This window comes from Eulemur rufifrons, chromosome 8, assembly GCF_041146395.1.
Source record: "Eulemur rufifrons isolate Redbay chromosome 8, OSU_ERuf_1, whole genome shotgun sequence".
NCBI classification, from domain to species: domain Eukaryota; kingdom Metazoa; phylum Chordata; class Mammalia; order Primates; family Lemuridae; genus Eulemur; species Eulemur rufifrons.
Genome location: NC_090990.1, coordinates 103,109,600 through 103,170,547, shown reverse-complemented (window position 1 = coordinate 103,170,547; position 60,948 = coordinate 103,109,600). Strand labels below are relative to the sequence as shown.

Here is a 60,948-nt window from a genome sequence, read left to right as displayed (position 1 = left end):
AGAGCCTCCAGGACTTGGGTCTCCTTCTGGCTCTGGCAGTGGAGGGCTCCCACTGATCTTTTGGCTATGGAAAGATGACTGGGTAGGTATCACAAGGCTTACCCTAAGTTATTAGGTTAAGACCACAGGAAATTGTCAATATTCAACCATTCTGACCTTCAAAAATGGTAATTTCATATGGTTCAGCTTAAACTTTCCATAAAGGAAAAGAAAGGCAAGAAACTGAAGCCCAGATAATATATTGCCTGCATTAGGAAGTAGAATGTTTTCCAGAACATTAGTCTCCCAATTCATTTTCAGTCTTATCTGAATTGTGTCTCCCCCCCCCCCAAAAAAAGGTAAGTTGAAGTCCTAATTTCAGTACCACATAATGTGACCTTATTTGGAAATACAGTCTTTACAGAGGTAATCAAGTTAAAATGAGGTCATTCAAGTGAGCCCTACAAATATGACTGGTGTCCCCTGTATTTTTTTTTTTTCTTTCTCTCTTTCTTTTTTGCTCTCCCCCTCCTCTGGTGTCCCTATAAAAAGCGGACATTTGGACAGAGATAGACATGCACAGAGGGAAGATGATGTGAAGACACATAGAGAAGATGACATGTGAAGACGGAGGACTTATGTGGCTACAAGCCAAGGAATGCTTGAAGCTACCAGAAGCTAGGAGAGAGGCATGGACCAGCTCCTTCCTTAGCACCTTCAGAGGGAGAATAATTTCCTCCAGAACCGTGAGACAATGAGTTAATGTTGGTTTAAACCACCCAGTTTGTGGTGTTTTGTCACAACAGCCCTAGGGAACTAACTCATCCTCCTTCCAGTGACAACTATGCTGCAGGGAAGACCCAACAGCCCACGTTAGGAATGGTACAGTAGTTTAATATCTAGCATCCCAGACAACAGATGTGAGGTATCCATTTTTACAGGAACTGGTTGTGTTTCCTACTCTGACCAAAAAGATTTGTTTGCTTAAGGCCGGGCGCGGTGGCTCACGCCTGTAATCCTAGCACTCTGGGAGGCCGAGGTGGGCGGATCGCTTGAGCTCAGGAGTTCGAGACCAGCCTGAGCAAGAGCGAGACCCCATCTCTACTAAAAAAATAGAAAGAAATTATATAGACAGCTAAAAATATATATAGAAAAAATTAGCCGGGCATGGTGGTGCATGTCTGTAGTCCCAGCTACTCGGGAGGCTGAGACAGGAGGATCCCTTGAGCTCAGGAGTTTGAGGTTGCTGTGAGCTAGGCTGACGCCACGGCACTCACTCTAGCCTGGGCAACAGAGTGAGACTCTGTCTCAAAAAAAAAAAAAAAAAAAAAAAAAAAAAAAAAGATTTGTTTGCTTAGATACAACAAAGCTAGCTTTGTAACTTACAATGTGTATGTAATATGCACACACACCTATGTATTTATTCCTTCATGTGGTTTTCTAGCATTTCCAAGTTTGCAGTAAAAGTTTCAACATAAATTTTTTCTCCAGGGAGCGGGGAGTCGGGGAGGGGTATATTCACACCTAATGGGTGCGGTGCCCACCGTCTGGGGGATGGACACGCTTGAAGCTCTGACTCGTGTGGGACAAAGCAATATATGTAACCTAAACATTTGTACCCCCGTAATACGCTGAAATTTAAAAAAAATTCTAAATAATTATTAAAAAAATTTTTTTTCTCGGGTCTGCAGTGAGGCAGACATCATGCCTGTGCAACTTTAAGGAGCCCATTCAAATCTCAGGAGAACCACACACATATCCTAAGGAGACACAAAGAATTGCTGATACTCTCATTGTTTCTGCGCTAAACAGTTTAGAAAGTGGAAACTGAGTTCCTAGAATCGTATTCAGAAGACTGCTTAGGAAGGTCAGCAGGCTTCTCCCCACGGGGGATTCAGCAGTGGGTGAGCAGAGTGGGAGTGGAGACAACTGTTTCTTCCGGAGGGGGACAGCCTTATGCAGAATAGTGTGGCATTCACCAGAAGCTCTTTTATGTCAGACTTTTATCAGGATCCAGCTTTATAAATAAGCCTAAACAAACAAAATAACAGAAGATGATTATAAGTCAACTGACTTCAATGTGATGGAACTCTAAATAGACATATCCAAAGGAAGGCATTTAGATTCATATTTGTACCCCCAGTCTATCTGCCCACTGTCACTTTTCAGCTAAATTAAGAAGCAACTTTTGACTATCACAACACTGTATTACCTCCCCCTGGGTAACCAGGTCCTCACCACTTGGCCATTTCACGGTTCATTACCACTTCCATTAGAGATAGTCAGGGAAATGAAAAGAAGTAAAATTACAACTGAGCCATCTGGCACCTTTATGATACTGAAAGGTTTAGTAAGACAGCAAGTACAAACTACAGCCTGGAATGGAATTCTCAAATTGACTGTGGACTCAAATTATTATCTTCCTCCCTTGCCTTTTATCCATCATTCCTGCCAACAGCTGATACTTGGGAGAAAAACCAATTTCTTAAACAAGACCAAAAAGCATTAACCATAAAGGGAAAAATCTAATAAATGTGACTATATTAACATTAAAAACTTCTGTTGTGCTCGCTTCGGCAGCACATATACTAAAATTGGAACGATACAGAGAAGATTAGCATGGCCCCTGCGCAAGGATGACACGCAAATTCGTGAAGCGTTCCATATTTTAAAAATAAAATAAAAAAAAAAACATTAAAAACTTCTGTTAATAAGAAAGATACCTCAAAGTAAATAAAAGACAATATATACACTGGAAGGAGATATGTTCAACTTTTATGTCCAATAAAAGAATCAGTCTAGGCCGGGCGCGGTGGCTCACGCCTGTAATCCTAGCACTCTGGGAGGCCGAGGTGGGCGGATCGTTTGAGCTCAGGAGTTCGAGACCAGCCTGAGCAAGAGCGAGACCCCACCTCTACTAAAAATAGAAAGAAATTATATGGACAGCTAAAAATATATATAGAAAAAATTAGCCGGGCATGGTGGCGCATGCCTGTAGTCCCAGCTACTCGGGAGGCTGAGACAGGAGGATCGCTTGAGCCCAGGAGTTTGAGGTTGCTGTGAGCTAGGCTGACGCCACGGCACTCACTCTAGCCTGGGCAATAGAGTGAGACTCTGTCTCAAAAAAAAAAAAAAGAATCAGTCTAATGTAAAATACATAAGGAACTCCTATAAATCAGTAAGAAAATGAAAAAAAAAAATAGAATGAGCTGAACAAATAAGAATTTCACAGAAAAAGAAACAAATACAGTCAATAAATATATGAAGAGATTCAACTCTTCAAGGAGTATCTCAGGGTAATCAGGGAAATGCAGATCAGGATTACACCGAGATACCATTTTATAACCATTTGGCAAAAATCAAAAAGTCTGACTTTACTAGTTGCTAGAGAATCAAAAGAATCTCATATATTGCTGGTGGGAGTGTAATTTGGTACAGCTTTAGAAAGCAATCTGGCATTATTCCCCTGTGAAGTTTAACACTCATATACCCTACAATCCAGAAATTCTACTCCTAAGTATACGCCAAGCTCTTGCTCATGCAGGCCACCAGGAGACATGAGCAAGAATGTTCGTGGCAGCCCCATTCATAATAGTCAGAGGCCTATCATCAGAAGAGGTTACTGTGTTGTAGTATATAGTCAATGTGGAGTGTTACACAGCAGTATAAATGAGCAAACTACACAGCCAACAATATGGATGAACCGCAGTAACATAAAGCTGAGTGAAAAAAATCAAGTCCTAGGAAAGGACATGTCACGATCTCTTTTCTACAAAGTTGAAAAATAAACAACTGAATGAGATAGTCCTTAGGTATACATATATTCTTGATAAAACTTCAAAAAATAAAAATAAAAAGGTACAAAGGAATGAAAAATATAAAATACTATAATAGACCAGAGTTACCTCTAAACAGGAGGATAAGATAGGAATAGTAATTACATAGGGATAAAATATTATTAAGATTCTGGTTCTTATTGATGGTAGGTCCCAGGGTATTTACTTATTATTAAATTAAAAAATAAAAATAAATATATTAGTGAATGAATAAATAAAAGATGACTATTCATGTACCAGTGATGACTATAGGTACTGACTCAAGAATTATGATTAATTCAAACCTATGCATCTGAGGTCCATTAAAATAAAAAAGAATAAAACAAATAAAAACCACTGGATATCTAATCTAACCTGTCTAAATCTTAAGCTAATGAAGGTGAGGCTTCAACCCCTCACTTGCAAAGGCCCTGGGAGAGCTAGGAGTGGTGTAGTGTTCAAGGATGCAACCAGGAAGCAATTTCTATGTGAGATTTGTGGTAAATTGCCTATAGAGATCTCAGAAGGAAGGGATCTACATCTCTAAGACAGCAATAATATATTGTGATTTCTTTCTGCCCCCACCCCTTTTTTTGAGACAGCATCTCACTCTGTCACCCGGGCTAGAGTGCCGCAGCAACAGCCTAGCTCACAGCAACCTCAAACTCCTGGGCTCAAGCGATCCTCCTGCCTCAGCCTCCCAAGTAGCTGGGACTACAGGTATGAGCCACCACGCCTGACAAGTTTTTTGTTTCTATTTTTAGTTGCCCAGCTAATTTTTTTCCATTTTTAGTAGAGATGGAGTCTTGCTCTTGCTCAGGCTGGTCTCCAACTCCTGAGCTCAAGCAATCCACCCGCCTCGGCCTCCCAGAGTGCTACGATTACAGGCGTGAACCACCGCACCTGGCCTCTTTTCCTATTTTAAATAAAGTTTCACTTCTGTACCCAATTTTGCATTCTTTTTCTTAAATTGGGCTTCTTAAAATGTATAAGCTTTGGGGACCCCATAAAATCTAACTCCTCTCCTGGTAATCCATTATATAACCACTTTCAAAAGGTACCAAAGGTTATATAGTGGAATCTCCCTCCCCACCTACCCAGACCCCTTCCCAGAAGTAACCAATTTTACTCCTGAGAAGTAACAAATCATGTGTGTGATTTTCCCGAGATAGTCTATGTGCATACAAGTACATACATGTATTTCCCTTCCTTCCCATTTATTATTTTTCATTGTTAAATAATTTTAAGCCAACAGAAAAATTTTGAGGTGAGTACAAAGATATACTTCCCCCAAAACCATTAGAGAGTTACTTGCCAAAATGTGTGCAAAATGACAACATATTTATTCATTACAACATTATTTGCAAGAGCAAAAGATTGGGAAAATACACATGTCTAATGTCCCCAGTTCCCATCCAACACCATAGGGTTTATTCGGTTTTCTCTCTTTCTATAACTCCCATCTCTGACAGTGGGAACCTGGCTCCCAGCACTGCTGCCAGCCCTTACAGATGTTACCCCACTCAGCATGGGTGATACACACACCACTCTCCATAGGACATCTTCCTCACTTCGCTTGGGCTCCGACACCCTGCCTGGGCCATTCCTTGTGCAGACACCTCACCCCACTCAGGCTCCGATACTGCGCTGGGCCACTGTAGGTACCCCTCTCTTGAGGCCTCCTCTTAGCCCAGGGCCAACGAAGCCCAACTCTACCTAATGGCTTTTGGAATAAATTATTCAGGAAGGAGGGGAGGGGGAAAGGGAAAGAGGAAAAAAAGGAAGAGAACAGGAAGAGTCTACAGCCATACCCACCCTGAATGCTCCCGATCTCATCTGATCTCCAAAGCTAAGCAGGGTCGGGCCTGGTTAGTACTTGGATGGGAAAATGGGAAGAACCTCTCTACTTTTTCTACACTAATGATAACATATTATATTCATTGTCCTGCATCTTGTGTTCTTCATTTAATATATGTTAATGAGATAGCTCCATGTCAAAGAACTTCCTTATTCTTATTTATGGGACCACAGTATTTTTTATGACATACACACACAATATAGTTTATAGATGAGCTGTAGTTCTTTCTCCTATGGATGGATATCTATGTTTTGTCAATCTTTTGCTATTATAAATAATGTTTAATGAGTAACACAATTACTGCAACCCACAGCAACCTAATACATTGTAATTTTGCATACCTTAACGTACTTGTGAGATAAAGTCCTGAAGTGGGTCAAAGGGCACACAACTTTGTAATTTTGATAGATATTGGCAGATAGCTCTGTACCAGCAATGTATAAGAATACCTCTAACTTGTTCTTTGCATGAAAGGGAAGTAAGAATTTCTGAGGCTGGGCACAGTGGCTCATGCCTGTAATCCCAGCACTCTGGGAGGCCGAGGAGGGAGGATCGCTTGAGGCCGGGAGTTCAAGACCAGCCTGAGCAAGAGTGAGACCACATCTCTACATAAAATAGGAAAATTAGCTGGGTGTGGTGGCATATGCCTGTAGTCCCAGCTACTCAGAAGGCTGAAGCAGGAGAATCCCTTGAGCCCAGGAGTTTGAGGTTGCAGTGAGCTAGGTTGATGCCACGGTACTCTAGCCTGGGTGACAGAGTGAGACTCTGTCTCAAAAAAACAAAGCCAAAATAAAAGAATTTCTGGGTGTGTATGGGTTATAAAACCAAAGCAAAAAGTCAAACCAAACAAAACCCAAACAAAAAGCAAACAAACAAAAATCCAAACCAACCCTACCCAACCCCCCAAAAAAGATAGTAGCAGCTTCTTACTTGTTGCCTCTGAGTATAGGGTCTTCTCATCAGCACTTTGAACATTACCAGAAACAAAAACTTTCCTTCCTTCAACTTTATCAAGTTGGCTGTTTATCACAACAACGGAACAAAGAGGGATAGGTCTGCAGAGAAAAAGAAAAAGGAAAAAAATGAGTTTCTGGAATTATGTAACATTGAAAGATGATCAAGTGCATGACAAGGGGTGGAAATTTATAATATCTGCTATCAGTGAGCATTGACTGCCCCGGGTGACACATTCCTCAAGGGCTCAGGCACCAGTAACCTCTCATGCTCCCTTTTCCCAAGCACAACTGTTCTCGGAGGGTGGCTCCTGGGCATACAGTCCTTGTCTGCCCTTCTGGGTTTGGTTTGAAGAGATCACCAGGGATTCCAGCTCTGTGACAGCAGAGACTGTCTCCTCTGCAGATCCAGAGCAAAGTCTGAAGGGAGCTGAAATCTTTTACAGACGTGAAAATAGGGTCATGGGATAGTCCCAGCCAACTTCTCTCGTTTCCTCTGTCATTATCAAAATTTCTTATCCAATTCCCTTTAGAGTAACTGTCAATAGAAGACACCTAATAACAACAGAATGCTGGTAACACCTTATTGTTCTACACCAGTGCTGTTCAACAGAACTTTCTGTGATGACACAAATGTTCTATCTCTGAGCTGCCCAATATGGTAGTCACATGTGCATACTGAGCACTTGAAATGTGGTTAGTGTAAATGAGGAACTGAATCATTAAATTTAATTAATTAATTAATTAATTTTTGAGACAGAGTCTTGCTCTATTGCCCTCAGTAGAGTGCAGTGGTGTCATCATAGCTCACAGCAACCTCAAACTCCTGGGCTAAAGTGATCCTTCTGCCTCAGCCTTCTGAGTAGCAGGGACTACAGAGAAGTTCTACCACACGTCACTAAGTTTTTTATTTTTTATAGAGACGAGGTCTCCCTATGTTGCTCAGCGTGATCTCAAACTCCTGTCCTCAAGTGATCCTCCCACCTTGGCCTCCCAAAGTGCTAGGATTATAGGTGTAAACCACTGTGCTGGCCTAATTTATATTTTAATTTAAGTAGTTACACATGACTAGTGGGTACAGTCAGCTCTGGGAATCCTGGATAAACAGTATCATAATGAAAAAGATATCTCTTTAAAGGTGAAATTTCAGTGGGCAGAAACATAAGGTAGAGCATGGAAGTGCTCCTACAGTGCTACCAAGTGGGTGACGGAACCACTCCAGGTAGAGAGGAAGTTATCACTGTGATTATCCCTCTACCCAGTTTCCCTTCCTATTATCTTTTAATACCTACTCCTATTAGCTTTTCCTGAACCTCCTGATGGAACAATCTAGCTTTGCTCTTTGGTTGAGCCAATTCAAAATTGACTAAAACCCGGGGGACAGTAGATGTTCTTGCTTGACCAGCATCTCCCTTCTCTATTAACATTACTCTCTTCATTTATCCAGCCACTTTGCCTCCTTCATTCTCTCTTCCACACACTCATAGACGCATTCACTGGGGAACCGCCTCTGCCCCATTCTTAGCCAAGTAGGGTGACTGGAGTTGACAGGTTGATGCTCCCCGCCCACAGTGACTGGTTCTGGGGGTGGGAACGGGCTGAAAGAGTCAGTCCTCAAACTTGTGCTGGAGCCCTTGGGGCTGGATTCTTTTTCCCTGAGGTTGCTGGGCTTACAAGACACAAGCCTGGCTGGTGACCACTGTGCCCCTACACTAGGAAAGCCTACCTGCGGATGAAGCAGACTGAGAAGAAAGCGTGACGGAGATTCCCAGCCACGCCTGACTTCTCAACCACACAAACTTTACATTATATTCTCTTTTTTTGCTTAATCTAGTGTGAGTTAAGAGTTCTATCTCTTGCAACAGACAAGAAAGTCCTAGAATCTTAGAGAGGCTAACAGGAAGGAACTCAGAAAATACAAAATAATGTAACGACTGTCACACTACGTTTATAGAATACAATTTTTTTTATGTAACTAATATTTAAGTGCAGATTAGTTTGGTTGGCACAGAAAACTGGCTTTAGATCATTTTCCTTAGTCTAGTTTTGCCAGACAATTTAATTAGACTTGTATTAGAGGCAGAAAGGTGATAACGATAAAAGCAAAATTTAAAAATAAAAGAGAAAACACGTATACACATACACACACACATACACCCCCCCCCCCCCCCCCCCCGAGAGCTTCAACAAAGCCAAAAGATAGCTCTTTGAAAAGACTACTAATCTTTGGCAAGATAAATCAAGAAAAATGAGAGCGAGCATAAATAAATACTATTCGGGTCAAAAACGACATTACAGATTTAGCTGAGATTTTTAAAAATTGAGAATATTATGAATAACTTCACATCAATACATTTGAAAACTTAATTGAAATGAAAAAAAATTCAGGAATATGTTATCAAAATTGACAATAAAAGGATTAGAAAGGCTGAATAAAGACACTGAATAAATAAAGGCCCTAAGGGGACAGAAGCACACTTGGGAAGGAGCCTGGGTGTCTGAATCATTGTATGGGGCTAGTCCCTCACTGACCAGGATAACCACATGTGACCTATTACGTAAACAAAAAAAGTCTACTGGTTTAAGGTAGTTAAATGTAGGGGACTGTTACAGTAGCTAGTGTTACCATAATTTACTATAGATTTTCAAAAAATTCTCTTATTTTTGATTTTCTAATTTAATGTGGCCAGAGAACTTGGCCTGTAAGATTCTGTTTCTTTAAAATTTATTGAGATTTGACTTATGAACCAATACATGATCAATTTTTACAAATGTGTGCTGGGAAAGTATCTTTTTTCTCTAATTATTGGATATAGAGTTCTACGTTTGTCCAATAAATCATATTTTGTTATCTTGTAGTGTTTAAATCCTGTTTTCTAATTTTTTTGTTTGTTTGTTTTTTGGAAATGGAGTCTTGCTGTTACCCAGGCTGGAGCACAGCAGCTATTCACAGGCAGTACTACAGCGCAATACAGCTTCCAAGTCTTGGCTCAAGTAATCCTGCCCAGCCTCCTGAGTAGCTGGGAGTATAGCTACCACTGTAGCCACTGCTGGCTGTGCCACCGAGCCTGGCTCTAATTGTTTTTGTCTGCTTGACCTATCAGTAATTGAGAACAGCGTGTTGGAATGTCCCACTATGAAGGCGGATTATTCAATTTCTCCCTATGATTCTACCGATTATTTATTTATTTTTTGAGACAGAATCTTGCTCTGTCGCCTGGGCTAGAGTGCTGTGGTGTCAGCCTAGCTCACAGCAACCTCAAACGCCTGGGCTCAAGTGATCCTCCTGCCTCAGCCTCCCGAGTAGCTGGGACTACAGGTATGTGCCACCATGCACGGCTAATTTTTTTTTTTTTTCTATTTTTAGTTGCTCATCTAATTTATTTTTATTTTCAGTAGAGAAAGGGTCTTGCTCTTTCTTGCTCAGGCTGGTCTTGAACTCCTGAGCTCAAGAGATCCTCCCACCTTGGCCTCCCAGAGTGCTAGGATTACAGGCATGAGCCACCACGCCTGGCCTGGCTTTCTATTTGATTCACTTTTTCTGACCCTCTTTTTTTTTTTTTTTAATCTTTTTTGCTTTCTAAATAATTGAGTTTTTCTATTCATTTCTTTATTTGATTTTTATTCTTCTGCTATTTTAGGCATTACTTATACCTTCATTTTCTCTTAGTCATCCTCCCCACTGAAAAATACAAGGATGTTTGAACATTAACTCTGTTCGCCCTCTCCCAAACATGCTATTCTTGGCCATTATTTTAGCTGTCCTTTTGTTAATCCCTGGAATTTAGACATTATTATTACATATATAGAGACTCTATTTAGGTTATTGTTATCTACATGTGCACCAATTTATTTGCTCACAATTCCTTTTCCCGTGCTCCTGCCTGTTAGGATTACTTTCCTTCCTTTTGAAGTACATCCTTTAGAAGTTCCCTGGGTGTTGTTCTGCTGTTCCACAAACTCCATTTTTGTTTGAATGAAAACACCTTTATTTTGGCCGGGCGAGGTGGCTCACGCCTGTAATCCTAGCACTCTGGGAGGCCGAGGTGGGCGGATCGTTTGAGCTCAGAAGTTCGAGACCAGCCTGAGCAAGAGCGAGACCCCATCTCTACTAAAAATAGAAAGAAATTATATGGACAGCTAAAAATATATATAGAAAAAAAATTAGCCGGGCATGGTGGTGCATGCCTGTAGTCCCAGCTACTCGGGAGGCTGAGACAGGAGGATCGCTTGAGCTCAGGAGTTTGAGGTTGCTGTGAGCTAGGCTAACGCCACGGCACTCACTCTAGCCTGGGCAACAGAGTGAGACTCTGTCTCAAAAAAAAAAAAAAAAAAAACCTTTATTTTGCCCTCATTTTTGGAAGTTAGCTTTGCTGAGAGCATGATTTTAGGTTGACGTGTTTCTTTCAGTACTTTCAAGATATTTTGTTGTCTTCTAGCTTCTCCTGTTGCTTTGAGGTTTACTGCCGGTGTAATGGCGCCCTCTTGCTTCCAAGAAGCAGGACTGCTCTGTAATGGTGACCTTTTGTCTCTGACTGCTTTTAAGATCTCTTTGTCTCAAATATTTTGCAATTTCTCTATATTTCTAGATATGGATTTATTTTTATTTATCTTGCTTGATATTTATTGTGTTTTCTCTACCTGTGAATTCATGATTTTCTTTAGTTCTAGAATATGCTGAATCCATTATCTCTTGAAATACAGGTTCTCTTCCATTCTCTCTATTCTATTTTTCTAGGACTCTGATTAGAGCATATTAGAACTTTTCATTTGTCCTCTGTAGCTTAAGTTCTCTTATGTGTGGGGCATATTGTCTGTTTCCTTTTCTCTCTGTGCTGGATTCAGGATAATTTCTTTCCTTCCTTCCCTTTCTTTACTTTTTCCTAAGCCTAGATCTGAAAATAATAATGAAAAAAGGCCCATTTGTTTGTTTGTTTGTTTGTTTGTTTTTTTATTTTATTTTATTTTATTTTTTTAAGACTGGTCAAGTGGAGCAGTGGGAGTGGAGAAGGAACAAAGGAATCTGTAACTGGTTGTGATCAATTAGTTGTAAACACCACTGCACTCGGACCAACCAAAAAGGCCCATTTGACATATTAAATTGCTAGCTCTAAGTACATTAACTGTGATCCTTCAAACATCCCTCTAAGAAAAGTATTATTATCCCTGGTGAATAGATAGGAAACTGAGGCCCAGAGAGGTCAAGTAACTTCCCAAAGCCACATTTATTTGGTGGCACATGTGGGATCCAAATCATTATCAGTCTGATTGAAAGTTCTGCTTCCCCTTTTGCTTGTTGGATCTGCTAAATGACTTAGCTGAGGTGGGCCTTTTGATGTATTTATGGGATATATCTCAGTATCACACTGAAACCATGGAGCTGGTGACTAATTTAGTCTTTTTACCAACACTATTACCAACACCACCACCGCTGAGCATACGGATCTGTTGATCCATATGGAACTCCTGATTGAACCTCAGTGGAGGGGGGAAGTATCTTGCAGGGAGAATCGATTTGAAGGGTTACTAGCCTGTAAGATTATAAAAATCATTAGAGTTATAAATGATCTAATGAATTTTTAGTAAAAATAGAGGACATGATTTAATTGTGCATTTTAGAGGAATGAGCTCCTAAAACGTGAAACCAATTGGCTACAAAGTAGAGATACAGTGCCATGAGATTGTTAAAGTGATCTGAGCTTCTGCAAAACAAAAACAGAATGAAAAGCAATCTAAACTCTAAAAAAGCAAACAAACAAGAAACAGAAGCCTAGGGTTTACTCCATTTTTCTTTTTCTCTTGAAGAAAACTAGTGAATGCAGTTTTTAAAGCTCTGCTTTAAATTCTTATAATGGAGTAAATTTAGAGAGAAACTCCTGTGTTGTCTAGCCACAAGATTTCAATTCACCCCTCTTGTTCTGATACCATGCAGGTGCCAGTGAGACCTTTCTGTACAGACTGCCCACAAGGTGCAGTAGTTATAGTAGGAGAGAAAGAAATAACATGCCACAGTTTTCTGAGTTTCTAAATGGATTCAGAGGAAAAGTTGTTTCTTTTCTTTTTTTTCTTTTTCTTTTTTTTTTTTTTTTTTGAGACAGGGACTTGCTCTGTCACCCAGGCTAGAGTGCAGTGGCGTCATCATAGCTCATTGCAACCTCAAACTCCCGGGCTCAAGGGATTCTCCTGTCTCAGCCTCCCGAGTAGCTGGGACTACAGGCATGCACTAATTTTTCTGTTTTTTTTTTTTTTTTTTTTTTTAAAGAGACGGGCTCTTGCTCTGTTGCCCAGGCTGGTCTTGAACTTCTAGCCTCAAACGATCCTCCCACCTTGGCCCCCTAAAGTGCTGGGATTACAGGCGTGAGCCACCATGCCTGGCCTGAGGAAAAGTTTTGACCTTCACCAACAAATATTTTTATCAGGGTAATTTCTTCAGTTGTGTATTCCTGTTCACTTTTAGCTATGTTTTTTGTTTTTGTTGTTCTTGTTGTTTTTTAAGAGATAGGGTCTCGCTCTATTGCCCAGACTGTAGAGCAGTGGCACGATCAAAGCTCGCTGTGCCTCAAACTCCTGGGCTCAAGGCCTTGGTCTTCCAAAGGGCTGGGATTACTAGTATGAGCCACTGTGCCTGGCCCTCAGCTATTTAAACAGCCCTTTAACCTGTTCACTGAGGTGTTTTTGTTTTTAAACAATTACACTTTTATTTCTAAAAGTTCTATTAGATTCCATGGCAAATCTGCCTAATAATTTTTATAGTTCATTATTGCTTTCTTTTTGTGATGTCATCTTTTATTTTTTTAAACATCTTATACTTTGTTCTTTCATATTGTGTATTGATTATCATGATATCTTACGTCTGTGGGATCTAAATACGTTATTTATTGTTTCTGCTGATACTCTTGGCAGTTTATTTCTTTGTGTATTTGGTGCAGGATCTACTTGTTTTGAAGGAGAAACATCCTTCAGCATTTCTTATCTGCCACGTTGCATCGAGAAGACTAATCCAGAGCTCAGAGCTAATCCAGTTGAGATAAATCTCAACTGATTTATCATGAATGGGTTATAGACATGCCTAGATATTGATCCTTTCAGCTGGCTAGTCACCGCTAGTTGTAAGATGCTTTCTCTATTTATCTTAATTAGCTAAGAACAAAGAAATAAATCAAGTGTGACATTTGGATCAGAGGGCTGGAAATGATTTGAAATTGTTAAGGAACACTCTTGCTTCTTAGAAACAGTTAGGTAGATTAAGGCACTTGATCCTTAATTGATATTGCAAATTATCTTAAATTAAAATTTAATCCCAGGTTGTTACCTCTCACATCCTGAAGGGACATCAACTGATCGTATTAAATTTGGTTATTATTACTATTATTATTATTATGAACCTAAACAACTTTACACAAATTATAGGGCCCTATAAATGTTAAATTCTAACCTACTTATATAATCCAGGCTGGGAGTGGTGGCTCATGCCTGTAATTCTAGCACTTTGGGAGGCCAGGGTGGGAGGATTGCTTAAGGCCAGGAGTTCGAGACCAGCCTGGGCAACAAAGCAATACCACATCTCTAAAAAAAAAAAAAAGGCCGGGCGCGGTGGCTCACGCCTGTAATCCTAGCACTCTGGGAGGCCGAGGCGGGTGGATCGCTCGAGGTCGGGAGTTCGAGACCAGCCTGAGCAAGAGTGAGACCCCGTCTCTACTAAAAATAGAAAAGAAATTATATGGACAACTAAAATATATATATACAAAAAATTAGCCAGGCATGGTGGCGCATGTCTGTAGTCCCAGCTCCTCGGGAGGCTGAGGCAGTAGGATCGCTTAAGCCCAGGAGTTTGAGGTTTCTGTGAGCTAGACTGACGCCACGGCACTCACTCTAGCCCGGGCAAGAGAGTGAGACTCTGTCTCAAAAAAAAAAAAAAAAAGAAAGAAAGAAAGAAAGAAAAGTTAGATGGGTAACAACTTTCCTTGTCTAAAAATGTATCCAGTAAAAAAAAAAAAAAAAAGATGACAACTTTACCCAAGTTAATCTTTAAAGGCCATGTAATTGCTATCAAAATCCCACTTTTTTTTGGGTTACATTTTGACTAATTTAATCTAACATTCATCTTGTTCATTCAAGTGATACACAAAAGTGGTTGATGACACATAAGGATGGTATAAGAGAAGGAGGTACAATGACAGTCTGGGTGAGAGGTTAAAAATCTAAGGCACAAGTAGGAACAGAAGGAAACTATAATAATAAAGGCCATTTATAAAAACTACAATTAGCATCATTCTAGAAGCATAGAAAACAGAGTGATGATTATGATTATCTACATTATGGAAAGCCATGAGCTTCTAATGATTGTTAACAAAGGAAGAGTTAGCACGAAGAGAACAAAACTATACTTATAAATTCAAAAATAAGGATGACTCCATCCGGTTCTCCCTCCAGCCCCGGCCGCGGGTCTCAACAGCTCCGGCGGCGGGAGCAGCGGCAGCGGCCGGGCACCCAGCTTCACGAAGGCACCGGCAGGCACCGTCCCCACCGCCAAGATGCAGAAGAGGAAGGTCAGCTCCAGGAAGGTCAGCTTGGCTGAAGGCACGGTGAAGGAAGAGCCCAAGAGGAGATCTGCGCGGTTGTCACCTAAACCTGCTCCTGCAAAGTGGAAACGAAGCCCAAAAAGGCAGCAGCAAAGGGTAAATCTTCAAACAAAAAAGTGCAACCAAAACGGAAAAGGGGAGCAAAGGAAGACGGCCAAAGTGGCTAACCAAGAAACTAAAGATTTACCTGCAGAAAAGGGAGAAACTAAATCTGAGGCGAGCCCAGCCTCTGATGAAGCAGGAGAGAGAAGCCACGCCTGATTAGTATCACACACCGTGTCTTATCAGTGGTCCCTGTCTCCCTTCTTGTACAATCCAGAGGAATATTTTATCAACTATTTTGTAAATGCAAGTTTTTTAGTAACTTTAGAAACATTTTTAAGAAGGAGGGAATCCCACCTCATCCTATTTTTAAAGTGTAAGTGCTTTTTTTTTTAAGAGGTGAAATCATTCGCTGCATTTTTATTTTTTTGGTACAACCAGAAAATAGTGTGAGATATTGAATTATGGGAGGCTTTGACTGTCTCGGGTGTCAGCTTAACATTTCACAGATGGGGGTTAGTTTTTATATTCCATAATACAAAGCATATTAAATGGCTATGTGGAGTCCCAGGCCTGCATCTAATGTCTTGAACATTTTAAATTACTTCTATTCCCATGTTGTTTTTTCAGTAGAATTGTTTCCTAAAGAAAACCACTCTTTGATCATGGCTCTCTCTGTCAGAATTGCGTATACTCTGTAACATCTTTGGTGGTGGTAGTCCTGTTTTCCTAATAACTTTGTTAATGTACTGTGAAAGATTGAAAATTTGAGTATGTATTATATATGACAATAAATTGTGAATTGGAGGGACTTATGTAATAGCTTATCAACATTTGAACATACTGGTACTGAATATCTTCTTGAGGAAAATTTGCCTCCAAATTTTAAGCTGGAAAGTCAGTGCAATAACTGTGTAAAAAAGAACTAAAATAAATGGCTTTTTAGATTTTTAGTACACATGTTAAAAATTGTGTACAAATTGAAATGTCTGTACTGATTTTGACACAACCAATAAAATCTCAATTACAAAAGAAAAAAATATAGATGATTAAATAATTTAATTTTTTAAGCAGTTTACACATAGAGGACATTGTTGACAAGCGTTTCTTCTATGAAATCATATATCTGTCTTATATGTATTTTACTCTATGGAAGTAGGAAATGGTACACACACAGCAAGGGATGTGTACAAGTCGGGTTTTGTGAGGTTGCATTCAAAGAATTATGCTTACACATCACAGCATAAGCAAACCAATAGTATTCTTAGCTATAAGGTTGTAGGTAGAGGTATATACAGGGTACCTATGTTCAGCAAGGAGTCCTCCACTGTCAGTCTAAGGGACTTGAGTCTGCATGAACTCAGGGTAGGCAATGACTTAGAGACCCTTATCAGATCCATTACTTCTTCTATTTTCCCAAAGTATGTGAGGTGCAGGCGAGCTATCAGGTAAAAAGAATATTTATGCACATTCAGTTCATTTATACCCATGGACATATGCCATTTGGGGGTTCACAATCCTGTATAATCTCTGTTTGAACTTGTACAGATTCCCTCCCCTCACCAATAGGCAGGGAACTCTGAGGAATCTAAACAATTCCAGAAAATGCAGGAACTGTGCCCTTAACAGAAAGGGCTGATTATAGAAAATAATCAGCTAGAAAGAAGGCTCATCAGTATATGACAATATGAATGTCTTGCCCAGCTGAATATCCTTAAAACAAAACTATACAGATTTACGTCCTGTTTCCTGGGAGATGGAACCTCAAAATGCCTCTGCCAATTAAATGAGATGTATCTAATTGTAGGTAGGCAGTAAACCAAAACAGAAAACACGTGCCTAAGACACAATGGACTTGCATAATCACAAAGGGGAAGCACCAGGTTTTAAGGAAAGGTGTGGGTTTGGAAAGTCCTTCTGACACAGTAAGGAAACTATGACTTTAAGAGGGGTTTAGCTCTATGAATTCAGGCTTCTGTCTGAATCACCTTCAAAGGCAAAATCCTGCTCCATCAAGTATCACCAGCTTGACAGCCCAGAAACTACAAATTTGGCTGATTTAGGAAAACTGCAAACTTCAAATATGTGGAAATTAAACAAAATACTTTTGAACAATCAATGTATCAGGGAAGAAATAAAAAATGAAATTAGAAAATATCTTGAGACAAATGAAAATAAAAATATAACATACCAAAACTTACACAATGCAACAAAAGTAGTACAAAGAGGAAAATTTACAGCAATAAATACCTATATTAAAAAATAAGAAAGATCTCAAATAAGCAACTTAACTTTAAACCTCAAGGAACTAGAAAAAGAGGAATAAACTAAGCCTAAAGTTAGCAGAAGGAAGGAAATAATAAAGATTAGAATAAAATAAACAAAATAAAGACTAAAAACGCAATAGAAAAATCGACAAAACTAAGAGTTGGATTTTTTAAAAGAAAAACAAAATAAACTTTTAGCTAGACTAAGAAAAAAGAGAGAAGTCAAAATCAGAAATAAAAGAGGAGATATTACAACTGATGCCACAGAAATAAAAATAATTATAAGAGATGACTATGAATAATCATATGTACACAAACTGGATAACCTACAAAAAAAGAATAATTCCTAGAAATATACAACTTACCAGGACTGAATCACAAAGAAAGAGAAAGTCTGAACAGCCCTGTAACTAGTAAGGTAATGGAATCAATAATTGAAAATCTCCCAACAAAGAAAAGCTCAGGACCACATAGCTTCACTGGTGAATTCTACCAAACATTTAAAGAATAATTAACACTAATCTTGCTCAAACTCTTCTGAAAAATCAAGGAGGGTATACTTCCAAACTCATTTTATGAGGCCAACATTACCCTGATACCAAAGACACACAAAAATACCACAAGAAAACTACAAGTCAATATCCCTGATGACTAGAGATGCAAAAATCCTCAACAAAATACTAGCAAACTGAATACAACATATTAAATGAACCACACACCATAATTGAGTGGGACTTACCCATGGGATGCAAGGACGGTTCAATATATGCAAAAAAATTAATGTAATACATCGCATTAGAATGAAGGAAAAAATATCACACTATCATTGAGGGTAGAAAAAATATCTGACAAAACTCAACACTCCTTCATGACAAAAACTCAACAAACTAGGTATAGAAGGAATGTACCTCAACATAATAAAGGTCATATATGACAAGTTCACAGCTAACATCATACTCAATGGTGAAAAACTGAAAGGTTTTCCTCTAAAATCAGGAACAGAGCAAGGATGCCCACTCTCACAACTTCTATTCAACATAGTACTGGAAATCCTAGCCAAAGCAATTAGGCAAGAAAAAGAAATAAAACATACTCAAATTGGAAGGAAAGAAGTATAATTATTTGTTTGCAGATGACATGATGTTATACATAGAAAACCCTGCCTAAAGATTCCACACAAAAAAACCTGCTAGAACTAATGAACATGAATTAATCAACATAAAAAAACCAGTTGCATTTCCATAAACAATGTACTATCCAAAAAGGAAATTAAGAAAACAATAAAAAAGAATAAAATATGTAGGAAAAAACTTAAGTAAGGTTAAAAACTTGTACACTGAAAACTACAAAACATTGATGAAAAAAATTAAAGATGACATAAACAAATGGAAAGACATCTTGTATTCCTGGGCTAGAAGACTTAATATTGCTAAAATGTCCATATGACTCAAAGCAATCTATAGATTTAATGCAATTGCTATGAAAATCCCAATGACATTTTTTACAGAAGTAAAAAGAAAATAAAATTCTATAATTCATATGGAAACATGAAGACCTTGAAAAGCCAAACAATCTTGAAGAACAAAGCTGGAGACATTATTTTCAAAGTATATTACAAATCTGTAGTAATTAAAACAGCATGGTACTGGCATAAAGACAAATATATATGTTATAGACTAATGGAACAGAAAATAGAGCCCAGAAATAAATCCACACATAAATGGTCAATTGACCTTTGACAAGGGTGCCAAGAATACACAACGGGGAAAAGATAGTCTCTTTAACAAATGCTGTCAGAAAAACTGGATATCCACATGCAAAATAATGAATTTTGAACCCATATTTTATACCATACACAAAAATAGACTCAAAATGGGTTACAGATTTAAATGTAAGACCTAAAACTATAAAACTCCTAGAAGAAAACAGGGAGGAAATGTTTCATGACATTGGTCTTGGCAATGATTTCATGGATATGACACCAAAAGCACAGGCGACGAAAGCAAAAATAGACAAGTGGGACTACGTTAAACTAAAAAGCGTCTTTCTGCACACCAAGGGAAACAATCAACAGAGTGAAACGGCAACCTATGGAATGGGAGAAAATATCTGCAAACCATATAGCTGATAAGGGGTTAATTTTTATATATAAGAAACTCCTACAACTCAATAGCAAAGGATTAACTACTCAATTTAAAAATGGGCTAAAGACTTGAGTAGACATTCCCCAAAGAAGACATACAAATGAACAACAGTATAGCAATATATTAACAAACACTCAATGCCACTAATTATCAGGGAAATGTAAATCAAAACCAGAATGAAATATCACTTCATACCTGTTAGGATGGCTATTATAAAACAAAAAACAAAAAACAAAAAACCCAAAAGACATTAAGTGTCGGTGAGGAAGCAGTGAAATTGGAAGCCTTGTACACTGTTGGTGAGAATGCAAAATGATGTAGCCACTATGGAAAACAGTACAGAGGTTCCTTAAAAAATTAAAAGTAAAACTACCATATGATCCAGCAATCCCACTTCTGGGTATCTACCCAAAAGAATTGAAATCAGGATTTTGAAGAGATATTAGCACCCCTTTGTACACTGTAGCACTATTCACAATAGCCAAGATGTGGAAACAACTTACATGCCCACTGATGGATAAATGGATAAAGAAAATGTGGCATATACATACAACAGAATATTATTCAGCCTTAACAAAGAAGGAAATCCTGCAATATGAGGTAACATGGATGAACCTTGAAGACATTACGCTAAGTGAAATAAGCCAGCCCCAGAAGGACAAATACTGCATGATTCCACTTAGATGAAGTATCAAAATTAGTCAAACCCATAGAATCAGAGAGTACAATGGTGGTAACCAAGGGTTGGGGACCGGGGGAGAGGGAAATGGGAAATTGCTAAGCAGTGTGCATAAGTTTTAATTACACAAGATGAATAAGTTCTACAGATCTGCTATACAACATTGTGTCAATTATTAACAATATTGGATTGCACACTTAAAGTGTGTTCAGAGGGTAGGTCTCTTATTAAGTGTTCTTAGTGCAATAAAATAAAATTGAAAAGAAAGATGACATCCCTCTTCTCCCCATCCTCAATCCTGCTGTCCAGGACATGTGATGGCTCTTGTTGCCATTCCGGACTGTGAAAAGGTGAGCTGGAAGGAGCCTGCATTTCTGGGAACCATGGTCTGCCATACCAGCCCAGGATGCCTTCTTCTACACTTCTTTCACGTGATAAATTTCTATCCTGTTTAAGTCATTTACTTTGAAGTTACTATTATTGGCAGCTGGGGAAGAAGTTAAAGCAGCTGGCCCCAATTCACTGTGTATGTGGTGGGGAGCAGAGGGAAATATTCCCAGGGAAAACAAACAAACAAAAAACAAAAGAAGCAAATGGCCCTGGTCTCATCTCTTCCAACTGGACCTTCACGTAAATAGAATGGGGTGTGGCAAACTGTAGCCCACTGGCCAACTGTGTTTTTGTAAATAAAGTTTCACTGGAACATAGCTACATCCATTTGTTTATGTATTGTCTATGGCTGCTGTTGTGCTATAATGGCAGAATTGAGTAGCTGTGTTAGAGACCATATAGCCCATAAGGCATAAATTATTTACAGAAAAAGATTCCTGATCCCTGAAATAAACTAATGATATTTTCTAGGGGGAAGGATTATTTTCTACTGAATGCCCTTAGTAGGACATGCTTGGCTATGGATTTCTTATAGTAAATAAACCCATACCCTATAAAGCATGGCTCCCTGACGAGGCCACATAATCCATATAACTTTCAGGGGTATTAAATGGAGATGTTTTGTAATTTAAATGGTTCCTATTGTGTGAGGTAATAACCCACAAAACCTCACTTGGAGACCTCATCAATTCAACTGTCTGTTCCTAAATTCTGTTCTATCCTGTTGCTATCTTAATCCTGTGCCAGTATTCATACTATTTTGTTTACTGTAGGGGTAAAGCTGTATGATTGAAGAATTAAATGGGATCATGCCAAGCTTTATTTTTGATGGATACCAAACTCATCTGTTGTTCTTTTATTTATTTCTTTTTTTTTTTTAGAGACGGGGTATCGCTTTTGCTCAGGCTGATCTTGAACTCTTGAGCTCAACTCATACTCCCACCTCGGCCTCCCAGAGTGCTAGGATTACTGTCCTTTTATTTCTACGTGAAGTTATTTAAACATCTATGTTTTGTTAAGTAGTGGATGTTGGTACTCCACCCAGAGCCCCTTGGATCCCTTTTTCTCTTTTTTGGGGTTATTTGCCCTACAGCTTGCTATGCTGAAAAACAGAGAGCTTTAGAAGGACCTGAGAATTTATAGTCCCCAAGATGGCCCGTATCTTAATGACCGATGTCTATAAGAATATGAAGACCCCCTTCCTCGAGGGAGGGATTATTCTGAGGCATAAATTCCATTCCAGAGTTCTTTTGTGTGATCAGGCTAAAGCTACCCTTTGCAGGACTTTGAGAGCTCAACCTTGGCTGACTTCCTCACCTTCCCTGTCCTCCTTCTCCCACTCCCTTGCTAGTTTCCTCTGGGAACACTTCCTTAATAATCACTTGCACACAAATCTTCGTCTCAGGACCTACAGCTGTGGAACATGACCTTACAATATCTAAGGAGAAGTAGAGTATGATTATGAATTTACCTTTTAAAATTGATGTTGAGATTTGCAGTCATGACAGTTCCCCCAGCTATTACTGCAGACATACCGAGAGTAGTATCAATCATGGTTGCAATGGCACCTCCATGAAGGAATCTAGTCACAACAGAAATAGAGGAGAAATGTTTGCAGAAGTTTCGAAACAGAGAGCCTCTCAAGAGAAATTATCCAAGCATCTTCACACAATTTACTTATGAAAGGTCCATTTGGTCCATGTCCAGTATAGGGAATGTCAAATAATACCCATGTTCCTAAGTTTATTTTGTTCATAGCATATTTTTATTATTTTTATTTATTTAGAGACAGGGTCTTTCTCTGTCATCCAGGCTGTAGTGCAGTGGCACAATCATAGCCTGGGCTCAAATGATCCCCCTGCCTCAGCCTCCTGAGTAGCTGGGACTATAAGTGAGCACCATCATGCTTGGTTAATTAAAATTTTTTTTTTTAGAGATGGGCTGGTCTCCAACTCCTGGAGTTGGAGGAGTGATCCTCCTGCCTTGGCCTCCCAAATTGCTGGGACTACAAGTATAAGGCATTATGCTTGGCCTGTTCATAGCATAATAGTGTAGTCTTAAGCATTTGTAATAAAACCAGAACTTAATAGTAATCAGATTGCAAGAAAAGAGCTAAAATATAATTTAGAAAATTTATATGATGTTTTTATTAAACAAACCACATGTTCATTTTTCAGAAATTTTAAACATGCAGATAAGCAGTAGAAAAAAGAAAAAAAATGGAAGGCCCATAATACTACCATCTAGTCCGTGACAAGCCACTGTTAACACGTTATTGACACTCCTTCAAATTATATGTATTGCTATGTCCTATAATAATATATCACATATGCTCTTTAATATGTTAAATATTTAATAAATATTAACAATATAGATAAGACATCCTTTAATAATGTATTAGAAACATCTTCCCATGTCAATAGATGTACATCTATATTACCATTTGAATGCCTTCACTGTAGTCTATGGATACATGGGGGCGATATAAGATAAAGATCTTTTAGATCCACATTTCTAGGCTACCCTTCTTACCCAGGCATTCCTTTCAGGTAAGGACCTCCTTGAAACAAACAAACTGTCCTTTTCTCGACATCATTATAGAACATCACATATTCAAAGCCCAAGCCTTCCTCAAAGCTGCTGGTAAAGACACGGGTCTGTGTTCTTAGATCTTCTTTTCTAAGTTCCGGGTCTGTAGGAAAATGAGATGAAGGGGCACATGAGAAACAAGTGTGATCCCACATCAGTTATTAGTGGCAAAAAAAAGAAAAGAAAAGTGTGAGAGAAATACCATGATAGAGCCAAGCACCCGTACTCTGCTAGACTCACATGTCAATAGATGATTGAATTAAAATGTCAAATGGGTGCAAAACTGAAAAGAATGGGAGGGTCCCAAAGAAACAAGAATATAGGATCTTTGGCCTCATGGAATTAACAGTCTAACTGGGGACAGAGTAAACATACATGAAATCAAAACAAAGTACTTACCCACTCACACATGGCAATCAGGAAATATAGTATACAAATGCAAACAGTATGCTGGATAAAACAGTAAGGTATAGACAGAAATCCTTCTTGGAATAAGTGGTTAAATGGGATTTAGAGAAAATGAATAACGTAACAGAAAGGAGGTTTTCCTGGCAGGCATGAATTTAGCTTGTCAGTTATACTGAACCAGAAACAGGCCAGTTCAACCCAATATTCAAGTGTGATTGTGACTCTAAGCTCCCAAACTGGGGGTTGGAACCATTAGGGGTCATGAAATCAAATTAATGGGTTGTAACAAGACTTTAAAAAGACAAAGACTACTTCGCCTATATTCTGGGTGAGTACTGTACTTGTTTAGATATAGTTTTTTCAACTGTGAGCAAGGAGGGGGTACTGGATTGAGTCAAAATGTAGGTCACTTCAAAATAAAGACTGAAAGCTACTGCTGGAAGGATGGGTGTATTTGTCCTTTCATATCCATTTTAAAATTTAATCCCCCATACTCTGTGCTTGCTTTCACAGCTCATCATGATTTGCCATATATAAAATTATCTAAGTTTCTTTTATTTCTATCAAATTTATATTTACAAACTTGGAAAAAAGATATGCGATGAGAGGATCCGGGAAGTGAAGGACAGGGGAGGATGCCTTGTGTCCTGGGGCAGGCACTCTGTCTTTTAGACTGCGTCTGCCCAACAATGGGCATAGATACACACATGGTATACGTACTCAAGCAGTTGTTGAGGAAATCAATGACTCAGAAGACCAGACCAAAAAAACTTAAAATTGGGGATCATATTATGGTATACTGGAAAGACTCTTTGCCTGGGAGTTGGGAAAATTAAAATCTTAGCCCAGCTCTGGCCTAGAAGTTGCTCTTTTGCTCTAAGCTTTATTCATACAACGAAGAGGTAAACCTAAATGACCTCTAAAATCTCCTCCAAGTCTGATATTCTGGGACTTCAGGATAATGTAAGCATCAAACCCCCCTAATTTTTTACTTAGAATAGGAATTCAAAATTTCTCTTCTAGGCTGGTCCGATGGTAGTGGGTTATCAGAATGTATTAACATTAGTGCCATTAAAGTTGGTTTACAACCCCCACTGCTAAATTTGGCTTTAAAAAATTTTTTCTGGTCTAGATTACCAAACTTTGAGGTTATCTGATGAAAATGAGAAAAATAAAGATGGTAAGACAAGTCTGTTAGAAATGCAGAATATCTCAGGCTCTATCCCTGACTTACTGAAGTGGAACCTGCATTTTAACAAGGTTCTCAGGTGCTTAATATGCATTTGAAAGCCCGAAAGGCACTGGTCTTTTAAGACAGGGGCTAGCATTTAAGTCAGCAGTGGAGTAATGTAATGAGATCTGGAATTTTAATCACTCTAACAGTTGAAGAGGACTTTGAGTAGGATAAGAATGGAGGCAGGAGATGAGTTAGAAGACCACTGTTAACAATATAAAACCACAATTACCAGCTCACGCTGGTAATCCTAGCACTCTGGGAGGCCGAGGTGAGAGGATCACTTGAAATCAGGAGTTTGAGACTAGCCTGAGCAAGAGCAAAACCCTGTCTCTACTAAAAATAGAAAAAATTAGCCAGGCATAGTGGCCCACGTCTGTAGTCCCAGCTACTTGGGAATCTGAGGCAGGAGGATAGCTCGAGCCCAGGAGTTTGAGGTTGCTGTGAGCTAGGCTGATGCCACGGCACTCACTCTAGCCTGGGCAACAAACAGAGTGAGACTCTGTCTCAGAAAACAAAAACAAAAACAAAAACAAAAAAACAAAATCACCAAACTTATCTGTTAGGTGGGGCAATTTTCTCTAGCAATGCCTAGAGATGCAAAGAAGAGATGGCAGGTGGTTAGATTCACCCAGGACTGGGGTTCTCCTAGGCAAGTGGGCTGGAGAAGTTCAGATAGAAGAAGGGTATGGGACAAGGAGAAAGTAAAGGACTCTATGAACTGAAGGTCTTAATGAGATCAAAGAACTGTTTCTGAGAGGCCTTTGAACAAATAAGCTAGAAGGAAAAAGGCTGTGGTGAGAAAGCAGGACGTCTACATGTGTGCACTGGGAGACTGTGCACTTTTTGAAGATGTCAAGGCTCAAGATGTTCATGGGAGTGTGTGGCGGGGCTGGGGAAAGAAAGTTCAGAGGTGCGAGAAAGTGAACATACCGAGAAGCCACAGTGCGTGTGCTGGAGTTGCTGGAACGGTGAGTGGCGCTGGGCAGAGGGGAGATGGACACCCACCTGCTGAAATGCTCAACACTGAGGGAGAGCTTGGCAGATGACAGCAACACAGAGGGGAGGAGAAGGTGATCAAGTCAGACAGTAGGAACCTCAAAGGAATAGAGGGTTTTCTAAGACGAGGAGGAAGTGATGGTTTGAAAGCAAGTGTAGGTACCAAAGAAGACCCCAAACTCCTCTCAGTTCTGAGAGAGCCAAGTTTCAGTCAAGAGCGGGTGGGGGCTGGGTGAGGGAATGAGCAGAGCCATGTAGGAATGGAACCCTGGAAAACACTGGTATTTAAGGAGCTGGCAGAATAAGGAGGCAAGATTGGTCTGAGAAGTTTATGAAAGCCAAGAGGGTAAAAACTGTCAAAGAGGAAGACACCACCAGGGAGGTCCAGTACAGTACAGGCTAACAATGCCCACCGAATTTAGCATGTAGGTCACCAGTGGCTTCAGTGAAGACACTTCAACAGGGCTGTCAGGGTAGAAGACAGATTGCACTGGGCTAAGGACATTCAATTAATTGTGTGATGTGGTAATAGTCGGAATAGAATCAGCAATACAAATGACTAATTCTTTTCCTTCATTTATAAAATAGAACAAATCTTTTCTCTCTATATATTGGAGATTCTGCAGAGAAATTTAAGAACTCTACCATTTTCTCTTTTTCTTTTGAGTTTAAAGTGACATAACTTTACTTACGTTTTTAATTTTTAAATTGACAATAATAGTACCTATTCATAGGGTACACACTGATGTTTTGATGCATATAATGCCTAGTGATCAGATCAAGGTAATTAACATATATATCATCTTAAACATTTATCATTTCTTTGTGTTGGGAACATTCAATATCCTCCTTTTATCTATCTGAAAGTATATGTTATCATTAACTGCATCCCACAGTGGCATAGAACAATAGAATTTTTTTCCTGCTTTCTAGCTGTAATTTTGTATCCTTTAACAAATCTTTCCCTATCCCTTTCCTTACCATTTTTTCTTGATTAAAGTAGTTTTATTTTTGTTTCATCCATTCCTTCAGCAAATACTAAAGTATCTACCATGAGGAAACAGAGACAAAGAAAGGTAAAGTATTAATAACTTGCCCAAAGTTGCACAGCTTTAAATAGTGGAACGAGAATTTGAACCCAGGCACTAAATTTCAACCATTAAATTGGAAGTTGTCAGCTTTTGGATGGCCTCTAAAGCCATCTAAATGAGATCACCAGTGGAATAAAGAAAGGAGTACTAAGGACTGAGACATGGGGGTACCCTAACATTAAGAGTTTGAGGATGAAGAGGAACTGGCATAAGAAACTGAAAAGGAAGGACCAGTGAAGTAGGAGACTGTGGTGTCCTAGAAGCAAAGTTCAAGGTGAAAGGAGTTACCAGCTGTGCCAAGAGCTGAGAGAAGTTACTGGATTTAGCAACATGAAGGTCACTGGTGCCCTTGACAAGAGTAGTTTTGATGACATGGTGGGGGTGAAAGCCTGATCGGAGTGGATTCAAAAGAGACCAAGAAGAGAGACATGCAGTTGTGCCACGCCTCAATGCTGATGACAAAGATCTGGCAGAAAGAGATGCCCTTCAGGAGGCCACAGGGGATGGGATGCAGTGCACAAATGGAGCGTCTGGCCTCCCCAAGGGTGTGGACAGTTCATTCATAGCAGACAAACAGCAGAACACCTGGCACAGGTACAGGGAGGAGGCTACGTGGGGCAGTGGGAGTTTGGAAATTGTCTTCTGACTGCTTTTCTTTTCTCTTAGTGAAATAGGAAGTGAGGTCAGCTGAAAGTAAGAATGGGAAAGAAAGTGTTAGAGGCATGAGAACAAAGAAAAAGGTAGGAAATAGCAATCAAGAGTGAATAGACCAGGGAAACATGAAAAATAATTGTCAGGCATTAAGGGACTACTTGAGGTCATTTAAAAAAAAATTATCACAATCCCCAAACTACTACCTAAAGATGTGTTTAGATGACTAAAAGATAATGAGTAACTTGGAAATATCTGTGAAACAATTCAGTATGATACTATAATGATAGATACCTGTCATTTTATATTTGTCAAAACCCATAGAAAATACAATACAAAGAGTGAACCCTAATATAAACTATGAACTTTAGTTAATAATAAGATAGAAGTGTAATGTTGTTGTGGGTGTTGGGTGTAAGGATGGGTGTCTTAAGAATATAGTCTGGGAGACAGGGGATGACCTGAGTTTTCTGAGCTTCTTAGGGCGACAAAGCCAGATACTGGGATAAACGGCAAAATGAAAGTTGATGACAGCCTCAAGACAGAGGGGTAATGAGGTTGTGGGAGGGTGGAGCTCTCTAGGGCCCCCTGTTCACTCCTGCTATTGGTGATGAGGATGCCAGGTGCCAGGGTGGGGGCAGTCCTACTCTTGACAATAGGCTTTATGCTCTCCTACAGTCTGCAAAATTTATTGCAAGTTCTGGCCTATAAAACTGGTGACTATATAACTACTCTCCTGCACTATTCTCCTTTCTTTTTCATGCGGTAACTAGTGCTTTAATCTGTCCTTAGTTTTATATTTGACATTCGTGGGAAAGTGGCTGTTCCTACCAAGACAAAACGTTTTGAAGTCTTGGGTCCTTTGAATAGATCCACATTTACCTGGAGGCAAACATTTCCAGGAGCCGTCTTCACATTTCTTCATGAACTCGTCAAAGAGGAGTCTTATGTCCCTCCTCCAGCTGGGGTTGGGGATAGAAAAGTCCTTATAAACGACTTTCTTAGATGAAAATGACCTCTAAAAGACAGACAGAAGAAAAAGAATAATGGGAGGTGTATCCTATTTCATAATATATTCTCCCACTTTCTAAGACTACCTTGCTGCTTTTGTTTTCCCCAGAGGATTGTCGTTTCAAAATGGAAGGGAATTTCAGGGATCACCGGGTCCAATCTCCTTGGAAATGGGAGACTCAGAGAGGTTTGTCCAATGTCCCCAGCTAGCTAATGGCAGAGCTAGCAGTAAGCCCAGGTCTGCTGATTCCATTCTTTTTTTCAAACCTTAATCAAGCATAGGTGAGCCAGTACACTGGAGATAAAGAGAGACGAATGATAGACACAACCCTCCATGTAAAAAGTGCTATCAGTGGGGTATGCAAAGGAAGCTAGAGGACAAGAGAAAGGTATTCCTCTGTGATTTGGGGCGGGGGGGGGGGGGCAGAAATGTAACTAGTTCCCCATTGAACAAATTCCAATGACCCCTATATAATCCTCTCCCTTGACTACTCTTGACATTTTGAGTCATTTCCCAGAAATGAGTGGATCTTCTGTAAGACAAAGGAGGCCCGTGGACAGACTCACCATCTCCCATGCCCTGCCCCAGGGCACGTGGCCCCTCCTTTAAAAGCCCATGATCTCCTTTGGTCTGAGAGATGAATTTGAGGTAGCTTCTCCCTTCTGTCAACAAGGCACCTGTCATATTAAAAAATTCCTTTCTTCCTTGGCAATCCTCATTGTCTCAATATAGGATCTTTGTACGACAAGCAACTGGATCTAGACAGGAAACTCCCTTGTGGTTTTAACAACAGGCAGGAGAAAGGGCTGCTCCAAGCAAAGGCATAGAGGGATGAAACAACCATATGACACAATGGAGAACTGCTAGGATTTCAGCCTTCATGGATATGAAGTGCAAAGAGAAGAACGGCAAGATGCAGCTAACAAAGCAGAAGAGGATTCACACCACAGAGACTGGCCCTAATGCAGGACTTAGATCTTCTAGGTCAATATTTCCAAAGACCAGTATGAAAGATGATTTCAGATGGCATAAGGACAAAGACATGTATTCTTAAATATTATAATATACTTATATTTTTATATAAAATATATTTATATAACATATTATAAAAGGACACAAGTAGAAAATCACACTTGTGATTTATAAATATTATTACTGTGAACTAAAATAAAATTTTAAGGCTCACCCCCCCACCAGCTGACTAAATGGACCCCCTCATGGCCAAAAGGAATATCCTAAAACTAAATTGACTGCCAGGAGGAAGGAGGTCAGACACATCTTATCATGCCCCCTCCCTTCTTGGGGACATCCTTTGTAACCCATTAACAAGCCTAAGGCTATGCGAGACAAACCTACAGGTCCTCAATTTACACAACAAATATATGTCCAGATGGCTTATCTCTGATAAACAGCAACTATGTTAAAACATTACAAGCCTTTAGACAAAGCTTCATGTCTTTAGCCAATTACAAGCCAAAGAATCTTTAAACCCACCCATAACCTGTAAGCCCCCACTTCCAGATGGCCCACCTTTTCGGGCCAAACCAATGTATGCCTCACGAGTATTGATTTATGACTTTACCTGTAACCCCTGTCTCCCTGAAATGTATAAAACCAAACTGTAACCCAGCCACAGCGAATCCACTTGCTCAAGGCCCCTTGGGCGTGGCTCCAGGTCATAATTCTCAAATTTGGCTCAGAATAAATCTCTTTAAAATTATTTTACAGAGTTTGGCTTTTTTTCCATTGACATTACTTAAGTAGAAGCTAATTAACACATTGAGTGCCACGTGAGTTGTATTTAACTCAGGATAGTTTTAAGCCCAGGGCTTCATAAAGCAAAACCCTGCAGTTGGTTCGTGAAAATCTTACTTGTTGATGTTCTCATTGTTAAAATTAATATCAACTTGATATGCAACGTTGCATATAACTCATGCACAGAAAACAATAAAAAATAACAAATTAGAAAGGATCGTTTTGTTTTAATAAAACACTGTGGCACCAGTGAAAAAATTCTTTTCTCTAGTGTGGCAGTCAATGTGTTAAAGAAAGAAGAGTCTTTTGATTATCCTCAAAATTCTTGAAAAAATATTTTTTTTAAAAAAGGGAATATTTAAAAGAATCATGAAGGTATCCGAATGATAAAACACCTTTTCCCCTTATTGGGAGCCTTAAGGAGTTTTAAGCAAAGGAGTAACAGGAGCATAGGTTTTGGAAAGCTCCACCTGGTGTAAAGTATGAGTTAAAACGGTGAGATGCAACAGCAGCGAAACCAGTTAAAAGACTGTTGCGAAGGTCCAGGCTGGGTATGGTCAGAACGGGAACTGGGTACAGAGGAATGAGGAGAAAAGTTTTAAGATATTTAGGACACTGGAAATAAGGGATGTGGGGAGTTACTGACTGTGAGGAAGAGAAAGCAGAAGAGTTTTGCATGATTCCAGAGTTGTGGCTTTGAAGATTAGGGTGGATAGAATGAAAAGAAAGAGGCGGTTTTTGTTACTGTGTGAGCACAGGTCAGGAAGGAGAAAATAGGAGTAGATCTATTAATTTTAGTTTGGGGCATATTGAGTTTGTTACTCCAAATGGGCACTATAACGATGTGGGAAATACAAATAATAAAAGTTTCAGTTCAAGGAGGTGAGAACTAAGAGATACCTGAAAGTAAAGGCACTTGTAAATTCATAGCATAGACTATACAAGAAGAATAAATGTTAGGACTAGTCATTACCTTTTGTTGTCCTGAATAAAGGAAAGGTCTTGCTTGATCTTTGGTTATACATTTATAAAGTAGGACTTGTTAAGAAAAGTGATGACGTTTTCTTATGACCCCTTTTAAGATTAAGTTACTGAACAGAAAGAAACATGATTTATAAAGCTTGTAAATATGAATAGTTAAATATTCTCAGCACAGATTACAAGGCCCAACATATAATTAAAGATATGAATCCATCTTTGTTGTAGGATTTTCTTTTCCAATGTGCAAGATAGTACAGGATTAGTGACTAAAATCTGTGTTCATTATTCTTTAAAAGAATGCAATGCAAATCAAAACCACAATGAGATATCACTTAACTCCAGTGAGAACGGCCTTTATCAAAAAGTCCCAAAACTATACATGTTGGCGTGGGTGTGGAGAGACAGGTACTCTCATACACTGCTGGTGGGACTGTAAACTAGTGCAGCCCCTGTGGAAAGCAATGTGGAGATACCTTAAACAGATTCAAGTAGACCTACCATTCGATCCAGCAATCCCATTACTGGGCATCTACCCAGAAGAACAAAAGTCATTCTATAAAAAAGGCACCTGCACCCGAATGTTTATAGCAGCACAATTCACAATCGCAAAGATGTGGAAACAACCCAAATGCCCATCGATTCATGAATGGATTAGCAAAATGTGGTATATGTATACCATGGAATATTACTCAGCTATTAGAAATGATGGCGATATGGCATCTCTTTGGTTCTCTTGGAGTGAGCTGGAACCCATTCTATTAAGTGAAGTATCCCAAGAATGGAAAAACAAGCACCACATGTACTCACCAGCAAACTGGTTTCCCTGAGTGCACATTTGGGATTCACACCAATTGGGTATTGGACAGAGGTCGGGGCTGGGTGGAAGGGATGGGTGTATACCTACTTGATGAGTGCGATGCGCACTGCCTGGGGAATGGACACGTTTGAAGTTCTCTCTGGGGGGGATGGGGTGGGGGGAGGGGAGGAGTGCACACCTATATGATGAGAGTGATGTGCACTGTCTAGGGAATGGACACAACTAAAGCTCAGACTCGGGGGGATGGGGAGGCATGGGCAATGTATATAGCCTGATCTTTTGTACCCCCTTAATGAGCTGAAAAACAAACAAAAAATTAAAAAAAAAAAAAAAAAAGAATGCTACAAAACTTGGTAGAGACAGTATAACTCACCTAAATTACTGAAGTCCTCTGTGTTCCCTTAGTACCTTATTATAGCACACAGTACATACATAGTTTGATTTTGCAATTTTAGTACTGTTAAATAAAATTTATAGTAGGCCATTGGTTTGGTTGGTGACTGAAACATTCACACAGGGCTCTGTGATGGACACTTAGCTTCCTCAGGGGTCAGCAGAGTTGTTGAGTCTTAATTTTTTTTAATTTTACAGTTTTATATAAATCATAAAGAACTGCCTATTTTGTATTACATCTAATGCTTCAAGTGTTGGTCTTGGAAATCTGATGTCTTATGTAGAAGCTGGACTCTGAGAAACATTCCGGTAACCCGTGGCGGCATGGAGAGCCTCTAAGTCAGAGGTCCCTGACCTTTTTGGCACCAGTGATAGGTTTCATGGAGGATAATTTTTCCACAGACCGGGGTGGGTGGGCCGGGGAGATGGGAGCCCTATCTGGGGGTGATGGGAGACAGTGACTGATCTGACAGGAGATGGAGCTCAGGTGGTGATGCAAGTGACAAGGAGCAGCTGTAAATACAGATGACGCTTCACTCCCTTGCCCCATAGCTCACCTCCTCCTGTGTAGCCCAGTTCCTAACAGGCCAGGGTTGGGGACCACAGCCCTAAGTGACTGTGTCTGCAGTATTATGGTAGAAGCTATACCTTTTTTGTTGTAAGTAAAGCTTAAATTGCTTTTGTTGTAACTTTTCAGCCAGTGACTTTTTATTTATCTGAGCCTTTCACGGAAGTGGCAGTGAAAAGTATGTTGACTGTTCATTTTGGTGACTGTAACCAATATCATCTTGCTAAATTAACGTTTTGTATAATTACTAAATTGTATACATGTTGTTATAATAGAGTACTTTATTCTAGTTCCAGTAAATTATGAAAAGGAATACTGGAAAAAAAAAAAAGAATGAGGTGTTGCTCACTTCTAGAATTGCAAATAAAAGCCAATTAAGATCTTTAAACCAAATTTGTCATAATTTTGTCTTTTGACAGTTTGGAGAATGACAAATAGGCCTGAGGGTCTTCCCTGCAGTCTCAAGGGTTTCTCTAGGGTCAGACTTTGCTCTTTTTGCATTGATCTCCCCGATTTTTTGGCTTTCAAATCCAGGGTTAGTTTGTGCTGTGAGAGAGCATATGACCTTTTGGGATTTCCAGTGGCTAATGAGTCACTGGCAAGGACAGAAGTCACAATGAAATATAACTGGGCCCTGCAGGGAGGGTCAGACAGAAAGTGGCAGTAAATGGCAATTACTGCAGGGGGTGTGACTGGCTCTCAGAAATTTACAGGGATTTTATATCCTATCCTCTTTGTTTCTTTTTCTTGTGCGCTTAGGTAGAAAATCATTGGCTGAGTTGGTCAAGGGGATCTCAGAACCAAAGCCACAACTTGACTGGTGGGCATGAGTCAGGCACTTGAGAGCATCGGAGTGCTTGCCACACCTAACTCCTGTTAGGATAAGCTGGTCATGGAAATGGGTTAGTTGACATTTGGTCACCTACCAGCTTCAAGAAAATGTCCATGCAATGAAGAAACACTGTGAAAACATCAATGATCCAACCCTGTGGCATTTCCATCCTAGGCTCTTATCTCAGCTGAGACTCAAGATTCAATACAAAAATGGGATCCTTAATTTAGTTTTCATATATATATACACATATATATATATATATATTTTTTTTTTTTAGAGATAAAGGTCTCTCTCTATTGCCCAGGTTAGACTCAAAAGTCCTGAGCTCAAGAGTTCCTCTCAGGTCAGGTGCAGTGGCTCACTCCTGTAATCCTAGTACTCTGGGAGACCGAGGCAGGAGGATAGCTTGAGCTCAGGAGTTCAAGACCAACCTGAGCAAGAGTGAGACCCCCGTCTCCACTAAAAATAGAAAAAATTAGCCAGGTGTGGTGGCACAGGCCTGTAGTCCCAGCTACTTGGGAGGCTTAGGCAGGAGGATCTCTAGAGCCCAGGAGTTTAAGGTTGCTGTGAGCTAGGCTGACACCACAACACTATAGCCCAGTCAACAGAGTAAGACTGTCTCAAAAAAAAGAAAAAAAAAAAGAGATCCTCTCACCTCAGCCTCCGAAGTAGCTGGGACTACAGGCATGCACCACCATGCCCAGCTGATTTTTTCCTATATATTTTTAGTTGTCCGGCTAATTTCTTTCTATTTTTTTAGTAGAGACGGGGTCTCGCTCATGCTCAGGCTCGTCTCGAACTCCTGAGCACAATCCGCCTGCCTCGGCCTCCCAGAGTGCTAGGATTACAGGCGCGAGTCACGTCACCCCCCCCCCCCCCCCCCCCCCCCCCCCCCCCGGCCTCACAGATGCCTACTGATATGCAGAAACTTCTAAAAAAAATTAAAAGAAAATTTTATTGCTTCTTTCAAAAGACTCTTTACAAAAATGAAAAGCTTAAGTAAATAATTGATAAGATAATTGAATCTACCAATCTTTAGGCTTTGTTATCATCCTACTCCAAAAGTGGAAAGAATGCAAGATAAAGTGTTTTTGGCCTTCAGATCAAGCAGGTTTGCTTCTTTTTTAGAGCTATTCATGCTGAGTCTAGGCATAGAAAATGCTTTCTTTGTCCTATTCATTAATGGGTTCCTTCCAGAATTTAGTAATCTAGTTAAGAAACTATGTACTAAGTTTAGAAGACCATCTATCAAACTATCAAACTAGTCTCCAAAATATACCTCTCTGGCATTTAGATGGCTATTTTGAAACTCTGATTGTCTAAAACACCTTTGACCATTTTGTCTTAATTGGCTTCCTACCTAAACCTTTCTTTGTCTAGGCAAATAATAGTATTTAGACCTGAAATAGAAATTCTGTGTCTTTCAGATATAAATTTTCTACCTTGTTTTACCTAAGAGTCATCCCTTCAGAAATGCAAATTTAGGATAGAAAATGTTTAGATGGCCATTAAAAATGGGGTGAATAAAATGAACAGTATGGGGCTAAAACAAAGGTTAAAATCTACCAAAGGCTGGATGGACCAGAGGTACCCCTGTTGGTACCCCAACATTACAGGACCCGAAATCAGTCCTCTATTTACCCCAGTTTAAAGAAATTTTAAAAGCTGAATTGCAGAGATTACAATGAGCAATGCAGAAAAATATACTCCTATGAACAAAAATTAAAACATTTACTTTTTCTCCCTACCTGATCCCTCCAGAATTCATAAACTATTATAAGTCTGAGTATTCTTATTTGTATGGCAACATAGTTATTTGCATAAATTCAATAAGAATATATTCTTTTTATAACAGGATACAATTGGAAATACTAATTATATTACCAAGGCTTTGACTGGGATGGCATATTTGGAAATGTACCCTGAATCAATCTGTAAGTACTGCAGGAGAAGCCTGGAGTCTGCCTGGGTTTGGCTTCCTAACCTCCAGAGGTTTTTAAAAGTCCAAACAGATTCCTTATCAAAAGTTTCAGTAAAGCACACTTAAAAAAGCCTAAGTAGTCAATCACTTTTCTTGCTGCACTTATGTAAATAATCAGGTCAAGTTTGATGACATTAAACTTATTTTGCAAACAAATATGTCTTACTCTTACTATCTTTGGTAGGAATGGGCTGAGTATAGAGAGAAAAATGTTTCTTTTTTTTTTTTTGAGACAAGTCTCTCTCGCTAGAGTGCCATGGTGTAGCCTAGCTCACAGCAACCTCAAAGTCGCAGGCTCAAGCGATCCTCCTGCCTCAGCCTCCTGAGTAGCTGGGACTACAGGCATGTGCCACCATGCCTGGCTCATTTTTTCTATATATTTTTAGTTTTCCAGCTTATTTCTTTCTATTTTTAGTAGAGACAGGGTCTCGCTCTTGCTCAGGCTGGTCTTGAACTCCTGACCTTGAGCGATCCTCCCGCCTCGGCCTCCCAGAGTGCTAGGATTACAGGCGTGAACCACCGTGCCTGGCCGAAAAATTACGTTTCTGAAGAAAATATCTGTACATCTGTTATTATATTGTGGCCCTGTTCATTGTTTTCAGGTTTTTATTATTACCTATAGACTGGACTAGATCCTGAATTCTTCTAGTTTCCTCCGAAATCTGAGTACAATTCTCCAACTAAGAACAAGCACTACTCTGTTCCTAAAGCCGAAGCTGGGCAACTCCATGTAAATTTCAAGGGATAAGTCTCATGCCTAATGCATGCATCACAGAGAGCTTACCAAAACACCCGATGCCATAACCAGAGACATTCTAACTGCAAACCAGGACAAGAAGTTGATGACTTCATCCTGTGGAAAACTTTCCCCAAAACATTGGAATAAGACTCCGTATCATAATGAGACTTTTACCCTTCTTAGTCTGTCCTTGCTCACGCCTACCAGTTTTGCCTGGCAGGATAATGTTGTAGTTGGAATTTCATAATCAGTAGCTTTTGCCAGTAACTTTACAAAGTGTTGGATTTGTCATGCTGAACACAGATCTTATATAACTGAACATATAGTAATACTAAAGTGGATAACTTTAGCAATATCTCTAATGTAGCTGTTGTTTAAATTGTACCAGTAGTCCCTTTTATAGAGTCAGACTCCTAAACCTACTTGTTCTCACTTCCTACTTTAACCCAGTCATGGGATACTAGATAATAGAATTGCTACCTACTAGCTGAATAGGGAGGTGTCTGTGCAGTTGCCAACACTTTTTGTTCGCAGAGATAAATACATCTGATATTGTAGAGACTTAGTTGCAAAGAATTAATGAATAGGCTATTTGGTTAAAATGGGTAGATTTTGTAGGGGCCGCCCTTGGGCAGGAAATTGGTTTTTGCCCAGAGTCAGCGAAGCTGGACGTGATTCTTGAGTCCAGAGATCAATTGGTCCGGACACGGCCTGTTGAACAGACAAACCGTTCCCTATGACAGATAGCCAAGGGCCTGGGGTCTTGCACGCAAGCCAAGGTGTCTAATTGTCTGCACACGGTGATGAGATCAAGAGGTTAAGATGCAAACATCCACCTCCCTTGAGCAAACGCCCAGAAGGAATGGAACAGGTTACCTCAAGGCATCAAAGAAAGTCACGTACCAGGAAGTAGCTGCGGGGCAGAAAGTATAAAAATAAAACGACTGGTGCGGTGGGCACTGCAATCTTGTACTGTCTTTGTGTGTCTGTGTGTTTCTTTCTGTGTTCATGCCCCGTTCTGTAATCGGGCCGCAACAGATTTCTTGTCTGGCTCACTCTTTGATCTATTTGATTTTAGTTGGTTTGAGTCTTAAGGACCCTAGCCAAGGAGCATACTCCAAACTCTTGGTATTATACTCCAGAGTCATAATAGTAGTCTCCCAGATCCACTGTACTCTCTCAAAAAGTCTTAAATGTCCACACACAGCCATCTGCTGAACACTAACCAGTCTCTCTCTGGCTGGAAGGAGGAAAATTCCAAGAAACACATGATCACAAGCTTACTGTAACCCATGTTACATGTTGAGACCAAAAACTCAAAATGATGGTGACTGAGAGTGGCCCTGATGCCCTAAGCTTTGGTCACATTCACCTTGGTGAAACCTTAACCCAAAGGGGGAACCATTAAATAAAATTTATAGGAGACCACTGGTTTGGAGTTAGTTCCTACTCTAGGCCCAACAGACCAAACCGACATGGAGTTGCTCATGCTGAAGTACCAGGCCACCAAGCCAAAACTAAGCGACCTGACTTAGAGAGAAATCAGGAGAGAGAGGTAATAGTCAAATCTCCAAACAAGCCAGTTTTAGTGGGCATGCTTTAACCTTTAGAAGGAAAGTAACTCTGAAATGACCAATCTGCTTTGTGTTGTTTCTGCTTTCTTCAGCCTTTTCTGTCTATAAAGCCAAACTCCTCTGCTCAGCTCATGGGAATTGTCATTTCATTTTATAGAATGAGGTATTGCTGGATTCTAGAATTGCAAATCAAAGCCATTAAGATCTTTAAACTAAACTTTTTGTAATTTTGTCTTTGACACCCAATTCTCCCACACTAGATTGTAAACTCATTGAGATAAAGGACTGTTTCTTACATTGTTGGTGCTTAATCAGTATTGAATACATCAATGAAGCAAAACATACAGATAAGAACAGGCAGTATTTCTTTAACACTATGATTCAGATATTGCATTAAACACTTTCCTTGCACTATCTCATTTAATCTTATAACAACCTTTAAAGGTGAGGAAACTGACCTAGGAGAGGTTATGATTATCGGACAAGCTGAAATCTACCCACTTTCAGAGTTGGTTGCCATTCTCAGAAATAAGACAAGTCAGAGACGATCAGGATTAAACCACTGAAGACATAGCGCTCTTCTTCTGAGGTCTGTGGTGATTATGAGCCAGACTGCCTAGGTTCAGAGGCCAGCTCTGCAGCGTGTTTTCTGAGTGACCTTGCTTAAACCTTTCTTTATTACTACCAGTAGTAGTAGTGTTCCTTTCCCTCAACAGAGTCAAACATCCTGTACGCTGCTTCACAACTGAGTCACGTACATACACCTTTTCAAAACAGCATGTTATATACGATGGATACATAACTTTATATGTCAATTTAAAAATAAATTTTTCAAAAACCGAGTCGCCTTCCCGTGCAGTTTCTGACGGGTTCAATGTCAGGACTGAAGTATTCCTGAGCCCCTGTTACTACTGGTGCCGTTCGGAGCTGACGTGAGCCTTCATTCTGAGATCGGCTGGTTGAAGTAATGGATAAACGACGAAGGGGGCCCCTTCTCGCAGGCTGGTTTCGGACTGTGAGTCCTGCCCCGTCCCGCCCCTGTCCCCAGCCCGCGCGGTGTGCGCACTCACCAGCGCCGGTCGTGGCTCGCAGAGCAGCGGTTGGCGCACGGCCCCCAGCGCGCGCAGGTGCTTGGCGCAGGCCCTCAGCATGGCCCCGGCGCGCAAGCTGCGGTTGGCGAACTCTCCGGGTCCACGCGCCGCTGCGCACTAGGACCCCGGGGGTGGGCGGAGCTAGGAGCCCGGCCGGAGGCGGCGCGCGCCCGAAGAGGGGCGGGCTGGGCGGAGCCTCGGGGAGGGCGGGCGCGGCTCTGAGACGAACTTGGGGGTCTCAGCGTTTCCTCCCGGAGTCTCTCCGCTGCCGTTGGGCGCCGGGGCCTCTTCTGGGCCACACAAAAGCCGGAGAAGGGCGGCTGAAGCCATTACTACACTCGGCTCCTTGGCCCTTGAGCCCGCACGCTGAAACCGTCCATATGTAAATAATCTAGAACCACAAGGTATAAACGGTAATCAAAGTCTGAGTTTTATAAAAAAGTATAGGTATAGCCAGGAGTTAACCAGCCATCATTCCCTAACGTCCTTGCAGCTGTCATTGTTTACTGCTTAATGGCACTATCTTCGCCCACGGGCGCAAGATTAGTGATTCCTCCCCACTACCGTAGATAACATTACTGCTGTAAAGCCCAAGACTTGGGATTGTAGAGATAACATTGCTGTCCTAAATCCCAAGGATTTGTGGTTACATAGTTACTATTGCTGTTGTAAATCTTAAGACTGGTCTTTAAGGTGTTTTTCAGACTCTGCATCCAGGAGACCTGACGCCAGCCAGACCCTGGATAGGCGTGGGAACGGATCCAACAGCCCTGAAACCCCCTACTCAGGAAACCTCCCAACTCAGAAGATAATTTCTGCATCCCAGCCTGTGAGCTCGTCCCCTGGCAATCAGCAGACGCAATTCCTTAGCCCTTTTTGCCCGCCAAACTATCTTTAAAAACCTTTTGTCCCAAATTTTCGGGCAGATGGATTTGAGGAACTCTTATCTCCTGCCTGGCGCCTTGCGAAATAAAAACTCTTTCTCCGCCACACCTGCTGTCTTAGTATATTGGCCTTCACTGGGCGGTGGGCAAGGGACCCGGCTCGGCTGTAACAACGCTGCTAGTGCAGTTTTCCCGGCGGTTCTTCCAGTCTGCGCACGGAAAATGCAGCGCTCCGTGTCCACAAGTAATTATCCCTCCTGCAGAAGGCGTAAGTCCCACGGGCAGGTAGGAGCACAGACAAAGAGTGGTATAAAGTGTTTTCTTGTAGGCCATGGGCAAGTCCCTGGGACCAAGCTGACAGTGTTGATTTATACAGCGCCTCTGGGTGCAAAGGGCATTTATATGATTAAAATGCTGCTTCCCCTACCTACCCCCACCCATGCCCTTCCTAAGAGCGCGCTTGCGTATTAGAGGACTGTTTAGTTTTGTAAACTTGCAGTTAAATTATGTTAGACACAAAGACAATTGATACTAAAAAGACAACAGATACTGTAACTTACTAATTATTTTACTACATTTGACTATTATCCGTGCTCATGAGGTTATCTATCTCTATTTTAGTTGTATGATGGGTAGTTGTATGATGGGAATACTAGGCGCATATCTTCTTTTTTTTTTTTGAGACAGAGTCTCACTCTGTTGCCCAAGCTAGAGTGCCGTGGCGTCAGCCTAGCTCACAGCAACCTCAAACGCCTGGGCTCAAGCGATCCTCCTGCCTCAGCCTCCCGAGTATCTGAGACTACAGGCATGCGCCACCATGCCCGGCTAGTTTTTTCTATGTATATTTTTAGTTGTCCATATAATTTCTTTCTATTTTTAGTAGAGACGGGGTCTTGCTCTTGCTCAGGCTGGTCTCGAACTCCTGACCTCGAGCTATCCTCCCGCTTTGGCCTCCCAGAGTGTTAGGATTACAGGCGAGAGCCACCGCGCTGGCCTAGGCGCATATCTTCTGAACTTGGAATTCATTAACATCTTAGTGGTAGTGAAAGGATGGTGGGTCCTGTGAGCGAATAAATCAGCTCTCTGCACTTTCTCTGCTATCTCTTTGCTCTCTTTCTCTCCGCCTAGCTAACAAGTGCCCTGCTGAGCTCTGAACACCTCAAAGGAGCCCAACACACAAAAGGAAATGTAAATTTTTAACAGTTGCTAGACCTATTGACTTAAACTGCCTTTTTAGCATCTGCTTCTACAGCCTGGAGTAGTTCCTGAGACATTCCTGGATGACAATCTCCAGACATCAAACACAGCCCAAAATATCTTGAGGTCAAGGTCACTTTATCCCGGATGCAGCAGTTTCACACAACAGATTCCATTATCTGCTTGCAGTTAAGAAGAAAAGGAGCGGATACGGCAAGTAATTCATAACAATTAACTATTTTTCTCTTTGTCCCCATAAAAGCAGCAAGCCACTTGGCCTTGCTGCTGGCATCTCCCTTCTCTTTCTTTGGGATGCCATGCTGTCTCTCTGCTCTCCCCGCTTCTCTCTCTCTGTCCTTCTAAAGAATAAAATAAATTTTAGTTTTATGTATCTTAATCTCTGTGTGAGAAATCTTTCTCCACCTGCACCATGAACACCTACCAGGTTTTCCACCCTAACAGTAGCTTGAAATCAGGCTGCATGGGAGTATTCACTTCATTGATACTGCAACTCAGGCCATCTTCCCTCCCCCTTTATTTTTAAACGTTTACCAGTATGCCATAGCCCTAGTCCATCCTGTGGTGAAGACTTATTCTAATAGTGTTACTAGAATCACTTAGCACAATATTTTTCTGCCAACAGAGTTTTGTAACCATTCACATAGTAAAGGTGGGACTGGAGGAACCACAACCAGCAGAGATTTGTTGGAGATAAATGAACTTGGCTTTGTGGCTTGGCTGTAAGTCCTGAGAACCCTCTTCAACTGTTTTGGATGTGTGTGTGTGTAATTAGTATCTATCAAACTCCAAGGACCTAGATGTGTTGTTACAGTGGGTGGTCCTGAGGACAAACCAAGCGGCACACGGAGAGTCGGAGAATCAGTTTATTCGCTGGCGGGCTCAGAGGAGTCTCGCCACCAAATTCTGAGCCCTGTCTATCTGATTTTTCTCACTTTTATTAAGTTGGGATGGGGTCTCAGGTGGCTAATGCCCGCCAGGTAACAGGTTAGTTGATGTGTCAGGTAATAGGTTAGTATTATGTTGATGCAGCAGGTAATAGGGTAGTTGATGCGCCAGGTAATAGGTTAGTATTATGCTGATGCGGGGCTTCCTTGAGGGGTGGGGGTCTCAGGTGGCTGCTGTGCCAAGTAATAGATGGGGGTTTTTCTTATCAGTATGAGATAGTTTGCTTTGATCCTTTTCCCATGAAATTCTCCATCAGTCTGTTGGTAGGTAAGAACACCTAAATGTAAATATATTTTAAGGCTACACTATTAACTGGGAGAAGGTGTAAGGTTCTGAGACAAAGGGTAGGAGGAGCACTTGGAATCCTAGAGCAACTGAACTGAAGATCACGCATAAAGGAAGGATGGCTGTTGAGATTCTGTAATTCCAAAAGGTGTTATGGTCTCATACTCGAGAAATGACCACCTAAAGACCAAATTGAGCCAAATTGGGAGTCTTTATTAGCTGGCCAGTGACTACCTTCTGCACCGCCAAAGGCAGCTGCACAGAGAGGAGTAGCGCTCAACTGGAAAAGAGGAAGGGTTTTTATGCTATTTTACATTGGGGTCTTACATGACTCTGAGTACATAAGGTGGAGTCAGTTTTGCAATAAATTCCATTACCAGGGAGCCTGGGACCAGCCCCAGACCATCTGTTTTGATTACACTCTATATGTAAGCAAGTTTACAGAAGTAGATAGCATCGGTTAAGTCAAGGAACATTTCTCAAGCATAGTAAAATTTAACCTGTGTACAGCTGGAGGATTTTAAACAATCAGTTACAAGTTAATTACTTTGTTTTTCATTTTACAAAGTATATTTCCTTTCTGTACATAGGTCATACAGCCATGAGTCATCTACAGCCACAGCCAAAATGGCTGAACTATAGCTAACTGGCCAGCTATAGGCCCTAGATTTGCTGGATTTGCTGTATGGGCCGTTACCAAAGGCTCTTGTCTCATGTCTCCTCCCGTGCCCTCAACACACATACCCTTTATCTCAGTTGTCTTCTCTTCAATATAGTATTCCAGTTTCCTGGTGGCAGAGATGACATCAAATTGTCTCATTAATTGTATTTTTTGTCATAACTGATACATAGTGCTTAAATACTTGTTTAGCAGCAAGAGCCCAATGTAGCTTTGATGTCTATGCCTTACCATGTTGTGCATGGAGATAGAGGCACAAACATAAAATAAACCCATAAAATCGAGATGACTTCTGTTAATGAATACAAAATAATTTATATAGATAACTTAAAATTGCATATATTTACAATTTACAATGCAGTCAGAGTTCATCAAAACCTATAAATAGGCCTGGCGCGGTGGCTCACGCCTGTAAGCCTAGCACTCTGGGAGGCCGAGGCCGGCGAATTGTTTGAGCTCAGGAGTTCGAGACCAGCCTGAGCAAGAGCGAGACCCCGTCTCTACTAAAAATAGAAAGAAATTATCTGGCCAACTAAAAATACATAGAAAAAATTAGCCGGGCATGGTGGCGCATGTCTGTAGTCCCAGCTACTTGGAAGGCTGAGGCAGAAGGATTGCTTGAGCCCAGGAGTTTGAGGTTGCTGTGATCTAGGCTGACGCCATGGCACTCACTCTAGCCCGGGCAGAGTGAGACTCTGTCTCAAATAAAAACAAAAATAAAAACCTATAAATAGACTTCAGCCCTGCTAAGATTGTCTGTACAATTAATGTATCAACAGCAGACCTTATGCTTAGAACAATTATAGGTCAATTACACTCAGTTTAACCTGCAAAATTTTCAAGTAGTGGCAGTGCATTTAGCTACATCAGCCACACTCTCACTTGGCTTACTCTAGGGTGTTTGTGTTGACAGCACATATGAAATGTCTGGTCAAATTTGGAGGGGAAGGATGGGTTACAGTCTAGAAATAGGATTCAAAGTCTGTGGAAGTGGAAGAGTTTTTCTTTGAAGCTTGTGTGGGTTAGACAAGGAATAAATTTTCAACCTTGCTTTTGATAGAATTATACTTTCAATAAGCCAATGGTATGAAACTTAATAGTGTTCTCATTATAATCTTTTAATTTTGTAGACAGCTTTATTGAGATATAATTGACATAAACTACACATATTAAAAGCATATAATTTGCTAAATTTTGAATTCTTTTTTTTTTTTGAGACAGAGTCTCACTCTGTTGCCCAGGCTAGAATGAGTGCCGTGGCGTCAGCCTAGCTCACAGCAACCTCAAACTCCTGAACTCAAGCGATCCTCCTGTCTCAGCCTCCCGAGTAGCTGGGACTACAGGCATGCACCACCATGCCCGGCTAATTTTTTCTATATATATTTTAGCTGTCCATATAATTTCTTTCTATTTTTAGTAGAGATGGGGTCTCGCTCTTGCTCAGGCTGGTCTCGAACTCCTGAGCTCAAACGATCCGCCCACCTCGGCCTCCCAGAGTGCTAGGATTACAGGCATGAGCCACTGCGCCCGGCCATATAATTTGCTAAATTTTGATACATTTGTACACCCAAGCAACCATCACCACAATGGAAATAATGAGCATATATGTTAACCACAAGTTTGCTTGTGCTCTTTTGTAAATTCTCCCTTCTATCCTTTAGGCAACCACTGATTTACTTTCTATCACTATAGATTAATTTGCATTTTATAGAGTTTTATATAAATGGAATCATATAGTATGTACTTTTTGTGGTCTAGATTTCTTTTATTCAGTATAATAATTTTGAGATTCATCCAAGTTTTGCTTGTATCAATAATTCATTTTGTTATTGTTGAGTAGCATTCCACTGTATGGATGTACTACAATTTTTCCATTCACCTGTTGATGACCATTTGGGTTGTTTCCAGTTTTTGTCTATTACAAATAAAGTTGTTGTGAGCGCAAGTCTTTGTATGAATGTGTGCTTTCTTTACTCTTGGGTAAATATCTAACAGTGGAATGGGTGGATCGTGTGGTAGGTATATGTTTAACTTTTTAAGAAACTGCCAGTTTTCCAAAGCAGTTGTATCATTTTACATTCTCACCAGCAGTATAAATGAATTTTAGTTCCTCCATATCCTCGACAACATTTGATATGGTTGGTCTTTTTAATTTTAGACATTATACCTGGATGTGTGTAGGTATTTCATTGTGGGTTTTATTTTGCTTTGTTTTTTGAGATGGGGTCTGGCTCTGTCCCTTGGGCTGGAGTGCAGTGGTGTCATCATAGCTCATTGCAGCCACAAACTCCTGGGCTCAAGTGATCCTCCTGCCTCATCCTCCTGTGTAGCTGGGACTATAGGTGCGTGCCACCATGCCTGGCTATAGTTGTGGGTTTTAGTGGGCATTTTCCTAATGATAAATGATGTTGAACATCTTATATGCTCATTTGCCTTCTGTATATCTTCTTTGTTGAAATGTCTATTCAAATATTTTGCCCATTTTAAAAAATGAAGTGTTTGCAGTCTTATTATTGCATTTTATATATTCTGGATACAAGTACTTTATGAGATATATGCTTTACAAAGATATTCTCCCAGTCCGTGACTTGACTTTTCATTCTCTTAAATGGCTTCCAAAGAGCAAAAATTTTAAATATTGATATAGTCCAGTCTATTATTTTTTCCTTTTATGGATCATGTTTTAGGTGTCATATCTAAGAAATTTTTGCCTAACCCAAGGTCACAAAGACTTTCTCCTATGTTTTCTTCTAGAAGTTTTATGTGAGCCTTAGGTTTTACATTTAGGTCTAAGATCCATTTTGAGCTAATTTTTTTGTATATAGTATGAGGTTTGTTGTTTGTTGTTGTTTCTTGTGCATGGATATCCAATTATTCCAGCTCCATTTGTTGAAAAGACTATTCCTTTCTCAATTCAACTGCCTTTGCACCTGGGTCAAAAATTTGTTCTCCATATATGTGTGGGTCTTTTTCTGTTCTGTTCCCATTGATCTAGTTGTCTTTCTTGACACCAATACCATACTGTCTTGATTTCTATAGCTTTATAATTAGTCTTGAAATTATTTTCAACTTCGTTATTCTTTTTCAAAGTTGTTTTGGCTATTCTAGAAATTTTGCATGTCCATATGAATTTTAGAATTGATACTGGACTTCAGGTTCTTGGTCCCTGAGTCAATAGGAATTGGCATGAGACTGAAAAGATTTGGGCAGGCAAGGCTTTACTTGAGGCTTTTGCTCAGACAAAAGGGAGGCAGTACTGGGTAATAAGCAACCAGACTGGCTCTCCAAAGGGCTGGGGGACTTTTAAAGGGTAGAGAGAGAGAAACTTTAGCACCAGCATTGAAATCATAGCATGTAGAGGCCGGGTTTTGTTGGCAGCTGCACATGTGGCAATCATGCTTCTTCATGCATCACATGTCTCATTAACATATTAAATTTTCCCCTTGGGCATGATTTTTAGCATTAAAATGAGGGAAAAAGACCAGAGCTGTTAACTTTGGGCCTCGTCTTGGCAGCAACCAGTTTGTGCTGGCTTTGACTGGGGCCAGTGGGCCCCTGCTCCAGTGATTGCCATGACTTGTTAAAGAAAGCAGAACTACCTTCTATTGCAGCTGGATGTTAATCATTTTCAAGGCATTTGTTCAGTATTACAAGCAAACTTAAGCTTTGGCTCGTGGCTCAGACAGGTGGTCAAAGTCTACCTCCTATACTCTCTCAGAATCAGCTTGTCAATATCTACCAAAAAAATTTGTTGGGGTTTTGAATTTTTAGCAAAATTAAGTCTCTCACCCATGAACTAGGTGTATCTCCTTATTTATTTAAATCTGTAATTTCTTTTAGCAAGGATTTGTAGTTTACAATGTGTAGATCTGGCACATCCTTTGCTACATTTATCCTTAATTACTGCATATGTATTGGTGCTATTGTAAGTAGTATTTTTTATTTTAATTCCCGATTTTTCATTGCTAGTATATAGAAATACAATTGATTTTTATTTTATTTATTTATTTATTTAATTTTTTGAGACAGAGTCTCACTGTGTCACCCTGAGTAGAGCCTACCTCACTGCAACTTCCAACTCCTAGGCTCAAGCTATCCTCCTGCCTCAGCCTCCCGAGTAGCTGGGACTACAGGTGTGCGCCATAATGCCCAGCTAAATTTTCTATTTTTAATAGAGATGGGGTCTTACTCTTGTGCAGGCTGGTCTTGAACTCCTAAACTCAAGCACATACATACATATACACATACACATATATAAAGTCAGAATTAACATGAATATGAGCAACTGTGTACCTTAAACATTCTTGAGAGTTAAATTTTGAGACCTTCACAAATCTCCAAATTTTTCCATATTACTATAATAAACCATCTTCCCCAAAATATAATAGAGTATAACTGAAAAAATTTAAGGGGTACCTCAATGAATCAAAACATACATGAGTTTTGAGTGCACCTCAAAATTTTATTTCCTAGTTAGAAATATGGAAATCACTCTCAACCTTTCCTTGTTTTGCCCTAACCTTCATCCAGTCAGCAGGTATTCTTGAGTTTACTCTGAAAGCTGGTTGTCATCACATTTTTGTGTTTTTGCCAGTGTAAACTTAAAATAATTTTGAAAAACCGTGTACTCTCATACATCTTAAAGTTGCTATCTAAAATTTTCCTCATGAGTTTAAATAGTTGCCAGGTTTATAATTTGTCTGTGTATTGTATAACAAACATGTACTTTAACTATGTTTTCATCAATACCTTGGGGCTGCAGATTTGGCTCATTCAAGTTTTGGAAAATGTATTTGCCATATGAATTAATTGGCAAAACCAGTCCTCACTGGAAAACTAGTCACTCAGGTCAGATTCTCCATTAAAAAAAGTCTGTCATTTTTTTAATTCAAATAATGGTGTTAATATGTGTCCCTCTGATAACCATTCACATCTGAATTTTAAGAGAAATTTCAAACCTTGTATTGGGAAGAAATCTGAATGGCAATAAGATGCTGCCCCCTTTAATATTTCTTGCTGAATTTTTCTTGGATTTGTTGTCGTAGGATTCTCCCTCAGAAAGGATGCATTCTTGAATTGTTATCCACAGGAGAATGCACCAAAGTGAGGCTCTGGATAGGCCAACGGTCCATCTTCCATGTGAGTGGTGGGAGAAAGGTGATTGTGAAAGAGGAGGCTGAAAACAGGAACTGCACGCTCAGTTTTGGGTAGATGCAGTTCATTTGCATCATTAGTACTTTGACATAGTATCTGGCGTTGCTGTGTGGTTCTGGAAATCTTTTCGATCACATGGGGAGAGGGAGAGTTCTACCCTGGGTAGCCAGGTAAATGGTGTTGTCCTTTACTAACCATCCTATGCCTTAGCGATTCAGGTCCCCTTTTAGCTCCTGGAATACCCCAGACTCTTTCCTGCCTCAAGACCTTCTTGTACGTTGTGGCTCTGCTTGCAATGCTCTTTCCCCCACTCTTTACCCAGCTAACTCCTATTACTTCTTTGGTGTCAGCATAATTGCCACTTTTCTTTGGGAAGCCTTCCCTGAGCAAAGTGCTTACTATGTGTTGGACACTATGCTAAGTGCTTTGCATATATGATTTCATTTAATCTGAATTAGGTCCTCGTTAAATTCTCCCACAGTAGCTGAAAGTTTTCCTTTAAAGCAATTCTCATAGTTTGTAATTAAGTTATATATTTGTGTGCTGCCTGTCTTCCTCAGGAGACTGTAAGCTTTCTCCATGACTCTTTGGCTTACCCAAGCATCCCTCAAGCCTAGTGCAGTAACTGACAGATCATAGGCATTTGAAAATAGTTGTGCTAAACAAATGAGTGAGAAACATTTGCAAGGAGGGCTAGAATCTTCTATATGCTCATGACTCTTAACTTTATATCACAAATTCAAAGCTCTTGTTACTTAATCATCAGGATAATCATGTGAGATAACCACTGTTATCCCTATTTTACAACTGAAATACCTGGGGAAAATTATATGCTCCCATGCCATCATCAAATGTAGGGTTTCATGGAACTTATGATGCATTCCTAAGAAAGTTCTGCAATATTGTTCTCATTACAAAGTGCTGGCTCAGTCTTTCTGAACATTGCTTTTGTTGAATTCAGAGTTAAAACCCCTGTAGGATTTGTTACTTAAAGATATCTGGATTGATGGACCAACCAAGCTGTTGCATGAAGATTCTGGTAATGAGTGGGGTGCTGCATAAGCAAGATTCTTTACAGAATTCTAACTTAAGAAAGCTTCTTTTTGCCCTGGTATGCTGGACAATAAAAAGCACCATTTATAAATACTTATAAGTGCTCAGTACAGATTTTAAGTCACCAACGTGTGACCAAAGAAACAAATCCACTTCTGTGTTTGTGAGATTACTGTAGGCCATACTTTATTTAGTATTGTGTAAAACCATTTTTTTTTAAACAACACAAATTTATTCTTTTATAGTTCTGGAGGTCAGTAGTTCAAAATGGGTCTTTTTTTTTTTTTTTATTTCAGCTCACTATGGGGGTACAAAAGTTCAGGTTATATGTATTGCCCATGACCCCCCATTCCCCTGAGTCTGAGTTTCAAGTGTGTCCATTCCCTAGACAGTGCACATCGCACTCATCATGTAGGTGTGCACCCATCCCCTCCTCCCACCCCCATCCCCCGCCCCCAGTCAGAACTTCAAGCGTGTCCATTCCCCAGGCAGTGCGCATCGCACTCATCAAGTAGGTATACACCCATCCCTTCCACCCAGCCCCCACCTCTGTCCGATACCCAATTGGTGTTATTCCCAAATGTGCACTTAGGTGATGATCAGGGAAACCAGTTTGCTGGTGAGTACATGTGGTGCTTATTTTTCCATTCTTGGGATACTTCACTTAATAGAATGGGTTCCAACTCTCTCCGGGAGAACCAAAGAGATGCCATATCGCCATTATTTCTAATAGCTGAGTAATATTCCATGGTATACATATACCACATTTTGCTAATCCATTCATGAATTGATGGGCATTTAGGTTGTTTCCACATCTTTGCAATTGTGAATTGTGCTGCTATAAACATTCGGGTGCAGGTGTCTTTTTTATAGAATGGCTTTTGTTCTTCTGGGTAGATGCCCAATAATGAGATTGCTGGATCGAATGGTAGGTCTACTTGAATCTGTTTAAGGTATCTCCATATTGTTTTCCACAGGGGTTGTACTAGTTTACAGTCCCACCAGCAGTGTATGAGTGTTCCTGTCTCTCCGCATCCACACCAACATGTATTGTTTTGGGACTTTTTGATAAAGGCCATTCTCACTGGAGTTAAGTGATATCTCATTGTGGTTTTGATTTGCATTTCCCTGATGATTAGAGATGTTGAACATTTTTTCATATGTTTGTTAGCCATTTTTATATCTTCTTTTGAAAAATTTCTATTCATGTCCTTTGCCCACTTTTTGATAGGGTTGTTCAATTTTTTCTTACTGATTTTCCTGAGTTCTAAACAGATTCTTGTTATCAGTCCTTTATCTGATGTGTAGTATGCGAAAATTTTTTCCCATTCTGTAGGTTGTCTGTTTACTCTCGTGACTGTTTCTTTGGCTGTGCAGAAGCTTTTTAATTTGATCAGGTCCCATTTATTTATTTTTATTGTTGCTGTGATTGCCTTAGGGGTCTTTTTCATAAATTCTTTGCCTAGGCCAATGTCTGTAAGAGTCTTTCCTACGTTTTCTTCTAGAATTCTAATAGTTTCTGACCTAAGGTTTAAGTCTGTTATCCACCGTGATTTGATTTTTGTGAGAGGTGAAAGCTGTGTGTCCTGTTTTAGTCTTCTACATGTGGCTATCCAGTTTTCCCAGCACCATTTATTAAATAAGGAATCTTTTCCCCAGAGTATGTTTTTGTCTGCTTTGTCAAAGATTAGATGGCTATATGAGGATGGTTTTATATTTGGATTTTCTGTTCTGTTCCACTGGTCTGTGTCCCTGCACTTATATTAGATATAGAAAAAATAATTTTACGCTTTGTATGGAACCAGAGAAGACCCCGTTTAGCAAAAGCAATTTTAAGCAACAAAAACAAAATGGGAGGTATTAATTTGCCAGACTTCAAACTATACTACAAGGCTGTGATTTATAAAACCATTTAGAATTGTTCCCTTGGGAACAGACGGCCTCTGAGCTGGAATGTGGACACGAGGGCCCTGAATTCCCAATGGCTCTACGGGGGGAACCGCGGACGTGCGGAGGCCCAGGCGCGGGGCAGGAGGGGCCTGTCCTGGGCACCCCCTCCAAGGCCTGGCTCCCTGTGGGGAGGCTCCCTCCCTGCTTGCCCTGAGGAAAGGGGCACACCCCACTGACCACCAGTAAGTAATCCAAATACTTTGAGAGTCTCAAAAAGAAAACTACAATAGATTAATAATGAAACTGTCCCTGTGTAAGTTACTAAATCTTTGAGTAGGTGAAGTATGAGCTAAGTTTTGTGGGGCAAGTAGCAGTTGGCTCAGCCGACATTGCAGGGTCCATGTCAAAGGACAGCAAGGAGTTGTTCGGCCAGTTCAGGGAACTATCTATGGCTTCTGTGGGGTTTGGAAATCTGTTAGGAGGGGGAGGTGGTGAGAGAGGAGGCTGGAGAGGCTGGAGAAGCAGGCAGGGCCTTCACGATTCCAAAGGACTATATACTCCCATACTAGTGTGCTTGGGGATTACTCTGGAGGTGGTGGGGAGCTCCAGGAAGACTGTTAGCAGATGACCAGCATCATCTGGTCTATATTTCAGCAGGATCATGATAGAGGCAATGGGGAAACTGTACCAGAATCAAGGAAACACGTGGGTGCTCTGTGAAGGTGGGTAAGGTTCCTTCTTTCTTTTTTTAATACAGAGAAAAAAGTACATAAAGATCAGCTTTGATGAGACTAAACTTATTTAGCAAACAAATTAGTCTTGCTTTGAAGAAATGTATCTTTGATAGAAAAGGGGATGACTATAGAGAGAGAAATTATGTTTCTGAAGAAGTTTTTCTATAGTATATTATTTGATTGTAGCCCTGTTCATTGTATTTGAGTTTTTATGGTCTAATTATATATCTATATTCATGACTCCTCCTATAGCTTTTTAAATATGTATATTTAGCCACCCTGCTCAATATGAAATCCTGTTCCCTTTGTCCCTCTCTTGGAGCACGTGTTCCTGGCTTGTGGCCAGGAGCCCTGTTTCCCAGCTTGCTGGAGTGGCTACCATAGGCTATAAACCCTTTATGAGAAATAAAGCTTTCTTTTCCCAAATTATAAACCGTTATTTTTTTCAGATGACACTTATTAGCTGAACAAGAAGAAATCTATGCAGTTGTTAACACTTCTTGTTGCATAGGTATAAATACATTGGTTATTGTAGAAAATAAGTTGCAAAAATTAACAAACAGGCTACTTGGTTAAGACGGATAGACTTGGCCGGGCGCAGTGGCTCACGCCTGTAATCCTAGCACTCTGGGAGGCCGAGACGGGAGGATTGCTCGAGGTCAGGAGTTCGAGACCCCCCATCTCTACTAAAAATAGAAAGAATTATCTGGACAACTAAAAATATATAGAAAAAATTATCCAGGCATGGTGGCACATGCCTGTAGTCCCAGCTACTCAGGAGGCTGAGGCAGTAGGATCGCTTGACCCCAGGAGTTTGAGGTGGCTGTGAGCTAGGCTGACGCCACGGCACTCTAGCAAGGGTGACAGAGCAAGACACTGTCTCCAAAAAAAAAAAAAAAAAAAAAAAAGGAATGCATTAGGAATGACACCAGATTTCTTGCAGCCTTTTATTTATTACTCCTTTTTTGTGTCTTTGTGTGGAACTCTTTGCAGCTATATGTTCCATAAAGTTTGTGGTTTTAATCCTTCCAATTAGACTGTAGTAACTCTGCCATCCATTTATTTCTTAAAATTATTTTTCTTCCACTTCTTTTTAAATTACCGTATAGCACCACTGACTACATAAGAAGGGAACACTACAGAATCTGTCAGCAATTTTGATCAATATGTTCTCACCATACTGTGCATTAACCTGAAATAGCCAAGAGTGTGTGTTAATTCTCTATTGATGCTATAACAATTACCACAAACTTAAGGTCTTAAAGCAACATACATTTATTATTTTACAGTTCTGGGGGACAGAAGTTTGAAATGGGTCTCAGGGGGCTGAAACTGAGCTGTCAGCGGGGCTGTGCTCCTGGAGGCTCTAGGAGAGAATCTGTGTCCCTGCCTTTTTCAGCCTCTAGAGGGCGTCCGTATTCTTTCGCTTCAGCCTCAGCCAGCAGTTACAATATTGCTTCTGCTTCTGTCAGCACATCGGACTCCTCTGCTCCCTGCTTCCACATTTAACATCCCTTGTGACTACAATGGGCCCACTCAGAAAAGCAGAATAATCTCCCCATCTCCAGATGCTTATTTAATCACATCTGCAAGTCCCTTTTGTCCTGTACGCTAATATAGTCACAGGCTCCAGAGACCTGGCCCTCTGCAGGGGCCCACTATCCTGCTTTCCATAAGTGTGTTTAGATAATCATCTAGTTCTCACATTTATTTTTATCCGAGATCTTCTGAATTTGTGGTCAGTAAGTAAAAATTTTGGCTATTATAAATTTCCCTTGAGTAATCAGGAAGATTTTACACATCTTTAATTACTTTCTAGTATATTTGTAGGCTAATTTTCCTTAATAAACTAATATATTATGTCTGTCTTAATACCTAATAGTTTGCACCTTTAACTGGGGACTACTGTCTTATTAGGGGCTTAGGAGGACTTCAAAGCTTTGTCTTCTAGGCCTTACAAAGTGACAGATTGCTCTGTTATTTATCCTTTTATTTCCAAACTGGGTATAAAATAGTCAACAGATATATAAAATGAGACTGTGATGGTTTCCTCTTTTGCGAAGTAAGGGGTAAAATGCTGCCCACCTCTCTCTCTAGTTCTTACTTTCCACGAAAGGACTAAATGTGCCTAGAAGACAAGGAAGTATGTGACTCAAGCTAGCTCAGAAATTACCACCAGGAATACCCATCCTAGCTTTCCTTGAACCCTAGACTGCAATGCTTGTCGCCCTCAAATCTCATGGAATATCAGAAGGGATAGGTTTTGAGCTGCTGCTTTTTGGGTACTCTGCCAGGTAGTACTGTACAGCAGACACATTAAGAGTAGCTAAAAAGCACTATCTGTGTCTTCCCCTGAGAGGGATTAGGGTCAGAGAAAGCAGGTTCTAAGGCATAGAAATCTGTCATGTGAAAAGTCTGTAGGTGAACACTCTGCAAAATTTCTAGGGCTGCAAGAAAAGAGTCATATGAATTGCAAGGGTCCTCCTGGGAAATGAGTTATGAGTCATACTGAGGATATTGCTTCTCACAGGGGAGCTGGGCAGGGGGCAACTGGCAGGACAGAGGGCAGCTGCAGGAAGCATGGGCCTGTAGGATTTCTCATTCCAGAGCAGAAACCACGGAAATTGCAGCCAACTTCAGCATGGAGGAAGAGGCTGGGGGAAAAAAGGGAGAATAAAGATTATTACAAGACTATCATTTACATTCCCTTGGTTTCTGGTGTCACAAGGGGTGTAGAGCCCCTAACAATTTATTTTTCTCTTTGGAAAGAGGTAATAAAAGCTACCACTTATTGAGGAGCTACCAGGTGCTAAATATTGAATGAGGCACTTTATAGCCATAATATGTCATTTAATTCTTCCAGGTCGGTTTAGATACCTCCATCTTTAAAGGTGGGGAAACAGCTCTAAGCGATTAATGAACTTTCCTAAGATCACACAGCTAGTAAGTTAATGGGGCAGGAATTGAAACCCAAGGTTCATGAATTTTAACTAAATCACAGCAAACTATGCTACCAATCTTTTGGTATGATGGTGAAATCTCTCATTTCATAAATATAAGGAATGCCAAAGCAGAAATCTCAACGTCATTCCCAGAAACATACAGCTGTTGAAACCTGTACTTGCTCTGTCTTGTTCATTGTTGGACCCCAGTTTCCACACAAAGGTCAAGCATGGTCTGATCAGTGACATCAGAAAAAAAGAAAGCAAGTTGCCTTAAGGACCCGCAGAGAGGTCAGACGCCCATTTGAACCTTGCAACTCATTTATTTTTAGCACAGTTCAAAAGGGCCAAAGGGCACTGTGACTAGGTGCATCCCTGGGCTTGGGAGATGTGGGGAAGGAGCAAGACAAATCGGAGCTTCCAGATGGAAAGAGGAGATTTCTCCCTTTCCTCCCTGCTGTTTTCCTAACATGTTTCTCTTCACTTCCTTTTTGTTTTTTTGAGACAGAGTCTCACTCTGTTGCCCAGGCTAGAGTGAGTGCCGTGGCGTCAGCCTAGCTCACAGCAACCTCAAACTCCTGGGCTCAAGCGATCCTTCTGCCTCAGCCTCCCCAGTAGCTGGGACTAAAGGGATGTGCCACCATGCCCGGCTAATTTATATATATATGTACATATATGTATTTGTCCAGCTAATTTCTTTCTATTTTTTTAGTAGAGACGGGGTCTCACTCTTTCTTGCTCAGGCTGGTCTCAAACTCCTGAGCTCAAATGATCCTCCCGCCTCGGCCTCCCAGAGTGCTAGGATTATAGGCGTGAGCCACCTCGCCTGGCCTCTCCTCACTTCTTTTTAATTTTTTTGTTTTTGTATTGTCTTTCAACTTTATTGCTAATCCTGTCCTCCATAATTATATTTTGCTTCTTACCTTACCCTGGCTTCTTTATTCTTTATTCTAATAATTCACTCTCTTCCCTGCTCTTTTTTCTCTCTCTTAAAAAAATTTCCCTTATTTTTAAGGACCCCAAATTTGTCTTAAAATGCATTCATTTAAAACTGTCTTTATACATGTAAATTAAAGGTAACAACAGCAGCACTGATGTTGAAATTAAGTAAGTACTACCAAGAGAAGAGAATGCTAGTAGGTACTTACTAGTTTTGGGGGTCGGGGGTGGTGGAGGGGAACTTAATTAAAATTAAATGGAATTGAAAGTGGCACTAATACTTATACCTTAGTTTAGGAAAACAAGGAAAGTTTAACATAATTTGAATTGAAATAAATTGAGATTGTGATTTATTTTGCGGTTTTAGAGAAATTTTTTCAGTGATCTAATTTCACAAAACTGCTTCCTGCAATCTAAAAAATTTATGAACTCAGCCTCACTCATATACATAAAAGGTATAAAGTATTAGATTTTATTTAGAATAAAATAAAGTCATGGAATCATAGACTGTTAAAGGTAAATGAGACCTCGGAAGCATCTAGTCACCTTTCTCTTCTGGAGTGACTGAGAATCTTTTTGAGATCAAGGACAATATCTTATTCTTTGACTTCAGAAAGCCCAGTGCTGAGCCTGGTCAGTACCAGGTGTTCCCTGATCATCTGTCACCTGGATGAGAAAACTTGAGGCCCAGAGAGAAGACTAACTCGTATAACTTCACACAGCAGGTTTATTGTGGAGTGGAGCCTGGGACAAGGTCCCTGACCCTTGTTCACTGGTCCATACTTGTCACCTACCTGTCATTTAAACCCAGGTTCAGGCTGTGTATGTGCGTGTGTGTGTGTGTGTGTGTGTGTGTGTTTTCAGAATTCTGCTTTTTCCCTCTAGTAATATTTCATATATATTTTTTCAGGTATGTTGGTTCTCTATTGCAGCTGTAACAAATTACCACAAATTTAGCAGTTTAAACAGCACAAATGTTATGTTACAGTCCTGTAGATTAGAAGTCCAAACTGGGTTTCAACGGGCTAAAATCAAGATGTCAGCAGTTCCTTTGTGGAGGCTCCACGGGAGAATTTGTTTCTTTGCCCTTTTTGGCTTCTAGAGGCCACCCATGTTCCTTGGCTGTTGGCCCCTTCCTCCATCTTCAAAACCAGCAACGTTGTATCTCTGTACCTTACTTTCATAATCACATCTTCCTCTACTCCCACTCTTCTGCCTCCCTCTTCCACTTTTAAGGACTCTTGGGACTACACTGGGACACCGGAGTAATTCCTATTGCAAGGTCAGCTGATTAGCAACCTAATTCCATCTGCAACCTTAATTCCCTTTTGCCATGTAATTTAACATATTCATAGTTCTGGGGATTATGAACTATGGACAGAATCCCTATAATTCTGGGGATTCCGTCTATAATTCATGGACATCTTTGGGGCGGGGGCTATTTCTCTGCCTACCCCATCAAGTACCAATATAGTAGATACTTTTTAAAATCATTTCACTAGTTAAAGGATTTAGTTGTTTGCATAATCTAGCAATTAATGAATTCCCTTTTAAATGTGGTTCTGTGAGTATGTCCTTCCATCACAATGGTCCAACAACCCCTTTTACAACAAATACCTTGTGATGCTCCCTTTGCTCTCTTGAAATGAAATTCATAGGTAATGTAACATCTACATGCATAACTTAAAAAAACCAAACTATCATGTAAAGGAGAAATAAAAGGGAACTCATTTAGAATAAATGCTATCAATTCCAATATATAATTTCTCAATCATAGCTATCTAGAAGACATAATGATAGAATAAAAATCTTGCAAGTACATATAGAATCATTGTGATTGCAATAGCTACAGATACTGGCTGATACATATGAATTATGCTGGTGACTCAAATTTATTGTTAGTCATCTAATTTTACAAAACGGGAGCATCTGTTGAGAACATTCCAAATAATATGAAGTTTGGCTTTACTTGATTTACACAATAGTTGCATGCCTGGAAAATTCAGTAATATTCAAGCTGTGCAAAAATGCTTTGTATTAATACATAAAATGAAATTAGGCTCCAGGTTCAGATGATCATAAACAGGTTTTTACTTACACAAAGACTGGGAGGATGTATAAAGTTGTGTAGAACATGGGATAATTTACCATTACATTAACCCATGGATTGCAGAACATCTAGTAGCTAACCCTAACCCTCGCCATGAAATTCTGGCAGTGCGTGCTAATCATTGTGACAACCAAAAAAACACACTTGTTAATTTCAGTCTCTTTCTAGAGGTGATATAATCCCTGTTGAGAATCATGGGTCAATTGGGTCAGTATTTTTGAGTTACCAAAGATTTTCATTAAGAGAAATGATAATAATGAAGTTGACATTTGTTGAGTACTAATTATGTGTCACACATTGTTCTAAGCATTTAATGTTTTGATTCATATAATCCTCACAACAACCCTACAATGTAGGGTCTATTATTATCCCCAATTTACAGATAGGAGAGTTGAAGTTCAGGAAGGTTAAGTAACTCATCCAATAAAATATAGTTAGTAAGTAAAGAAATCAGAATTCAAACCTAGGCAGTTTGGTACCAGAGCCTGTGTGAATAACCACTGTACCCCACTCCCTTATGGTAGATGCTGGTCCGTCTTGAATCAGTTGCCCCAAAATACACAGTGATTCTAGTAAAATTTATCAGAGTGTCCTAAGCTATGCTGACTAAGCCTGCTGCTAGGGAAATTGGTCAAGGTTATTTGACTCCCTTTCTAGCTGCCCAATTCTCTCTCTTTCTCTTTTTGTCTCTCCGCCCGCCCATCTCTCTCTCTTTCTCTTTCTCTCCCCCTCTCTCTCTCATGCGCGCACACATACACACACACACACTCACACACTCACATTGTTTCTTCTCTTCTGGTTCACTGGAACAAATGATGACATCATAGCTGCCACAGATCTGTGAATGGTGATACTAAGGACTGGTGAAAATGAGTCAGGGACCATTGGAAAGATCGTGTATGCATGTGTGTATTGTATTTTCACCACTGATGTAGTAACATGGTTACAGTCGCTTGGTAACTATACACCGTTCTAAATGATCTTGAAAAACTTAACCTGGCTCTGGTAAATGCCCAGAGAAATTTTTCCACCCCATTTTACAGCCTCCAGTTCTCACTACTATAACGGGGAAACAAAAATGCAATAGGCCCCCGTTTTACCTTTCCCCTCACTCCTCCTTTGTGTTTGGAATCCGCTCATAGTACCCTTTGCCAAACTTTATAGTCAGAAATTTGAATCCATGGCATGAAATCACTTCCCAGTGGCTCTTAAAATGGCTATTTTTAGATATTTATTGGCGAAACTCCAACACTCCTGTCCTTCACTAAAGGAAAAGAATTAATAAATTTCCTGTTTTGTATGGAAGACATCTGACCACACGGAATTTGAATGTATTAGTACCCATAGTCTGAGAGGTGAGCCCAATGGGGTCCCAGGACTTTAGGGCTAGAGGAGCAAGTGGACCATCCATTCCCTCCACCCCAGGCTACCGCAGGACAGATCCCTGCCGTGTGCTTTCTGTGTGACCTTGGGTAAGTTATTTGACTTATCATGACTCAGTTTTCTCGTCTATAAGTGGGGATAAAACTAGTCCCTAGCTCATAGTGTTGTGGGGGATGCAATGAGAGGAGGGGTGCACAACAACAAGGACAGTGGGCACCCAAGGCCAGTGATAACAACAAGGACAGTGGGCACCCAAGGCCAGTGATAACACGGAGCAACCACTAAATATCATGAGTGCCCCAAAGTCACCCAACCTGTAAAGGTCAGAAGCAAATGTGCAGAGGGTGCCCTTGTGGCCAGGTTATGAATTAGTGGTCTCGATGTGTTTGGTTGTCCTTGCAAGTCTTTTTTTTTTTTTTTTTGGGACAGAGTTTCACTCTGTTGCCCAGGCTAGAGTGAGTGCCGTGGCATCAGCCTAGCTCACAGCAACCTCAAACTCCTGGGCTCAAGCAATCCTACTGCCTCAGCCTCCCAAGTAGCTGGGACTACAGGCATGAGCCACCATGCCCAGCTAATTTTTCTGTATATATTTTTAGCTGTCCAGATAATTTCTTTCTATTTTTAGTAGAGATGGGGGCCAGCGGAGGCGGGGGGGGGGGGGCTCTCGCTCTTGCTCAGGCTGGTCTCGAACTCCTGAGCTCAAACAATCCACCCGCCTCGGCCTCCCAGAGTGCTAGGATTACAGGCGTGAGCCACCGCGCCTGGCCCTTGCAAGCCTTTAATTTATATAATAACCTGAATTTTTGGCTTCTCTTGAAGCTATGGGAAGGTCTGAAAATCCCCTGCCCTGTTTCCTGCATGGCGGCAACATTCTGGAACTGAGGAGAGGCTGCCCGCAAAGGCACTGTCTCTTCCAGTACTTGTGATCTGCCTGCTCAACGGTGTTTGAGTTGGTGCTGCCCAGCGTGTCGGACACCTGACCCAACCACTGCACATGGTGGTGATAACAGCCAACATGGGCCAAGCCCTTCTCCTGTGGAGAAGCTGGGAAAGCAAGAACCCAATCACTGAAAATGACTGACATCATCTAAGAACTCCTGTAGCTGAACTGGAGCGCCAGAAATCTTACCAGTTTTAGCAGCTCTAGGCCCATTCATCAGAAACACAAGCTAGTGGACAAGAACATATTTATATGCCTGTCATATTGGGGCATTTAGCTGGAAATTCAAAAGGAAGTTCTTGAATCAGGAAAATGACTCTGGTCAAATAACATTTCTATGGCCCATCTTTTCCTTTTTCTAATAC

General features: G+C 40.4%; 1 protein-coding gene, 1 non-coding gene and 2 pseudogenes across 3 annotated transcripts; 3 read left to right on the top strand and 1 right to left on the bottom strand.

The window, feature by feature from the left end:
• Positions 1-1,370: 1,370 nt before the first annotated feature.
• THEM4 (thioesterase superfamily member 4) lies at positions 1,371-39,549 on the bottom strand. Of its 2 annotated transcripts, none has more exons than XM_069478758.1 (6): positions 39,407-39,549; positions 28,513-28,699; positions 23,242-23,401; positions 22,181-22,291; positions 6,583-6,707; positions 1,371-2,010 (listed from the first exon to the last, which is right to left on the bottom strand). In XM_069478758.1, the coding sequence occupies exons 1-6, from the start codon at positions 39,485-39,487 to the stop codon at positions 1,970-1,972; spliced, it is 705 nt and encodes a 234-aa protein (XP_069334859.1). In that variant the 5' UTR covers positions 39,488-39,549; the 3' UTR covers positions 1,371-1,969. The 2 variants fall into 2 exon arrangements, with proteins under 2 accessions (XP_069334859.1, XP_069334860.1); XM_069478759.1 differs by having other exon boundaries at positions 28,564-28,699.
• Positions 2,544-2,650, top strand: LOC138391003 (U6 spliceosomal RNA). The gene has a single exon (XR_011234648.1). It is a non-coding gene; the product is annotated as a U6 spliceosomal RNA (small nuclear RNA).
• On the top strand, positions 4,048-4,118 carry LOC138391153 (small nucleolar RNA SNORD113/SNORD114 family; annotated as a pseudogene).
• LOC138389122 (non-histone chromosomal protein HMG-14 pseudogene) lies at positions 14,553-15,448 on the top strand (annotated as a pseudogene).
• Positions 39,550-60,948: the final 21,399 nt, after the last annotated feature.

Coding starts and splice junctions, on each gene's coding strand:
- THEM4 (XM_069478758.1), bottom strand. CDS start 39,487: ATGCTGAGGGCCTGCGCCAAGCACCTGCGCGCGCTGGGGGCCGTGCGC. Junction 28,700..39,406: donor GCGAGCCACGACCGGCGCTG/GTGAGTGCGCAC, acceptor TCTGTCTTTTAG/AGGTCATTTTCATCTAAGAA. Junction 22,292..23,241: donor TACCTGAAAGGAATGCCTGG/GTAAGAAGGGTA, acceptor TGTTGTGACTAG/ATTCCTTCATGGAGGTGCCA.